Consider the following 72089-nt stretch of genomic DNA (forward strand, 5'->3'; position numbering starts at 1 on the left):
GTACGAATTTCATAAAAGAAACTTTACTAATGCTCCAATCAAATATTTGTAAGAGCCAGAGTTGGGAACAATCTAAGGCCAGTGTGAAAATTCCCACCACAAACGTCCTAGCACAAGGACCCCTCCCTCCCAGGAAGAAAAAAGCTGGGTCATTTCCTGGAACAACTGCAAGCCAAACTGCCACACAAAGCTACCTGTGGCTTCCAACTGACCCCCCTGGGGAAGGTTTTGAACAGTACACTGAATCTGATCTGAAAGTTGTTTTGTTCCACCAAATACCCATAGTACTCTGTCTAGTTACCATTGTGCAAATCCTGCCCCAATTGTTTGAATTCTGCCCCAATTATTAGAATTCTGCCTCAATTCTTTGTAAGGTATATAGCTCCCTGTCAGAGTCTGCTCCTGTTGCCTCTCCTTGAAGTGGGAGCACCCTGACATGACAGATTAAACTCTTCTGGATTTTACATCGATCACTGCCTCCAAGAGTCCCATTCACGAGGTCCTGGAAGTGTTTCAACTCAGACCTCTCACATTGAACACCACGCAATAAAGGTGTGAGACTTTAATACCCCATATTCAACAAAGGAAATGTCATCCAGACAGAAGCTAAACAGAAATGATGAAACTAAGAGAGGTTATGAATCAAATAGTCCTGATATATGTATAAAACACTTTACCCAAACACAAAAGAATACACCTTCTTCTCAATCCTTCAAGGAACTGTCTCCAAAATTGACCACGTATACTCTGTCACAAAGCAAGCCTTGATGAATACAAGAAAAGTGATAACTCCTTGTATCCTATCAGTCTTCCATGGATTAAAGTTGAACTTCAACAACAACAGAAATGACAGAAAGCCTGCATACTCATGGAAACCGAACAAGTCTCAACTCAACGATCCTTCAGTCAGGGAAGAAAAAAATAAATTAAAGGCTTTATGGAGTTCAATTAAAATGAGTGTAAAACATACCCAAAATTGTGGGACAGTATAAAAAAAGTGCTAAGAGGAAAGTTCACAGCATGAAGTGTACTCATTAAGAAATTATAGAGCTCTAATATTAGCAAATAATGTGTACATTTGAGGGCCCTGGAATAAAAAGAAGCAAACATGCCAAGGAAGAGTAGACAGCAGAAAATAATCAAACTCATGGCTGAATTTGTTCAATTAGAAACAAAGAGATCAATACAAAGAATCATCAAGAGTTGGTTCTTTGAGAAAAGTCAGCAAGATACACAACTCTTTAGCCAATGTAACTAAAAGGCAGAGAGACAGCGTTCAAATTAACAGGATCAGAAATGAAACTGGTTGGCTGGAAAGATGGCTCAGTGGTGAATAGCATTGACTGCTCTTTCCGACGTCCTGAGTTCAATTCCCAGCAAACATATGCTGGCTCACAACCACCTATAATGGGATGTGACCCTCTCTCCTGGTGTGTCTGAAAAAAATGACGGTATACAATGCACTTACATAAGAGAAACAAATGAATAAGTCTTTTTAAAAAAGTAATGAAATGGGAGCTATAACAACGGACCCCAAAGAAATATAAAGAAACATTAGTTTTTACTTCAAAAGCCTCTACTACAAAAATGAAAAATCTAAATGAAAAGGATGATTCCTGATATTTCACTTGACAAAGGTAACTCAAGACAATGTAAACTAAATAGTCTTATAACCCCCCCAAAACAGAAGCAGCCATTAAAAGCCACCTAATGGAAAAAATCTAAAATCCAGATGGTTTAAACACAGGATTCTATCAGATTTTCAAACTATTGCACAAAACACAAAATTGAACATTGCCAAACTCATTCTATTGGGTAAGAGTCAACCTGATATCTAAACCACAGAGTTTCAAGAAAGAAAGTTTCAGAACAATTTCCCTCATGAACATCGATGCAAAAATACTCAGCCACTGAATCAAAGAACACATTAAAGAAATCATCTACCGTGATCAAGTAATCTTCATCCAAGGGAAGCAGGGGGCTGCTTCAGCATGTGAAAGTTCACCAATGCAATCTACCATACCAACAAACTGAAAGAAAAAAAAAATCACACGATCTTCTCATTAGATGCTAAAAAAGACTTTGACAAAATCCAAAACCAGTTTCTTTAAAAAGTCTTATAGAGATCACACATATAAAGTGCATAGCTAAAATATGAGTTCTATTTAGTTCACTTAGAAGTTGTTATGCCACCAATATAGAAGGGGAGGGGGAGGGGTGAGGGGGATGTTGGCCTGGACCCGGGAAAGGGAATAACAATCAAAATGTAAATAAGAAATACTCAAGTTAATAAAGATATATAAAAAAAGAAGTTGTTGTACAGAAGGTAGAACAATAAAAAACTCATGTAGGCCATACAGCCAGGTGGGCACTTGTTGATTTGAATGTGTGGTTTGTGGTATTTATATCACTTTCAACTTACATTTCAAATTGTTTATATAGGAGAAAGATCTTGAATATGAAGATTACAGATGTGGATAAGAACTTGTGTTGGCCCATTCAGAGCCTGCCCCACATGTGGCCCATACATCTACAGCCATCCAATTAGACAAGATGGATGAAGCAAAGAAGTGCAGGCCGACAGGAGCCGGATGTAGATCGCTCCTGAGAGACACAGCCAGAATACAGCAAATACAGAGGCGAATGCCAGCAGCAAACCACTGAACTGAGAATAGGACCCCGTTGAAGGAATCAGAGAAAGAACTGAAGAGCTTGAAGGGGCTCGAGACCCCATATGTACAACAATGCCAAGCAACCAGAGCTTCCAGGGACTAAGCCACTACCTAAAGACTATACATGGACTGACCCTGGACTCTGACCTCATAGGTAGCATTGAATATCCTAGTAAGAGCACCAGTGGAAGGGGAAGCCCTGGGTCCTGCTAAGACTGAACCCCCAGTGAACTAGATTATTGGGGGGAGGGCGGCAAGGTGGGGGGGAGGATGGGGAGGAACACCCATAAAGAAGGGGGAGGGAGAGGGGATGTTTGCCGAAACCGGGAAAGGGAATAACATTCTTCAAGTGTAAATAAGAAATACTCAAGTTAAAAAAAAAAAAAAAAAGAACTTGTGTTGGGTGAACAATATGATTCTATACATATTCACATATATAAATGTACATTTATAATCTGGAAGATGGTTTTTCTGTGGAGCTCCATCTGTCCCGTAAAGTGTTTTGTATTTGAGGCTAGCCTTGAACTTAGAATGATGCCTCTGGCTTGTCTCCTGAGTCCATTGACTAAAGTCCATTGAATAACTTCATGTGAGACTGATGACATATTTTACAGAAATTTCCCCCTAAACAGCCAGGGATTGTTTTTCTGGGTAGAACAGGATCACTTATAAGCTTGTGAAGAAAAGAGCTTCCTGCGATGACAGACTCTGACTCAAAAATCAATGGAAAAAACTAAACAATTGTGATTCAATCAATTAGACAAGGAGTGTCTGGGAGGAGTGTTTAAAGGGAGGGTTTATCTTAAGAATTGCAGGTTCGGCAGTGAGGGAGGAGCCAAAGAGTGGGTGGAGCTTTGAGTATCCTGCCTGGAGAAGATATTTAAGGCCCGGTTCCTGAAGAACCGAGTCAAACACAGAGAGGAGACCCATCAAGGTAAAACAACCTACTGTTTGCCAGGTGAGTGGGTGTCCTGAGTATAATTTGTATATGATGGATATGTTGTGGGTGGCTACCCTCATAGAGGAGAGAGGGAGCTAGCAGATGAAGAGCTTTTGGGAGCATTCTACAGCTGGTATATGTGTTTGGAGGTTGATGTCCCCCAAATTCCCAGAGAGTTGGATAGACGGTCTTGAAAAAAAGGCAGGAGCAGTTGAAGTTTTCTGCCATAGATATCAGCACTGGGAACCATAGGCATGCAGGGCTCATAGAAGTCAGAGGAATTCGGCTGCTGAGACACCATGTTGCTGGCCCAGCTACTATGTTTTGTGTACTTGACTAGGAAGAGGCCTTTGACGGGATGCCTGAGTGAAGAAGATAAACCTCTAGAGTTCTGAGATCTCTCTGTCTCTGTCTCTGTCTCTCCCTCCCTTTCTCTCCCACCCTCCCGACTAGTCTCAGGTTCTCTTGTTCAACAAAGTCTGGCACAGGGATAAAATTTCCAGGAAATCTAGAGATCTCTAGTTTTCCAAGGGTTCTAATGACCGTCCATCTACAAATGATGGCAGGAGACTCTATTCTTTCAAGTAACAAATCCTCCAATTCTCCAGGTGCCGCGGATCTAGCAAGTCAGCAAGGTCTTATGGCTTCTCAGGTACCTTCAGTATCACCAGATTCTCCTGATGATCCGGGAAATGAGAGCAAGAAACGAAATATCCTCTCTGAAAAGCAAAAGCTATCCCTGCAAGACCATTATAATGTGAACAATTACGTGAGCCAGGAACAATGCAGGTCACTGGCTCAAAGTCTCGGGCTAAATGAGAAACAGATCAAGGTATGGCCTCTCTTGTGTTTCTCTCTCTACTATTCAGATAGCCACTCCTCCATGAGTCACTTGTACACTTCCTGACTGTTGCATTTTGGTGCCTGTCCATAACTTTGGGTTCTTTGCCCCAGTTCCAGGTTGGAGAAGGTTGGTAAAAGCTGGATTCAAATCTTCCTTAACCTCAGTGCACAATTCTGGTTCATGGGGGAGCCGTACTGGTACCACACCGTGTCACTGAATCTTAGTGGTCATTGCCAGGCTCAAAGTTTATGACTCCATATAGATGCTTCCCCTTACTGTGGGTTTCAATTCCAGCTCTTCCTGCCTTTATGCTTTGATGCCCAGGTTCCTTAGAGTTCTGTCATGGATGATGAGTAGAATCAAAAGCCTTGGCTTTTCTCCCAGCCTCTCCATATTAGGGAACCAGAGTGTACAATGATCTCTTTCTTTTCTTATATTGGATATTTACTTTATTTAGTTTTGAAAGGTTATCCCCTTTTGTGGTTCCTGACCTTGAAACCCCTTCTCCCATCTGGCACCTTGCTTCTGTGGTGTTTCTCCCACTGCCTTTCCCACTCCCTCCTCCCTCCCTGCTGGCATCCCCTACACTGGGGCACGGAGCCTTCACAGGACCCAGGGTCTCTTCTCCAATTGATGCTCGACAAGGCCATCCTCTACTACATATGTTACTGTAGCCATGGGTTTCTTATGTATACTCTTTAGTTGGTAGTTTAGTCCCTGAGAGCACTGAGGTGTCCGGTTAGTTGATATTTTTGCTCTTTCTCTGGTGTGGCAAACCATTTAGTTCCTTCAGTCCTTTCTCTAACTCCTCCATTAGGGTCCCAGGGCTCAGAATACTGGGTGGCTGAAATCATGCCCATCTGTTTCAGTAAGGTTCTTGCAGAGCCTCTCAAGGGATGGCTATCTCAGACTCTAGTCAGCATGCATGTCTTGGCACCTCCAATAGTGTCTGGGTTTGCTGACTGTATGTGGGATGGATCCTCAGGTGTTATAGTCTCTGAATGGCCTTTCCTTCTGTCTTGCTCCACATTTTGTCTTGGAATTACTCCAGTGTGTATTTTGTTCCATCTTCTTACAAGGACTGAAACATCCACAGTTTGGTCTTTTTTCTTCTTGACCTTCAGGTGATTTCTAAATTTTATCTTGGGTATTCTGAGCTTTTGGGTTAATATCAACTTATCAGTGAGTGCATACCATGTGCTTTTTTTTTTTCTTTTTTTTTTGTGATTTGGTTACCTAACTCAAGATGATATTGTATTTCTTTTGTTTGTTTCTTGGCAATATTTAATTTATTTTTTTTGGATATTTTTATTTACATTTCAAATGTTATTTCCTTTCCTTGCAATTTCATTTATATGATGAATTTTGGAAAAATTACCATGAGTTGATGAGAAGAAGGTGTATTTTATTTTCCATTTTCATTAAATTGTGTATTTCCTATTTACATTTCAAATGTTATTCCCTTTCCCGGTTTCCTGTACATCAGCCCCCTAACCCCTCCCACTTCTGTCACAAGGCTGTTTCCCCCATCGAACCCCCTCACCACCCCCACCCATACATTCCGGTACACTGGGGGTGTGTGTAACCTTGTCAGGTCCAGGGGCTTCTTCTTCTACTGGTGCCCCGCAAGGCCACCCTCTGCTACATATGCAGCTGGAGCCATGGGTCAGTCCATGTATAGTCTTTAGGTAGTGGTTTAGTCCCTGGGTGTTCTGGTTGGTTGGCATTGTTTTTCTTATAGGATTGCAAGCCCATTCAGCTCTTTCAGTCCTTTCTCAAATTCCTCCAACAGGGGTCCTGTTCTCAGTTCAGTGGTTTTCTGCAAGCATTCACCTCTGTATTTGACATGTTCTGGCTGAGTCTCTCAGGAGAGATCTAGATCCAATCCCTTCCAGCATGCGTTTTTTGGCTCCATTCATCTTACCTAGTTTTGGTGGCTGTATATGTATGGGCCACATGTGGGGCAGACTCTGAATGGCCATTCCTTCAGCCTCTGCTCTAAATTTTGCCTCCCTATCACCTCCTATCGATATTTTTATTCTCCTTTAAAGAAGTAGTGAAGCATCTGCATTTTGGTCATCCTTCTTGAGTTTCTTTGGTCCGTGTATTGCATCTTGGGTAATTCGACCATTTGTGCTAATATCCACTTATTAATGAGTACATACCATGTGTGTTTTTCTGTGATTGGGTTACCTCACTCAGGATAATGTTTTCCAGTTCCATCCATTTGTCTATGAGTTTCATGAAGTCATTATTTTTGATAACTGAGTAGTATTCCATTGTGTAGATGACATTTTCTGTATCCATTCCTCTGTTGAAGGGCATCTGGGTTCATTCCAGCTTCTGGCTTTTATAAATAAGGCTGCTATGAACATAGTGGAGCATGTGTCTTTGTTATGTGTTGGGGCATCTTTTGGGTATATGCCCAAGAGAGGTATAGCTGGGTCCTCAGGTAGTTCAATGTCCAATATTCTGAGGAACCTCCAGACTGATTTCCAGAATGGTTGTACCAGTCTGCAATCCCACCAACAATGGAGGAGTGTTCCTCTTTCTCCGCATCCTCGCCAGCATTTGTTGTCACCTGAGTTTTTGATCCTTGACATTCTGACTGTTGTGAGGTGGAATCTCAGGGTTGTTTTGATTTGCATTTCCCTTATGACTAAAGATGTCGAACATATCTTTAGGTGTTTCTCAGCCATTCGGCATTCCTCAGCTGTCAATTCTTTGTTTAGCTCTGAACCCCATTTTTAAAAATAGGGTCATTTGTCTCCCTGCAGTCTAACTTTGTGAGTTCTTTGTATATTTTGGATATTAGCCCTCTATCAGTTTTAGGATTGTAAAGATCTTTTCCCAATTTGTTGGTTGTCGTTTTGTCCTAACAACAGTGTCCTTTGCCCTACAAAATCTTTGCAGTTTTATGAGATCCCATTTGTCGATTCTTGATCTTAGAGCATAAGCCATTGGTGTTTTTTTCAGGAAATTTTCTCCAGTGCCCATGTGTTAGATTCTTCCCCACTTTTTCTTCTATTAGTTGGGGTGTATCTGGTTTGATGTGGAGGTCCTTGATCCACTTGGACTTAACCTTTGTACAGGGTGATAAGAACAGATCAATCTTTATGTCTTTCTTGAAGTTCTCCACCATCATGATCAAATGCGATTTTAAATCTAGATCTTGCTTTTCTGGTGTGTTTGGATATTCAGTGTTTGCTTTGGTTGGCGAATTGGACTCCAATGATGCCATGTAGTCATGGATTCTGTTGCTGGGGTTGCTGTGCTTGCCTCTCACCCTCAGGTTTTTTCTGGTGTTACCTTGTTCTGATATTTCTGACTATGGGTAGATCCTTGTATAGAACTGTGTGTCAGGAGTGCTGTAGACCTGTTTTCCTGTTTTCTTTCAGCCAGTTATGGGTACAGAGTGTTCTGCTTTCAGGGCTGTAGTCTTTCCTGTCTACTGCTCTTTAGTTGTTCCTGTGGGCATGTGTCCTGAGTCTACCAGGCAGGTCACTTGGAGCAGAAAAGTTAGTTTTACCTCTTGTTCGGGCCTGAAGTCGCTCCTCAGGGCTGGGTTTCAGCTCTCTGTGAGGGCAGCAGCCTGAAGGGCCTGCCTTGCCTTCTCCCAGGTTCCTGTTGCCAGGGGCCCCAGATGGTGCTAGATGTTTTCCTCTAGAGTCAGAAATTTGGGCAGAGAGCAGTCTCCTCTGGTTTCCCATGCGTGTCTGCCTCTCTGAAGGTCTAGCTCTCCCTCTCAGCATATTTGGGTACAGGGAACTGTTTGACCAGGTCTCTTCAGATCCGGGAGTACTCTGGACTGCAGGGCACCTGCAGCTTGAGTGACCCTATTTTCCTGTTCGCAGAGGCCCTATACAGTTTCCTCTTGGGCCAGGGATGTGGGCAAATGTGGGTAGTACTGGCGGTCTCTCCTGACCTGCAGTCTCAGGAGTGCCCACCAGTCTGGGCAATGAGCTCTCTCTCCCACGGGGTTTGGGAGCAGGGAGCTGTGGGCCAGGATCAGTGAGGTTCGGGGTCCAGCTAGGAGCTGCTATATTTTTTTAATGGTATCTTCTGCACCTGAGAGTCTCTCTTCTATCTTTTATATTTTGTTAATGATGCTTGTATATATGATTGCTGATCTCTTTCCTAGATTTTCTACCTCTAGTATTGTCTCCCATTGTGATTTCTTTTTTCTTTCTATTTCCATTTTTAGATCCTGGATTGTTTTGTTCAATTCCTTCACCTGTGTTTTTGTGTTTTGTTATAATTTTAAACGGATTTCCTTTTGTTTCTTCTGTAATGGCTTCTACTTATTTACCTGTGTCTTCCTGTATTTCTTTAAGGGATTCATTTGTGTACTTCCGAAAATCATGTATCATCCTCATGACATGTGATATTTAAGTCCAAATTTTGTTTTTCCGGTATGATCAGTTATCCAGGATTTACTGTACTGAGAGACCTGGGTTCTAAGGATGCCAAAGAGCCTTGGTTTCTGTTGCTTCTGTTCTTCTGATTACCTCTGGCCATCTGGTTATCTCTATTGCTGTCTGCTCTTGCTGTCTCTGATTGGAGTCTCTCCTTTGTCTGATCCTTGTTGTTTCCGAACCCTCCAGTGTACAGCTGCCTCTTTGTTCCTGTGATTCTGTGATCCTGTTATCCTGTGATCCTGATATCTTGGGTGTGTCAGAACTCCTGTGGAGTCAAGCTGCCTCTGAGATCCTGAAATCCTGGTGTGACCAAGTTCACGAGATTCTGCTGTGTCAGAGTTCCTGGGAGTCAAGCTTTCTCAGTGTGTTGCAGTAGTGGGTGGATAGCCAGGGTCTTAGTGCTGCTCCAGGCACAGTGGCTGGAAGGAACCTGTGCCTCTGTGCAGGGGTTTGTGTTTCCCTGGTTCCTGTTGGGGTCCCAGTTATGCTGGGTGTTGGGAAAGGTGTAACCTCAACTGTGATTTGCCTGTGTAAGAGCTCCTGATTGTGTTTGATGTCCTGGGAGTCCAGCTTCCTCTGTGATATATGATCCTGTGATTCTGGATGTTTCAGAACAAGTGAAAGTTCAACTTCCTCTGGGTGATGTGGAACTGGGTGCAGAGCTACTGCCCAAAGTCTGCTCAGACCGGAAGGAGAAAAGTGACCTCTTATCAGCTCTCCTTTCCTTTGACTTTCTAGATCTATTTTAAGAATAGACGAGCCAGAGAAAGACAGAAGAAAAAGTGTCAACAACCTCCTGGGAAGATTGGAAGTGGACTTCACTCTAGGCCTACCTACCCCAAAGCTGGTGAAGTTCCACTTTCTGCTACAAGTACAGATTCTGTGTGCCAGAGCCATATGGATGTCAGCTGTCCTCCTCAGTTTAGACCATCAAAGAACTCTCCTTACCAGGAATCCAAATTATTCCTCATTGATCAGCCCTTGGAAGAGGGGTGTTTTAGCAAGAGCCACGTTATCCAGGAGCAGAAATATACTGAAGTACCCTGGAAACCAGGACTCTTACCTTGTGATAGGTCTGGCCTTCCAAATGTTCTCTCCCCTCTTGATGTGTCAGCTAGTGATGATTCTATGTGTGAGAGACGCTCAGGCTTAAACTCTCCTCATCTACTTGAACTTTCAAATATTACCCATAATGCAGAATCCACCTTCTCCGTGTGTCAGACACCATCAGTTGTGAGACCTCTTCCAGAACTCAGCCCCTCGAGTAATTCCATCGACCAAATGGCCATCTTCTCCAACATTGACCAGGCCTGTGAGATCTACCTAAGGAATACGAGGTCTAGGAAGCCTAGGAAGCAGAGGAAGAAGGCTATGGTATAAATGACAATGCCAGGTCAGGATTCCTCTGCTAAGCTTCCCAGTCTTCAAGGCACTGTCTTTTTACTAATCTCTGTTTTTGAGGATATCTTGTCTGACAGACAGTATGTTCTCAGTTCTCATTCTCCATGGAGCAGCAGCTCATCAAGTAGCTCCCCAGACTCAGAATCCATATTTTCCAATGGCAGCTGAGAATCCAACAGAAATTTCATTGCTCAACACACACTTACAGAAGATGTTCAAGACCAGACTGCCATCCAAGACCAGCTCTTCCTTGAACATTTCAGTGAGTTTGACGCTGCCTTAAACCAAGTGTCACAGCCTGACATAACTAAGTACTCCTCCCCTGTGGGATATCATTTAAGAACTGCTGATCCCAGGGGTTGGGGATTTAGCTCAGTGGTAGAGCGCTTACCTAGGAAGCGCAAGGCCCTGGGTTCAGTCCCCAGCTCCGGAAAAAAAAAAAAAAAAAAAGACCAAAAAAAGAACTGCTGATCCCAAGGCTTAGGACACTCCTGTCACCATCTACCAAAGTGCATGGATGAAATTTGGAGACTGATTGTTTGAACACCTGATGTGGAAAATTTTCAAGGAAGATTTTTTGAAAATTTCTCAGTTAATGTAGTATTATATATTTTCAGTATATTCCATATTTACAGCCATAATATGTCATTTGTATAGATTCACATTTTTAATAGCAGATACCACCTGATCCCAAGCACTATCCTTCCATGTCCTCCCACCCTTTCAATGACCATGTCCCCAGAAGAGTAAAAAAATAAAAATAAACCAGATTAATGTTGTGTTATCTATATTCTCACTGGAGAAAACTCTTCCTGGACTGCTCCATATAGAGAATATATCTCTTCCCCTCCTGTACCCCTGCCATGAGCCACCAACTGGGGAGTGGTACACTTCAGCATTCTATCTCATGTAACAATTGTCTTAAATTTCTTCATGACAGTAGTAGTATGCTACTTTCTTGGGAGGTGGGGGTGAGTTGGCATGTGAATGCTGTTATGACAAAAGCCTTGCATATCCCTCAGTGTTACCCTGCATCTTCAGTCATCAATTCTAGAATTCAATAGAATTCTTCTTGCTCTTCACATAGTGAAAGAATGAATTATGAGTTTTCACAGTGTTTCCTGCAAAAGCACACCATCAACACAGAGCCTAGGAGCAGTATCATCATGGCTTCTGATGGGGTTCTCAGAGGCCTCCAGAATCATAGACACTGACATGGGCTAAGGGAAAAGCATAGGCCATTCACCTCAATATGGCCTCTGTGTTCCTGACAGGTCTGGTAACACCAGCATGGCTTGAGACTGCAGTTCAGACTATCAATAGTGTTTAGATATAGGAGATCTAAAGTTGTCCAGGATGGCCATAATATGGTGGCTAACTTTATGCTTCTGAGTGTTGAGTTTGATGGTGAGTTAATACAACTGTCTTCACTATGACCACCTATTATAATTTCATGAGGTGCTCTAATCTCCTTTGCATGATTTATATTTTATCTTTGAATTAATAAAATGATTCTAATCAAATTCCAAATGTCCTTCTTAAAATGTTCTACAACATCAAGAAAATTAAAATCTTTGGTGCATAACAGCTCAGTTTCAATGAACTTTTTATGAAGTACACTGTGCAGTCCCAATTTTCCCGGTTCTGTGTCTGCCAACTTCCTGGACCTCCAATGCAGGAATAGATCACCCACACTCTTCCGGACTTCATGGGCACTTAATGTACAATAATGTTGGGGTCTTACATCCACTCTGTCAGAGGGCTTGGACTGCTCAAGGAGGCAGAATACAGGAAATTGGGCAAAGTAGGGAAGCTGTGAAACACCTCCCCAGTTGGGGAAGTACGGTCTGAGAGTGGGACACACCTGGAGCTGGTACCTGGGACCCGCAAGGAGACCAGGGTCATCAGGATGTCATGCTCATGTGCATCCATGCGCTGCTGGGATACTGCAGAAGAGTTGAGAATGAAGTAGAGATACAAGGGGCTAGATCTATCTTAGACCAAGGGGAAAGGAGGGGGAGCTCTGGCAGCTTCCACGAGGGTGGTCTTTGGCTGGACTGGAGGTCTGTTTTGGTGGTGGAGGTGGCTGGGAGCACAGGGAGGGCTTCTTCGGGAGAATAGATGGCTTCTCTGTAGGCAAAGGCATTCTCTACAGCTCCTGATGGCATATCCAGATGAAAATAGACAATCTGAGGTCTTAAGGCATTTATTGTCATGGCAGAAAGTGGATGAGTAAAACCGTACCCCACTTCTCAGAGTGGGCTTGAGATTAAATTCCTTCTGCAGGGAGGAGTGTCTGGGAAGGAAAATTCTTTGGCTAAGTCTCCAGGTCTTTAGTGACCTCAATATAATGAAGATGTGTCTTGAGCCTACATGACCTGTGGCCACATTCTCTACCTGAGAAGGGACGTGGGTCATTGCTATTTATGTGACTGATGACCACAAATCTATGGAGGGCTGCAAGCTATTGACAAGCCTAGTTTCCATGGAGTCAGGCAAAATGCCTACCATCCCTTTCAGGTTCTCCTAGAAACCAGAAACCAGGGTGCCTATCACTGTCCCACACATGAGCATGCCACTAGCCTATATAGAGTGCAAACCAAGCTGTCAGTGGTCTCCTACACCTTAGTCCAGGTAGTCAAGAGACAAAGCAGTGAGATCTGTGTAATTTGGAGGCAAATTTAATTTATATAGTGAGATTTAGAAGTGTAAAGACTATGTGGATAGATTCTGTTTGATTTAGACAGAAAGAGAGACAGAAAGACAGAAAGAAAAAAGGGATGAAGAAAGGAAGGAAAGGAAAAATAAAGAGAAAAAGGCAGGGGAAAGGGCAAAATAGGATAGCAACAAAGAACTAAAATGTGCCTTCTAACGGGAGAGAATGAGCAGAACCTACTGGCTGCATACTCTGTTGAGAAAGTATTTCCAATGTGATCACCCACAAAATATGCTACATTTTTCTTTAAGAAACACAAATGAAAAGTTCCAAATCTGCATTACCTTTTGCACTCCCACTGTCACCCTGTATATTTGCTCAATAAAGAAGAATGCTCTCAATGTGGCCATTATTTGATATTGTTTGTGCACACACTCTATTGGGGCTACATGGTGGAAAGATAAGCTGGCTGTAAAGGGTAAATGGTGTGTAGGCCAGGAAGAATCTGTTTAGAGAATACATTTAAGACCAGATCTTGTAGAATAGATTTTTAACCCCCATCACAAATACGGGAAAGATGAAAACACATGCTGATGAATATGGTGATTTGGACATGAATTTTCTTTTTAGTTTGTGTGGGTATGGTGGGAGTTTCATAGTCTTGTATTCTCCAGGGTCCCTTCATTCCTTTCTTAGATACGGAAGTAATCAGGGGAAGGAGAGATGATATTGGAATTGTAAACCTTGAGTGAGGTTCTACCCAAGTGCCACTGTCCCTGGACTGATAGTCTTGCCTTAACACAGGTTTGTATGATTATTGTACTGTAGAGAACTCTTAATGCTTCAGGAGCCCAAATGGCGGATGGAGATAAAAGAGAAGATGCCGAGTGTCATCTGTACCATAGGAAGTCTTTAGCAAATGTTGGAAAGACTGTGTCAATGGCTAGGGCATTGACATTGTGGAGTTACTGTGATTCTGTTTCCCTCATCTCAGGTATTCCAGTTTGAGGATACCCAACAATCATTCTTCCATGTTTTCCAGTTCCTGGTGCTATTTCAATAGCTCCATCCTACCCCAAAATCTTAGTTTCTTAAATGCTTCAATGTCCGTACTTCCCTGTATGTTAAGACACGTTTTCATTTGCACACATAAAAACAAATGCTGCAATAGTCTGAAAGTAATTATATTCTCCAAATATCTTGAAGTCCACCAGTTCTCTTGGGAGCATCAATGCAGTCAAATCTCCAATGGCAACTAGACCCCTAAATGATCCCAGGTCTTATGCCATTCACCACCACCAGGAGGCCCAGTGAGACACGTTTTCTACTTGCTGCTATGTCTGTTTATGTATTCTGGCCTCCGAATCCTAGGAACACACTTAGTTCCCATATATCTATGTATGCTCTTATTCTCCATTCAGTTTTGTTCTCTATGGGATCCTAGACCATCTAATTCCCACAGATGAATATTGCTGATGGGATGTTTGTCCCAAGGCTGTCAGGGAAACGGGGGAAAGTCTCTGTGTATACCAAGGAATAAAGGCTTGTGCTGCAAGAAGATCTTGATCAGTGTATGTGCCCCGTGTGTGGAGCAAGGCATGGAACTGGCATAATGTGTTCTCATGATTGATTACCAGCACCAGGCCTACGTCTGTCTTTTCCCTGTCTGCTGCTGTCAAATTAGTAACTGCCCATTCAGCCAACAGTTCTCTGATCAAAATTCTGCATCCTTGGTGCTTCTTCTCTACTCAAGGTGTCTGGGACAGCTGGGAAAATGGACATATTTGTATCTGAGGCTTGACCTTGATTTCTGCTTCAATTAGGTTACTACCGTAGAGCCATCTTACATCTACAGGGATTCAGGGACTTAGGCATCAGGGCTTCTATTTAAACCCTGAAACTTGAAGCTCAATAGTTCTCAGCTTCCATAATGCTACAGCCTTTTAATACAGTACCTCAGTCTGTGGAGACACACAGTCATGACAATTTTTTTTTGCTAATTCATAACTCTAGTTTTGTTAATATTTTGAGTCATACATATGAGTATCTGATATTTTCAGTGTCTTAGGTGACCATTGTTAAAGGAATGTCAGATTCCAAAAGTGGTCACTATCCACGTGTTGATAATTGCTATTCTAGGTGAATATTGCCTAGTCTTTTGGAGTCTGGGGACTGGAATCAGATGGATCAGAAGTTAAGAGAACTGGCTGCTGTTCAAAAGAATCTGAATTCAAGCCCCAGCAGCCAAATGATGGCTCACAGCCATGAATAATGGAATCTAATTTCCTCTTCTGGTGTGCAAGTGTACATGCCTGCAGAACTCTATTTATAATAAATAAATAAATAAATAAATAAATAAATAAATAAATAAATTTGCTAATCCCTTTGTCCTATATCCATCTCCACATTAACATGTGTAGACCTATTTGATTTGTTCTTTCTGATAAATTTTCTTTGCCACTGTCTTTGTCTTTTTCTGTTTTTCTTCAACCCACATCTATCTTTGTCTCTTTCTGCAAGTGTGTGTGTGTGTGTGTTTGTTTAACTAAAGCAAATCTTTTTTTTTTTTGAAGATGTTTTAAAACATCCACTGGAATGTGTTGTTCTTGGTATGTGCTTTCTTTTTTTTTATTGGATATTTTTTATTTACATTTCAAATGTTATCCCCTTTCCCCCACCCAACAACCTACCCCTTCCCACCTCCCCTCTCTGACATTCCCCTACACTAGGGGATCTAGTCTTGTAAAGCAAATCTTTTGATGCAGCATCTGAACCTTGTGGCCCTGTCACTAGTAAGCCTGTTTTCCTTATAAGGTTTCTTTGGCTTACACATCTGAATCAAGAATTACCAGGGTTAAATGGAAGAATCCCCAGAATACTCCAGAATAGTAGATATCCAAATACACCAGAAAAGCAAGATTTCGGTTTAACATTACATTTTGTGATGATGATAGAGGACTTTGAGAAGGATATAAATAACTCCCTTAAATAAATAGAGGACAACACAAGTAAACAAGTAGAAGCCCTTAATAAGGAAACACAAAAATCCATTAATGATTTAATAAAACACAACAAAACAGGGAAAGGAGTTGAACAAAACCATCTAGGATTTAAAAAGTGAAATAGAAACAATAAAGAAAGCATAAAGGGAGACAATCCTAGGGAGAGAAAACCTAGGGAAGAGGTCATTAGTCATGAATGCAAGCATCACCAACAGAATATGAGAGACAGAAGAGAGAATCTCAGGGATAGATGATACCATAGAAAACATGAACACAACCATCAAAGATAATGTAAAAGTCGAAACGGTCCTAATCCAAAATATCCAGAAAATCCAGGACACAATGAAAAGATCAAATCTAAGGATAATGGGTATGGAAGAGAATGAAGACTCTCAACTTAAAAGGCCAGTAAATATCTTCAAGAAAATTATAGAATAATACTTCCTTAACCTAAAGAAAGAGATGCCCATAAACATAAAAGAAGCCTACAAAACTCCAAATAGTTTGGCCTAGAAAAGAAATTCCTCCCATCACATAATAGTCAAAACATGAACTACATAAAACAAAGAAAGAATATTAAAAGCAGTAAGGAAAAAAGGTCAAGTAACATACAAAGGGAGAACTATCAGAATTACACAAGACTTCTCTCTGGACACTCTGAAATCCAGAAGATCCTGGGCAGAGGTCATACAGACCCTAAGACAACACAAATGCCAGCCCAGGTTACTATATCCAGCAAAACTCTCAATTACCATAGATGGAGAAACCAAGATATTCCACGAGAAAACCATATTAGCACAATATCTTTCTACAAATCCAGCCCTACAAAAGATAATAGATGGAAAACCCCAACACAAGGAGGGAAACTACACCCTTGAAACAGCAAGAAAGTAATTTCTTTGCAAAGAAACCAAAAGAAGAAAGACACACAATCATAATTCCACTTCTAACAACAAAAGTAATAGGAAGCAACAATCACTATTCCTTAATATCTATTAACATCAATAGACTCAATTCCCCAATAAAAAAATAGACTAATAATCTGGATACATAAAGAGGATCCAGAATTTTGCTGCAATTAGGAAACACACTTCAGAGACAAAGGCAGACACTACTTCAGAGGAAAAGGCTGGAAAACAACTTTCCAAGCAAATGGTCTGAAGAAACAAGCTGGAGTAGCTATTCTGATATTGAATAAAATCAACTTTAACCAAAGAAAAATCATCCAATATGAACTCTCAATCCTTGATATCTATGCTACAAATGCAAGAGTACCTACATTCATAAAAGATCCTTACTAATGCTCAAAGAACACATTGTACCTCATACAATAATAAGAGGAGGTTTCAGCACCCCACTCTCATCAATGGACAGATCATGGAAACAGAAATGAAACAGAGACATTGAGAAACTAAGAGAAGTTATGAAACTAATGGACTTAACAGATATTTATAGAACAAATAAACAAAAGAATGTACCTTCTTCTCAGCACCTCATAGGACATTCTCCAAAATTGAGCATATTATCAGTCACAAAACAGACCTCAAGAGATACAAGAAGATAGAAATAATGCCATGCATGCTGGTCTTCAATAACAACAAAAACAACAGAAAGCCTATATATATATATATATATATATATGTATATATATATATATATGTAAATGAAAGTTGAACAATGATCTAATCAGTGATAACTCAGTCAAGGAAGAAAGAAAGAAAGAAATTAAAGCCTTTTTAGAATTTAATGAAAATGAAGGCACAACATACCCAAACTCATGGGAAACAATGAAAGCAGTGCTAAGAGGAAAACTTATAGCTCTGAGTGCCTCCAAAAGAAACAGGAGAGAGAATACATTAGCAGCTTGACAGCATAACTAAAAGCTCTAGAACTGAAAGAAACAAATACACCCAAGAGGAGTAGAAGTCAGGAAATAATCAAACTCAGAGCTGAAATCAACCAAGTAGAAACATAAAGGACTATAGTAAGAATCAACAAAAACAGGTGCTAGTTCTTTGAGACAATCAACAAGATAGATAAACCCTTTGGCCAGTTTAACCAGAGAGCACAGGGAGTGTATTCAAATTAACTAAATCAGAAATGAAATTGGAGATATAACAACAGATCTGAGGAAATCCAAAAAATTCACCAGATCCTACTACAAAATACTATATCCAACAAAAGTGGAAAATCTAGAAGAAATGGACAGTTTTGTAGACAAATATGAGGTGCCAAAGTTAAATCAGGATCAGATAAACCATTTAAACAAGCCCAGAATTCTTAAAGAAATAGATGCAGTTATTAAAAGTCTCCCAATCAAAAAGAGCCCTGGACCAGATGGGTTTAGTGCAGAATTCTATCAGACCTTCATAGAAGACCTCATACCCTTACTCTCCAAACTATTCCACAAAATAGAAACAGATGGAACACTACCCAATACCTTCTATGAGGCCACATTTATGCTTATACCTAAATCACACAAAGACCCAAGAAAGAAAGAGAACTCCAGACCAATTTCCCTTATGAATATCAAAGCAAAAACACTCAAGTAAATTCTTGCAAAGTGAATACAAACACACATCAAAACGACCATCCATCATGATCAAGTAGGCTTCATGCCAGGGATAGAGGGATGGTTCAATATACATAAATCCATCAATGTAATCCACTATATAAACAAACTCAAAGAAGAAAAAAAAACACATGATCATTTTATTAGATGCTTAGAAAGCATATACAAAACTGAACACTCCTTCATGATAAAAGGATTGGAAAGATCATAAATTCAAGGCCCATACCTACACATAGTAAAAGCAATATGCACCAAACTAGTAGCCAACATCAAACTAAATGGAGAGAAACTTGATGCAATCACACTAAATTCAGGCACTAGTGAAGGCTGCCTGTTCTCCCTACCCATTCAAGATAGTACTTGAATTCCTAGCCAGAGCAATTAGACAAATAAAAGTAGGTCAAAGGGTTACAAATTGGAAAGGAAGAAGCCGAAATATCACCATTTACAGATGATAAGATAGTATAGTTAAATGACCCCCAAAATCCACCAGAGAATTGCTGAACCTGAAAACCAACTTCTGCAGTGTATGGATACAAAATTAACTCAAACAAATCTGTAGCCTTCCTCTACCAGAAGAATGAACAGGCTGAGACAGAAATTAGGAAAATGACACCCTTCACCATATTCACAAATAATATAAAATATGTAGATATGACTAAGCTGTATTACAGAGCAATAGTGATAAAAACTGCATGACATTTGTTCATAGACTGTCAGGTAGATCAATAGAATAGAATTGAAGACGCTAGAAATGAACCCACCCACCTATCCTCACTTGATTGTTGACAAAGGAGGTAAAACCATCTAGTGGAAAAAAGACAGAATTTTCAACAAATGGTGCTGGTTCAACTGGAGGTCATCCTGTAGCAAAATGCCACTCCATCAAGTCTTATCACCTTGTACAAAGGTAAAGTTCAATTGGATCCAGGACCTCCACATAAAATCAGATACACTCAAACTAAGAGAAGAAAAGTCAGAAACAGCCTTGAACACATGGGTACTGAGGACATTTTCTTCAACAAAACACCTATATTCTAAGATCAAAAACCAACAAATGGGACCTCATAAAACAGTAAAACTTCTGTAAGGCAAAGGACACTGTCATTAGGACAAAATGGCAACCAACAGATGGGAAAGGGTTTTACCAATTCTATGTTGATAGAGGGCTAATATCCAATATATACAAAGAGCCCAAGATAGTAGACTCCAGGGAGTCAAATAATCCTATTAAAATGGTGTACACAGCTAAACAAAAAATTCTCAGCTAAGGAATATCAAATGGCTTAGAAGTACCTAAAGAAATGTTCAATGTCTTCAGTCATCAGGGAAATGCAAATCAAAACAACCTTGAGATTCCACTTCACACCTGTCAGAATGGCTAAGAATAAAAACTCAGGTGACAATACATGCTAGTGATGATGTGGAGAAAGAGGGACACTCCTCCATTGTTGGTGGGATTGCAAGCTGGTACAACCACTCTGGAAATCCCTCTCGAGATTCCTCAAAAAATTGGACATTGTACTACCTGATGACCCAGCTATACCACTCCTTGGCATATACCGAAAAGATGCTCCAACATAGAACAAAGACACATGCTCCACTATGTTCATAGCAGCCTTACTTATAATAGCCAGAAACTGGAAGGAACCCAGATGCCCTTCAATAGAGGAATGGATACAGAAAATGTGGTACACAATGGAGTACTACTCCACTCTCAAAAACAATGACTTCATCAAAATCATATTGATGGAACTAGAAAATATTTTCATGAGAAAGGTAACCCAATACAAAAAAATGTATATGGTGTGCACTCACTGAAAAGTAGATATTAGCCCAAAAGCTCAAATTACCCAAGAATCAATCCACAGACCACTTGAAGCTGAAGAAAAAGAACAACCAACGTGTAGATACTTCTGTCCATGAAAGGGTGAACAAAAATATTCATAGGAGGAGATATGGAGACAAAGTTTGGAGCAGAGACTTAAGAAAGGGCCATTCACACTGGAAAAAATTTCCTGAACAAAACACCAATGGCTTATGCTCTAAGATCAAGAATCGACAAATGGGATCTCATAAAACTGCAAAGCTTTTGTAAGGCAAAGGACACTGTGGTTAGGACAAAACGGCAACCAACAGATTGGGAAAAGATCTTTACCAATCCTACAACAGATAGAGGGCTAATATCCAAAATATACAAAGAACTCAAGAAGTTAGACCGCAGGGAGACAAATAACCCTATTAAAAAATGGGGTTCAGAGCTAAACAAAGAATTCACAGTTGAGGAATGCCGAATGGCTGAGAAACACCTAAAGAAATGTTCAACATCTTTAGTCATAAGGGAAATGCAAATCAAAACAACCCTGAGATTTCACCTCACACCAGTGAGAATGGCTAAGATCAAAAACTCAGGTGACAGCAGATGCTGGCGAGGATGCAGAGAAAGAGGAACACTCCTCCATTGTTGGTGGGATTGCAGACTGGTACAACCATTCTGGAAATCAGTCTGGAGGTTCCTCAGAAAATTGGACATTGAACTGCCTGAGGATCCAGCTATACCTCTCTTGGGCAAATACTCAAACGATGCCCCAACATATAAAAAAGACACATGCTCCACTATGTTCATAGCAGCCTTATTTATAATAGCCAGAAGCTGGAAAGAACCCAGATGCCCTTCAACAGAGGAATGGATACAGAAAATGTGGTACATCTACACAATAGAATATTACTCAGCTATCAAAAACAATGACTTTATGAAATTCGTAGGCAAATGGTTGGAACTGGAAAATATCATCCTGAGTGAGGTAACCCAATCACAGAAAAACACAAATGGTATGCACTCATTGATAAGTGGCTATTAGCCCAAATGCTTGAATTACCCTAGATCTAGAACACATGAAACTCAAGACGGATGATCAAAATGTGAATGCTTCACTCCTTCTTTAAAAGGGGAATAAGAATACCCTTGGCAGGGAATAGAGAGGCAAAGATTAAAACAGAGACAGAAGGAACACCCATTCAGAGCCTGCCCCACATGTGGCCCATACATATACAGCCATCCAATTAGACAAGATGGATGGAGCAAAGAAGTGCAGGCCAACAGGAGCCGGATGTAGATCGCTCCTGAGAGACACAGCCAGAATACAGCAAACACAGAGGCGAATGCCAGCAGCAAACCACTGAACTAAGAATAGGACCCCCGTCGAAGGAATCAGAGAAAGAACTAGAAGAGCTTGAAGGGGCTCGAGACCCCATATGTACAACAATGCCAAGCAACCAGAGCTTCCACGGACTAAGCCACTACCTAAAGACTATACATGGACTGAACCTGGACTCTGACCTCATAGGTAGCAATGAATATCCTAGTAAGAGCACCAGTGGAAGGGGAAGCCCTGGGTCCTGCTAAGACTGAACCCCCAGTGAACTAGATTGTTGGGGGGAGGGCGGCAATGGGGGGAGGGGGGAGGGGAACACCCATAAAGAAGGGGAGGGGGAGGGGTTAGGGGGATGTTTGCCCGGAAACCGGGAAAGGGAAAAACACTCGAAATGTGTATAAGAAATACTCAAGTTAAAAAAAAAAAAGAAAGAAAGAAAGGGCCATTCAGAGCTTGCCACTCCTGGGGATCCAGCCCACATGCAAACAGCCATCAAACCCAAACAATATTGCCGATGCCAAGAAGTGCATGCTGAGAGGAGCATGATATAACTGTCTCCTGACAGCCTCTTCCAAACCATGACAAATACAGAGGCAAATTCTAGCCACCAACCATTCAACTGAGAATTGGATCTCCACTGAAGCAGTTAGAAAAAGGATTGAAGGAGCTGAAGGGGCTTAAAAATCCAATAAGAACAACAATACCAACCAACCAGAGCTCTCAGGGACTAAACCAGTATCCAAGGAGTACACATAGGGAGACCCATGGCTCCAGCTGGATATGTAGAAAAGGATGGCCTTGTTGGGCACCAATGGGAGTATAAATCCTTGGTCCTGACAATTTTGGACCCCCATAGACTAGGGGTCTGTCAGGGCAAGGAGGTGGGAATGGGTGGGTGGTTGTGGAGGGGAAACACCCTCATAGAAGAAGGGGAGGGGAATGTGATGTTGGGATGGGATTTATGGATGGGGAACTGGGAAAGGAGAAAACATTTGAAATGTAAATAAAACAATATCTTATTAAAAAATACTGTAGCCAACCAAATTATAAACTGTAAAATAAATGGATATTTTTTCCAGCAAGTATCACTTACCAAAGTTAATCAAGATCAGTTAAACTATTTAAGCATACCTATAATGCCTTAGTGAATTAGAAGCTATTATTAAAAGTCCTTCCCCCTACACCCCTTCACACTAGACGGTTACAACTCAGAATTCTATTAGATTTTCAAAGAAAAGTAGCAGATGCCACTAGTCCTAGAACAATTCCACAAAAATAGAAACTGAAGTAACTCTGCCAAGTTCATTTTCCAGGGGCACGAATGTCCATATAAATAACCACACAAACTATACAGAAAGATATGTACAGACCAACTTCCCTGATGAACATGGATGGAAAAGTACTCAATAAAATACTTGCAGACTCTCTTAGTTAGGGTTTCCATTGCTGAGAAGAGATACCATGATTAAGGCAATTCTTATAAAGGTTAACATTTAATTGGAGCTTGCTTACAGTTCAGAGCTTTAGTTCATTATTCTGGGAGGAAGCATGTCAGCTCATAGGCAGACACAGTGCTTGGGAACCAAGAGTTCTACATCTTGATCCGAAGGCTTAAGAAGGCAGTATTTTTTGTTTCATACTGGGCATAGCTTGAGCATAGGAGATCTTGAAACCTTACCCAGGAGTATGGAAGTTCCTCTAACAAGGCCATGCCTCCTCCAATAAGGCCACACCTCCTAACAGTGCCACTCTCTGTGGCCCAAGCATACAAACACATGAATATAGGGGGGCCAAACCCAGTCAAACCACAACACAGACCTTATACAAAAATACATCCAGAACAGCATTCACTATGAACAAGTAAGCTTTCCACTCCAGAGATGCAGGGATGGTGCAATACAAGAAAATTGATAAATGTAATACACCACAGAAACAAACAACAGAAAGAAAGAGACTACATGATCTTCTCAATCGATGTAGGAAAGGCCTTTGCCAAAATCCAACACCTCTTCATGAGAAAAGGTCTGGAGAGATTAGACATAAAAGGGACATAGCTAAACATAATAAAGGCAGAATACAAAAAGTCCTTAAACAACATCAACTTAAATGGGGAGGAAATCAAACAATTCTGTAGAGAGTATCTTGTGTACTGTATGGATGCATCATCTGTCAATTAAAAATCACATGACCTGTGGCTTAGGCAGGAAAAAAGTGGAATATCTGGGAGGCAGAGGGTTTTCTGGGTAAGAGCTAAGTGGGAAGATCTGCCCAGGAATATGTAGGGACACAGATGCATAATACCTGAGGACAGGTATTATGTGATGTGATAGAGTATAGGTTAAAACAATTGAGTTATCTAAATTATGATCTAGTCAAAGAGCCAAGCTATATAGCATCAAGGTGTTTGTAAACATATTGTGACTCTGAGTCTTCCTTCTGGGAGGAAGAACCAGGCTTAAATTTCACACAGTTCCACTAAAATCGGGAACAAGTCAAGGCTGCCACTCACTTCGTATCTGTTCGATATGTTACCTGAAGTTCTAGCTAGATCAAGAAGACAACTGAAAGGGGTAAGGGGAATGCATATGGGAAAGGAATAAGTCAAAATATCTTTATTTACATCTGATATGATAATGTTCAGAAGTGACCCTAAAAAGTGCACTGGTGAATGCCTATGATTGATAAACACTTTCATCAAAGTAGTTGGATGCAAAATTACTCAGAAAAATAAGTATCCCTCCTATATACAAACAACATATTGACTAAGAAAAAATTCATTAAACAATATCTTTTTATGTTGTTTCAAATAATATGAAATATATTGGTGTAACTTTAACCAGTCACTTAAAATATTTTTACTTGCACATCTGATAGAGGCCTAATTTCAAAAATATAGATACAAAACAAGAAACTAGATATTACAAAATCTAATAATCCAATTAAAATTGGGTATAGATCCAAACAGAATTTGAGTAGAGGAACATGAAATGTCTGAGAAACAAAGAAATGTTTAACATCTTTAGCTATCATGGAAATACAAATCAAAAGTACTTTGAGATTCCATCTTGCAACCTATCAGGCCAGCTAAGATAAAAAACATGAGTGATATCTCTCATATTGGAGAGGATGTGGAGCAAGGGGAACACTTTCTCCATCACTGGTGGGAGGGAAAACCTGTGGATCCAATGTGGAAATCAGTGGGGCCATTTATCAGAAAATTTGGAATGGGTCTTCCTCATGATCTAGCTGTACCACTTTGGGTATACATAAAGGTGATGCTTCTGCCTACTGCAAGGACACTTGATCAACCATGTTCATCACTTTTTCTTATCCATAATAGCCAGAAGAATATACAGTACTGATGGCCCAGCCTAACTCCACCTTATGGATGGAAACCATTTTGCTGTAAGGTCAGAACAAGTTCATTTCTGTTGGTTTTGAAATTCAAATGGACGGTGCTTTACCCTGTGTGTGGAAATTGGCATGCTGAATGTCCTATGGAGTTTGACTCACACTGTGAATTTACACTGATAAGATACTCTGCCAAATAATTTAAAAATGTTCATCGGAATTCTGTGTAACCAAACACCTCTGGCTATCTCCTGATCCTTGAGAACTTCCTAGCCTTGCAGTTTTTCAGACTATATAAACTCTACCCTTTTCTGTCTATGATGTTATAGTTTTAAATCCTGCTTTATGGAGATAGTCCTGTCCTGCAGAAAATGAAGCTTGCTTAATTTGACTGAGGAATTTGGATGATGGTCTTAACTCTCGTTTGATGGGAATAACAATACATTTCCACAACAGAGTATTACTCAACTGTTCGAAAATGACTTCATAAAAATTTCAGGCCAATGGCTGGAACTAGAAAAACCATCCTGAATGAGGTAACCCACACCCAGAAAGATAACTATGATATGTGTTTCCTTATATCTGTATCTCTGTATATATCTCTGTATATATATCTCTGTGTATATCAGGAATATATCCTGAGTGCAGGGGAGGAATGGGAATGGGAGGTTCAGGTGTAAAGCAGGAGTAGAAATGTGACTGAAGGAAAGATTGAGAGCCACAGATTTCAGTTTCATTTGATAAGAAGTCTGGAAATCTAGAGCAGTGGAAAGTAACAATAAAGTGACATTTTTAAAAAGATTCATTTATTATATATAAGTACACTGTAGCTGTCTTCAGACACAGCAGAAGGGGACATCAGATCTCATTACAGATGGTTTTGAGCCACCATGTGGTTTCTGGGATTAGAACTCAGGACCTCTGGAAGAGCAGTCAGTGCTCTTAATCACTGAGCCATCTCTCCAGCCCAATAAAGTGACTCTTAATAGTATTTTGTTATACTTTCACATCGGTGCCTTATTCAGCCATCATAAGAATATTTTCCTCAGACTGGTGGTGGTGGCACTCACCCTTAACTTCAGCATTCAAGAAATAGGGGCAGTTGGATCTCTGCGAATTCAAGGCCAGCAGAGCTACATGGAATAACTCTGACTACATACAACTGTCTGGTAGCAGGACAGTCAACGAGGATCCAGTGGATACCTGGAAGAGAGTGGGGGACAAGAGACACGAAGGAGGACGCCAAGGCAAGAATCTGATCAAGGCGACGAGTTTAATGCTTGCGGGCTCTGGTTATATACAGTAGCAAGGTAGGGGGAACAGGAATTCTTCAGGGATCCGGCAGACCTTGATATATTAGCCAATAGTGTAGTTAGCTCACTCCTGCAGGATATTGGCCTAGGTCTGGTAGGAAGTTGGTCCCTAGCAGAGGGTCACAATCCGTGGTTCTGTAGGAAATTGGCTTTCAGCAAAATGTCACAAGCCCTGGGACTGTAGGGGTGTGTAGGAAGCTGGCTCTTTTGCGAAGGTCACGAGCCCTAGGTCTCTATGAAGCTAGCTCTCAACAAAAGGTAGGAACCTCCGCGTAGAAAACCTGTTGGACCACCAGATTTGTATCAACACTTTAGCTAGAACATTAGGATTTTTTTCCACTGAGCTTGTCCTTTAGGTGAGTTTTCATATGTTCTTTCTTTGTCCAAATTAGCTCAATGTTGGGTTCTCAGGCAAGTCGTCTCCCCACATAAAACAAGCAATCAAGCAAGCAAGGAAACATGAGTGGCTTCCTCCTGGAGCAAATGGGAACAAATTCAAGGAACCACTCTAAGACAATATGTAGAAAGAAAGAGAGATGGGGAGAGAGAGAGGGTGGGAGAGAGATGTGGGGTGGGGGAGAGGGAGAGGGAGAGGGAGAGGGAGAAAGGGGAGGAGAAGGAGAAGGAGAAGGAGAAGGAGAAGGAGAAGGAGAAGGAGAAGGAGAAGGAGAAGGAGAAGGAGAAGGAGAAGGGAGCAATGGGGGTGGGTATGGCACCTTGATATACACCGAGTGGGTCTCTGATTCTTGTGCTGCCTGCTCTTGGGACTCTTTTATTTTTCTGTTGGCTTGTCATGTCTAACTTTGATACGATGGTTTTAGTTTCATCTCATTATATTTGTTTCACCTTATTGTATTATGTTTGGTTGTTATCTCTTGGATGCTTGTTCTTTTCTAATGAGAGAGAAATGGAGTGAATCCTGATGGAATCAGAAGTATATGTGTGTGGGAACTGGGAGGAGTAGAGAGAGGGAAAACGTATTGAAATTATCTTGTATAAGAAGAGAATCTGTGTTTAATAAAAGGGGAAAGAAGACAACTACAAATGCAATTTTCCACATCTGGAATCCACTCCCAACGTCTCCAGATCTGGACCGTGCAGCACACAATCTTGTCTTCTGGGCTCTGGCTGGCTCCACCCCACTACTGCTGTCGCTGTTCTGGATAATCTTCTCATGGTTACTGCTATCTCCAAAATGCTGTGTCTTCTACTGCAAGTAGGCTGTACTTTCACCAATAGTCTACCTTCTGGGACTCCAGCTATGCTATAGAGTGCCAAGCCTCAGCTGCTCTCCATGACCTCTTCAGACCTTCAAAACCTGTACCACCTGGGGGACTCTTCTGTAAAGTGGCTATTTTCAGTAACCAGTTCTCTTTACTCCATGCCAGCCCTCCTCCCACTTTCCAGCCCAGCCCCTTTAAATGTCTCTCCCAACTGAACCTACCTCAGTTCCTCAACAGACTGCTTAAACAGTCCCTTCTCCCAGTTTTTCGAATACTAGAAGCTCCAAACTGTAACATATATATATATGTGTGTGTGTGTGTGTGTGTGTGTGTGTGTGTGTGTGTGTGTGTGTATTCTATCTTGTTATTTAAAATCCAATCCAAGAGGCAAAGAACATTGAAAGTCTTGGGATCCACCAGTTCTAAGAGTTAAGAATTCTTTTAATTGGATTTTTTAATTTACATTTCAATGTTATCCTCTTTCCCAGTTTCTCATCCTTAAACCCCATATCCCATCCCTTCTACCCCTTCTTTTTTTATTGGATGTTTTTCATTTACCTTTCAAATATAATACCTTTCTCAGTTTCCAGTCTGTAAACTTCCTATCCTATCCCCCTCCACTTCTTGTATGAGAGTGTTCCCCCTCCCCAACCACCAGGCCCTTACCACCACACCTGACATTCCCCTGCACTTGGGGTTGGATCCAGCCACGGCAGGACCGAGGACTTTTCCTCCTATTGGTGACCAACAATGCCATCCTCGGCTACACATGCAGCTGGAGCCATGGGTCTGTCGATGTGTATCCTTTGGGTAGTGGTTTAGTCCTTGAGAGCTCTGGTTTGTTGGTATTGTTGATCTTTTTTTTTTTTTTTTTAATTAACTTGAGTATTTCTTATGTACATTTCGAGTGTTATTCCTTTCCCGGTTTCGGGCAAACATCCCTTCCCTCCCCCCTACCTTATGGGTGTTCCCCTCCCCACCCTCCCCCATTGCCGCCCTCCCCGGACAGTCTAGTTCACTGGGGGTTCAGTCTTAGCAGGACCCAGGGCTTCCCCTTCCACTGGTGCTCTTACTAGGATATTCATTGCTACCTATGAGGTCAGAGTCCAGGGTCAGTCCATGTATAGTCTTTTAGGTAGTGGCTTAGTCCCTGAAGCTCTGGTTGCTTGGCATTGTTGTACATATGGGGTCTCAAGCCCCTTCAAGCTCTTCCAGTTCATTCTCTGATTCCTTCAACGGGGTCCCGTTCTCAGTTCAGTGGTTTGCTGCTGGCATTCGCCTCTGTATTTGCTGTATTCTGGCTGTGTCTCTCAGGATCGATCTACATCCGGCTCCTGTCGGTCTGCACTTCTTTGCTTCATCCATCTTGTCTAATTGGGTGGCTCTATATGTATGGGCCACATGTGGGGCAAGCTTTGAATGGGTGTTCCTTCAGTCTCTGTTTTAATCTTTACCTCTCTCTTCCCTGCCAAGGGTATTCTTGTTCCCCTTTTAAAGAAGGAGTGAAGCCTTCACATTTTGATCATCCGTCTTGAGTTTCATTTGTTCTAGGCAACTAGGGTAATTCAAGCATTTGGGCTAATAGCCACTTATCAGTGAGTGCATACCATGTATGTCTTTCTGTGATTGAGTTAGCTCACTCAGGATGATATTTTCCAGTTCCAACCATTTGCCTACGAATTTCATAAACTCGTTGTTTTTGATAGCTGAGTATAATTCCATTGTGTAGATGTACCACATTTTCTGTATCCATTCCTCTGTTGAAGGGCATCTGGGTTCTTTCCAGCTTCTGGCTATTATAAATAAGGCTGCGATGAACATAGTGGAGCACGTGTCTTTTTATATGTTGGGGCATCTTTTGGGTATATGCCCAAGAGAGGTATAGCTGGATCCTCAGGCAGTTCAATGTCCAATTTTCTGAGAAACCTCCAGACTGATTTCCAGAATGGTTGTACCAGTCTGCAACCCCACCAACAATGGAGGAGTGTTCCTCTTTCTCCGCATCCTCGCCAGCATTTGCTGTCACCTGAGTTTTTGATCTTAGCCATTCTCACTGGTGTGAGGTGAAATCTCAGGGTTGTTTTGATTTGCATTTCCCTGATGACTAAAGATGTTGAACATTTCTTTAGGTGTTTCTCAGCCATTCGGCATTCCTCAGCTGTGAATTCTTTGTTTAGCTCTGAACCCCATTTTTTAATAGGGTTATTTGTCTCCCTGCGGTCTAACTTTTTGAGTTCTTTGTATATTTTGGATATAAGGCCTCTATCTGTTGTAGGATTGGTAAAGATCTTTTCCCAATCTGTTGGTTGCCGTTTTGTCCTGACCACAGTGTCCTATGCCTTACAGAAGCTTTGTAGTTTTATGAGATCCCATTTGTCGATTCTTGATCTTAGAGCATAAGCCATTGGTGTTTTGTTCAGGAAATTTTTTCCAGTGCCCATGTGTTCCAGATGCTTCCCTAGTTTTTCTTCTATTAGTTTGAGTGTGTCTGGTTTGATGTGGAGGTCCTTGATCCACTTGGACTTAAGCTTTGTACAGGGTGATAAGCATGGATCGCTCTGCATTCTTCTACATGTTGACCTCCAGTTGAACCAGCACCATTTGCTGAAAATGCTATCTTTTTTCCATTGGATGGTTTTGGCTCCTTTGTCAAAAATCAAGTGACCATAGGTGTGTGGGTTCATTTCTGGGTCTTCAATTCTATTCCATTGGTCTATCTGTCTGTCTCTGTACCAATACCATGCAGTTTTTATCACTATTGCTCTGTAATACTGCTTGAGTTCAGGGATAGCGATTCCACCTGAAGTCCTTTTATTGTTGAGGATAGTTTTAGCTATCCTGGGTTTTTTGTTATTCCAGATGAATTTGCAAATTGTTCTGTCTAACTCTTTGAAGAATTGGATTGGTATTTTGATGGGGATTGCATTGAATCTGTAGATCGCTTTTGGTAAAATGGCCATTTTTACTATATTAATCCTGCCAATCCATGAGCATGGGAGATCTTTCCATCTTCTGAGGTCTTCTTCAATTTCTTTCTTCAGAGTCTTGAAGTTCTTGTTGTACAAATCTTTTACTTGCTTGGTTAAAGTCACACCGAGGTACTTTATATTATTTGGGTCTATTATGAAGGGTGTCGTTTCCCTAATTTCTTTCTCGGCTTGTTTCTCTTTTGTGTAGAGGAAGGCTACTGATTTATTTGAGTTAATTTTATACCCAGCCACTTTGCTGAAGTTGTTTATCAGCTTTAGTAGTTCTCTGGTGGAACTTTTGGGATCACTTAAATATCACTTCATAGTATTATCATATCATCTGCAAATAGTGATATTTTGACTTCTTCTTTTCCGATCTGTATCCCTTGACCTCCTTTTTGTTGTCTGATTGCTCTGGCTAGAACTTCAAGAACTATATTGAATAAGTAGGGAGAGAGTGGGCAGCCTTGTCTAGTCCCTGATTTTAGTGGGATTGCTTCAAGTTTCTCTCCATTTAGTTTAATGTTAGCCACTGGTTTGCTGTATATGGCTTTTACTATGTTTAGGTATGGGCCTTGGATTCCTATTCTTTCCAGGACTTTTTTATCATGAAGGGGTGTTGAATTTTGTCAAATGCTTTCTCAGCATCTAATGAAATGATCATGTGGTTTTGTTCTTTCAGTTTGTTTATATAATGGATCACGTTGATGGTTTTCCATATTTTAAACCATCTCTGCATGCCTGGGATGAAGCCTACTTGATCATAGTGGATGATTGTTTTGATGTGCTCTTGGATTCGGTTCGCCAGAATTTTGTTGAGTATTTTTGTGTCGATGTTCATAAGGGAAATTGGTCTGAAGTTCTCTTTCTTTGTTGGGTCTTTGTGTGGTTTAGGTATAAGAGTAATTATGGCTTCATAGAAGGAGTTCGGTAGTGCTCCATCTGTTTCAATTTTGTGGAATAGTTTGAATAATATTGGTATGAGGTCTTCTATGAAGGTCTGATAGAATTCTGCACTAAACCCGTCTGGACCTGGGCTCTTTTTGGTTGGGAGACCTTTAATGACTGCTTCTATTTCCTTAGGAGTTATGGGGTTGTTTAACTGGTTTATCTGTTCCTGATTTAACTTCGGTACCTGGTATCTGTCTAGGAAATTGTCCATTTCCTGCAGATTTTCAAGTTTTGTTGAATATAGGCTTTTATAGTAAGATCTGATGATTTTTTGAACTTCTTCTGAATCTGTAGTTATGTCTCCCTTTTCATTTCTGATTTTGTTAATTTGGACACACTCTCTGTGTCCTCTCGTTAGTCTGGCTAAGGGTTTATCTATCTTGTTGATTTTCTCAAAGAACCAACTTTTGGTTCTGTTGATTCTTTCTATGGTCCTTTTTGTTTCTACTTGGTTGATTTCAGCTCTGAGTTTGATTATTTCCTGCCTTCTACTCCTCCTGGGTGTATTTGCTTCTTTTTGTTCTAGAGCTTTTAGGTGTGCTGTCAAGCTGCTGACATATGCTCTTTCCTGTTTCTTTCTGCAGGCACTCAGCGCTATGAGTTTTCCTCTTTAGCACAGCTTTCATCGTGTCCCATAAGTTTGGGTATGTTGTACCTTCATTTTCATTAAATTCTAAAAAGTTTTTAATTTCTTTCTTTATTTCTTCCTTGACCAGGTTATCATTGAGTAGAGCATTGTTCAATTTCCACGTATATGTGGGCATTCTTTCCTTATTGTTATTGAAGACCAGCTTTAGGCTGTGGTGGTCCGATAGCAGGCATGGGATTATTTCTATCTTTCTGTACCTGTTGAGGCCCGTTTTTTGACCAATTATATGGTCAATTTTGGAGAAAGTACCATGAGGAGCTGAGAAGAAGGTATATCCTTTTGCATTAGGGTAGAACGTTCTATAAATATCCGTTAAGTCCATTTGGCTCATGACTTCTCTTAGTCTGTCTACGTCTCTGTTTAATTTCTGTTTCCATGATCTGTCCATTGATGAGAGTGGGGTGTTGAAATCTCCTACTATTATTGTGTGAGGTGCAATGTGTGTTTTGAGCTTTAGTAAGGTTTCTTTTTTTGTATGTAGGTGCCCTTGTATTTGGGGCATAGATATTTAGGATTGAGAGTTCATCTTGGTGGATTTTTCCTTTGATAAATATAAAGTGTCCTTCCTTATCTTTTTTGATGACTTTTAGTTGAAAATTGACTTTATTTGATATTAGAATGGCTACTCCAGCTTGCTTCTTCTGACCATTTGCCTGGAAAGTTGTTTTCCAGCCTTTCACTCTGAGGTAGTGTCTGTCTTTGTCTCTGAGGTGTGTTTCCTGTAGGCAGCAGAATGCAGGGTCCTCGTTGTGTATCCAGTTTGTTAATCTATGTCTTTTTATTGGGGAGTTGAGGCCATTGATGTTGAGAGATATTAAGGAATAGTGATTATTGCTTCCTGTTATATTCATACTTGGATGTGTTATGTTTGTGTGCTTTTCTTCTCTTTGTTTTGTTGCCAAGACGATTAGTTTCTTGCCTCTTCTTGGGTATAGCTTGCCTCCTTATGTTTGGCTTTACCATTTATTATCCTTTGTAGCGCTGGATTTGTAGAAAGATATTGTGTAAATTTGGTTTTGTCATGGAATATCTTGGTTTCTCCATCTATGTTAATTGAGAGTTTTGCAGGATACAGTAGCCTGGGCTGGCATTTGTGTTCTCTTAGGGTCTGTATGATATCAGTCCAGGATCTTCTGGCCTTCATAGTTTCTGGCGAAAAGTCTGGTGTGATTCTGATAGGTCTGCCTTTATATGTTACTTGACCTTTTTCCTTTACTGCTTTTAATATTCTTTCTTTATTTTGTGCGTTTGGTGTTTTGACTATTATGTGACGGGAGGTGTTTCTTTTCTGGTCCAATCTATTTGGAGTTCTGTAGGCTTCTTGTATGCCTATGGGTATCTCTTTTTTTAGGTTAGGGAAGTTTTCTTCTATGATTTTGTTGAAGATATGTACTGGTCCTTTGAGCTGGGAGTCTTCACTCTCTTCTATACCTATTATCCTTAGGTTTGATCTTCTCATTGAGTCCTGGATTTCCTGTATGTTTTGGACCAGTAGCTTTTTCCGCTTTACATTATCTTTGACAGTTGTGTCAATGATTTCTATGGAATCTTCTGCTCCTGAGATTCTCTCTTCCATCTCTTGTATTCTGTTGGTAAAGCTTGTATCTACAGCTCCTTGTCTCTTCTTTTGGTTTTCTATATCCATGGTTGTTTCCATGTGTTCTTTCTTGATTGCTTCTATTTCCATTTTTAATTCCTTCCACTGTTTGATTGTGTTTTCCTGGAATTCTTTCAGGGATTTTTGTGTCTCCTCTCTATGGGCTTCTACTTGTTTATTTATGTTTTCCTGGAATTCTTTCAGGCATTTTTGCGATTCCTCTCTGTAGGCTTCTACTTGTTCTCTAAGGGAGTTCATCATGTCTTTCTTGAAGTTCTCCAGCATCATGGTCAAATATGATTTTGAATCTAGATCTTGCTTTTCTGGTGTGTTTGGATATTCCATGTTTGTTTTGATGGGAGAATTGGGCTCCGATGGTGCCATGTAGTCTTGGTTTCTGTTGCTTGGGTTCCTGCGCTTGCCTCTCGCCATCAAAGTATTTCTAGTGTTACTTTGTTCTGCTATTTCTGACAGTGGCTAAACTGTCCTATAGGCCTGTGTGTCAGGAGTGCTGTAGACCTGTTTTCCTCTCTTTCAGTCAGTTATGGGGACAGAGTGTTCTGCTTTCGGGCGTGTAGTTTTTCCTTTCTACAGGTCTTCAGCTGTTCCTGTGGACTTGTGCCTTGAGTTCACCAGGCAGGTCACTTGCAGCAGAAAAGTTGTTCTTACCTGTGGTCCCAAGGCTCAGGTTCGCTCGCGGGGTGCTGCCCACAGGCTCTCCATGGTGGCAGCGACCAGGAAGATCTGCGCCGCCCCTTCCGGGAGCCTCCGTGCACCAGGGGTTCCAGATGGCCTCCGTGTTTCCTCTGAATCAGTAATGTGCAGAGAGCAGTCTCTTCTGGTTTCCAGGCGTGTCTGCCTCTCTGAAGGTTTAGCTCTCCCTCCCACGGGATTTGGGGTGCAGAGAACTGTTTATCCGGTCTGTTTCCTTCAGGTTCCGGGTGTCTCAGGCAGGGCTCCTGCTGCTCCTGGGCCCTCCCCCACAGGAACCCAGAGGCCTTGTACAGTTTCCTCTTGGGTCAGGGATGTGGGCAGGGGTGGGCAGTGTTGGTGGTCTCTTCCACTCTGCAGCCTCAGGAGTGCCCACCTGACCAGGTGGTAAGGTATCTCTCCCACGGGTTCTGGGAGCAGAGAGCTGCTGTGGGCCGGGATCCGCGGGTGTGGGACTTCCGGTAAACACAGGACGTGCCTGGTCCTAGAGGGATTCTGCCTCTGTTGTCCCGATTCCACCAGGCAAGTCACTTGTAGCAGATAAGTTAGTCTTACCTGTGGTCCCGAGGCTCAAGTTCGCTCGCGGGGTTCTGCCCACAGGCTCTCCGCGGTGGCAGCGACCAGGAAGATCTGCGCCGCCCCTTCCGGGAGCCTCCGTGCACCAGGGTTCCAGATGGCCTCCGTTGTTTTCCTCTGGAATCAGTAATGTGTGCAGAGAGCAGTCTCTTCTGGTTTCGCAGGCGTGTCTGCCTCTCTGAAGGTTTAGCTCTCCCTCCCACGGGATTTGGGTGCAGAGAACTGTTTATCCGGTCTGTTTCCTTCAGGTTCCGGCGGTGTCTCAGGCAGGGCTCCTGCTGCTCCTGGGCCCTCCCCCACAGGAACCCAGAGGCCTTGTACAGTTTCCTCTTGGGTCAGGGATGTGGGCAGGGGTGGGCAGTGTTGGTGGTCTCTTCCACTCTGCAGCCTCATGAGTGCCCGCCTGACCAGGCAGTAAGGTATCTCTCCCACGGGTTCTGGTAGCAGAGAGCTGCTCGGTATTGTTGATCTTATGAGGCTGCAAGTACCTTCAGCTCCTTCAATCCTTTCTCTAATTCCTCCAACGGGGATCCCATTCTCAGTTCAATGGTTGGCTGCTAGCATTTGCCTCTGTATTTGTCATGCTCTGGCAGAGCCTGTCAGGAAAAAGTTATATTATGCTCCCGTGAGCATGTACTTCTTGGCATCAGCAATATTGTCTGATGCACATGCTCTCTCTCTCTCTCTATGCATATATATATATGTATATATATATGTATATATATATATATATATGTGTGTGTGTGTGTGTGTGTGTGTGTGTGTGTGTGTGTGTGTGTGTGCATATGCTCTATGCATATGGACTGGGTGCCCAGGAGGGGCATGCTGTGAATGGCCATTCCTTCAGTCTCTAGAGCTAAGAATTCTTAAAGGGTCAGTAGACTAGGAACTGGTGATCCTTTAAAGGGCCAGGTGCATTAGCTAAAGCTCACTACACTCATGTAACCAAGTTCAGCTGCCAGAACTAGGTTCAAACTTGGGCAAGTCTTGAACACAGCTACTATCTGTCTCCAGAAGACTCCCCCTCAATTATGCTGGGATTTTTTTTTTAAAAAAATGGTTATTTTACTTTAAACAGTCAAATCTTTTTCTTTAATTGGCGGAATTAGTTTGTAGGGGGTGGTCTTACAACTTGTTCATTGGCACTGCCTCCAGAATCCTGCAGCCTCATCACATCTGGAAGCTCTAGAGGGCTGGAGAAAGGTTCACTGTTCAGAGCTTCAAAGGCATCATCTGCTCAGAAGGCCAGACCCATTGCGTCTGGGGCTTGTGACCTTGCTGTCTGACCAGTGATACCATATTCGCCCAGAGTTTTCCTGTCATCAAGGAGTTGGTCTTCCTTGCACAGCCTCTGCTCCTCCTGCAGCTTGAGGCTGCCCTTGACAATGTGCTTCTGCTTGAACACCGTGCTGGACTCCTTGGAGTCTGTGAAGGTGGTGGTCTTGTGGCTCTGGATAATGAGAAACACTTCCTGAGGACTTTGGGCTCATGTCAGCACTAGCCTGTGGCTACAGGGCTGGCCTTGGAGCCCCTGCAGTCCCGTGTCTTGTGCCGTACCCTCCACAGGTCACTACTGTTTTATTTTTTATGTTATTTGCATTGGTGATTTGCTCGCATGTCTGTTTGTCTGTATGAGGATATCAGATGCCTGCAACTGGAGTTATAGACATCTTTTGAACTGCCATGTGGGTGCTTGGAATTGAAACCTAGGTCTTCTGGAAGATCAGTTGGTGCTGTTAACCATTGAGCCATCTCTTTAATCCTGGCTTTTTTTTCTTGATTACTGATAATCTCTCAGCCCCAGCTGACCAGCATCGTGTATCACAGCAAAGCAAAGGTGTCATCTACTGAACTGGTATCTTGTGAACCACAGATGATTCTCTAGCTGTCATTTACCAGAACCACCAGGAAGGATCTTGGCAAGATGGGAGAGCCTGCTGATATCCAGGGTGATTGATGAGTAAGGATCCTCTCTAGATAAGATGGTGATGGTGGCTTGGATATACCCACCAACAATGAGCATGTATTCCTCTTCTCTCATGGGCATAAGTTCTTGTTGAATTTAATTATCTTGCCCATTCAGACCAGAATTTTCAAAGTAGAATTAATTTGCATTGTTCTGAAGGCTAAGAATATTGAAGGTTTGTTTGCTTCCTTCCTTGCTGTTTTGAGACCAAGTCAGTCTATATATTGCTGGCTGTCCAAAGGCCTTAAAGACCAGTCTGTGCAGGACCTCATAGATATCCCTGTGTACATCATCTTCTGTTGAGGCTACATGAATCAGCACATTTATGTGAAAGGGCTCCAAAAGCAGGCAATGTAGTCATAGACAGCCCCTGCTCCCCCTTTAGGAGTTCCACAGATGCACAACTGTTGGATATGTTCAGAGCTCCTAGGTCCATCCCATGCATACCATCTTGTTGGCGGTACAATCTCTATGAGCCCCCAATGGGTCCAGTTTAGTTGATTCTGAAGCTTTTCTTGTGGTGTCCTTGATCCTGGCATTTTCAATCCTTCCTCTCCCTTTTCCATAGAATTTCCCAATGTCTGCTTAATGTTTGTGTGCTACTGCATTTATTTCTGTCACTGATGAGGCAAACCTCTCTGATGACAGTTATGCTAGGCTCCTGGTTGCAAGTTCAGCTGAATATCATGAACAGTGTTGGTGTGGCTCCCTCTTCTTCTTAAGCTGAGGCAGTCATTCGTTGACCATCCCCTCAACCTGTACTCAGCCTACAGTCTTGTAGGCAGAGTAATTTGTAGGTGAAAACTTTTGTGGCTGGGTTATTGTCCCACTCCTTATATTGCAAGTCTTTCCTGATTACAGGGAATGTAGGTTTCTGTTTCCATATCTCCTATTGCTAGGAATGCTAGCTAGAGCCACCCTGATAACTTCCTGGGAGTGTCTATTGCCCTTGGTTTCTAGCTTCTCCCAGATATACACAGTCTATTTCAGTCATCTTTCCCAGTACTCTCTCCATCTGTTCCATTTACCTGATTCCCTACTGTTTCAATCCTCACTTTCCCCCATATACTCCACTCTCCCTCTCCACCCAAGATGTCTATTCTCTTTCTGCTCCTCAGTGATGGTCAATCATCTCCCCTTTAGCCTTTCTTATTGCTTAGCTTCTTTGGGCTGTGGATTGTAGCATGGTTATCCTTTAGATTTTGACTATTATTTCCTTATAAGTGATTACATATTATTCTTTTCTTTTTTGGTTTGAGTTACCTCACTCGGGGTGACATTTTTTATGTTCATCCATTTGCATAAATTGTCCTGATGTTCTTGTTTTAAATTCCTATACTGTATAAATGGACTACATTTTCTTTATCCATTCTTTGGTCCAGGGACATCTCACTTGCTTCCAGTTTCTGGCTATTATTAATAAAACTGCTATGAACATAGTTGAGGAAGAATCTTTGGGTATGGTGGAGCATCTTTTTGGTGTTTGTGCATGAGTGGTATAGCTGGCTCTTCTGGTAGGTCTATTCTCAATTATCTGTGAAACTGCCAAACTGATATCCAAGGTTTTACATGTTTGCACTCCCACAGACAATGGAAGAGTGTTCCTCCTCCGGATTGAGTTTTTGACCTTAGTCATCTGAGGAATCTCAGAGTCATTTTGATTCACTTTACCCAGATGACTAAGGATGATGAACATTTCTTTAAGTGAATCTCACTCATTAGAGATTTCTCTTTCGAGAATTCTCTGTTTATCTCTGTAACTCATTGTGAAATTGGGTTATTTGGTTTGTTAATGTCTAAATTCTTGGGTTCTTTACCTAGTTTTGATATCAGCCCTCTGTTGGATGTGGAGGTTGGTGAAAAAAATCTTTTCTCCTTCTGTAGGGTGCTGTTTTGTTTTCTTGATGGTGTTCTTTGATTTACAGGAAATACTTGTTCAGTTTATTTGTTTTATAGATCGAGATTTTTATGTAGTTAAAAGTTTATTGATTTTATTTGTATGAGTACACTGTAGCTGTCTTCAGACACACCAGAAGAGGGCATGAGACCCAATTACAGATGGTTGTGAGCCACCATGTGGTTGCTGGGAATTGGACTCAGGACCTCTAGAAGAGCAGTCAGTGCTCTTAACTCCTAAGTCATCTCTCCAGCTCTGAGTTGTATGTTTTATGCAAGAGATTCTGTCTTCCATCCTTTGCATTCTGTTAGTGATACTTGTATCTGTAGTTTCTGTTCTCTTCCCTAGGTATTCTGACTCCATTACTCCCTCAGTTTGTGTTTAGTTATTACTTCTGTTGTTGCTTGGTAGTTTTTTCCTTTCCAAGTCTGGACTTGTGTATCCTAGGCAAGTTTGGAGTTACTATATAGTCAAGGCTCAGTTTAACGCTTCCTCCTTAATTTTCAAGCTCTAAGGCAAAAAAGGTTTCTGAAACAACTTGACATGGAGAGGAATATATGTCCCTAACTTCTACAATGCTTCAAAGATCTGGCAATGAATTTTAATGGCTACCAAACTGGGCAATATGTGGAGGCATAATTTCTCAGGTCTTCAGCCCCAAGAGGGTAGGATCAATGTTCTTTTACATTCCATTTTCCACACAATCCTGTCACTCAATAAATGTTCTGCAAAAAATGAATGTTAACCCTTTCATGACCCTGATTAACCACACCTTTAATGGTAGCACTCTAGGAAGATGGGGCAAAACAAGCTCTGCTCTACATGGAGAGTTCCTTAGTCCAAATGAGGCAAAAGAAAAGAAAACAATTGTGATTCAATCAAGAAGACCAAGACTCTCTGGAATGGACCAGAAATCTGAATAGTACCAAAATGTGTACATCTAATGGATTTGAGGGTCTGCAGGAAGGAGTCAGAGTAGGGGGAGGTTTTGAGTTTTCTGTCTGGAGAAGACTTGTAAGCCCTGGTGTACAGGAATGTTGATCTAAGCACATGGCTGCTCTGATCATATGCAAAGAGATTCTAGGTTTGTGTGATCTGGTTGGAACATGTTAATGTTCCAAACATGTTTATCAGTCTGGCAGGAATCTTTAGTTTGGTTCAATTTTTTCCTTCTTCCCTTGGAGTGTTCTGGTGCTGCTGCTTACCAGGCAGGCAGGAAGAATTGCAGCTGTGCATGCTTCTTTCCTTGGGATATCTGGGAGCTAATGTCTACCAGATGGGAAAGAATGAATCAAAGTTCAGAATGTGAGGGTCAGCAGAATTGTTTGACATTCCTCAGGTTGAAGATTGGGGGTGGGATTCCCAGATCAGGTGGAGAAGATGAAACTTTGATAAGATAAGGAAGTCCTCCATTTTGTGCTGAACTTAGTAAAGCTGTCTGGACATGGTAGACTACAACCTTACCAAGGTGCAAGGTACAACAGTTTTGCACACACCTTCAATTACAAACAATGATCTGTAATAAGAGCCAGATAAAGTGATGAATTAGAGAAAAATTTGACAGAATTAGTCAGAGAAAGGATCCCAAACTCTCAGGTATACCAAGTTAAAAACTTTTCCTGGCATTCCATCTTCCTCTAGTGTCACAATTTCTCCGAATGATTCAAGGAGGCAGATGATAGACCCCATTGTAGGTGTCAAAGAAAAACCCTAGTTCTCAAAGAACAGATTGATAAGTGCAAGTACCCAACCAAGGAACAACATATGGCACTGGCTCAAAGACTTGGATTGATGGACCACAAGATCAAGGCCTGGCCCTTTGTCTCTCTCCTAGTCAGCTATACATTCCCTCATGACCCAAGGGCACACTTCCCTGACTGCCCCACCTTCTTAGCCCAGTTCCGGGTTGTAGGAGGGCTATGAAGGTGTACTCAGGTTTGGATTTCCATACCCTGCAGCCTCTCATGCAGAAATCTGATACACTAGGAAATTCGTACTGGTTCCATTCAATGTCATGGAGGTATAGAAATCAGAGCACTCCTCAAAATTTCTGACTCTTAAGAGACATTTCTGCAGGTTTCTTTCTTTATAGATGTATTTATTATATATAAGTACACTGTAGCTGTCTTCAGACACACCAGAAGAGGGCATCAGATCAAACTACAGATGGTTGTGAGCCACCAGGTGAAGGCTGGGATTTGAACTCAGGATGTCTAGAAGAGCAGTAGATGCTCTTAACCACTGAACCATCTCTCCAGCCCCCCTCTGTGGGTTTCAGGTGCAGGTCATTTTCCCTTCATTGTTCTTGGTCCAGGAATCTTAGAGTTCTGTGATGAGTTCTTGGTAGAGAAATGTCCCAGGGTTTTCAGGCAGCATTCAGATTTGGTGCACAAGTCTTAAGCCAGGCCTCTCCTGATGTCTGCTTTCTTTTTGTCTTTCTAGATCTGGTTCCAGAAGAGATGTGCTTGCAGGCAGAAGAAGAATACTAAAGTACGACCTAGGAAGGCTGTATGTTCAACTTAAGATAGGCCTACAGATATTGGCAGGAGCCAATATCCTTTTAGTGATAAAAAGCTCACTCTTGGACAATGGGAAACAGGCAATTAAATGTTCTCTGACAGCTGTGACCAGTTTGTAAAATACACTAGCTCTTGATAGGAGAATGAGTTACTTCTTCCCGGGTCAGGAAGGTCCTTTGAAGGTTTGTGCTCCTTTACGCCCTCCCCAATGTAAGGCCAAATCTTGAGAATCCCAGCTTAAGCATATATATATATATATATATATATATATATATATATATGGAAGCATTGGATTCCTAACCTGGAGAAGGGAAGGCTTGCAATGTGGATCAGACTCATAAAATAAAGACTCTCTTTGGTCCTACATTTGACTAACAGTTCCTGGCAGTCTCCTGGGGTTCCCACCAATTGGGTGTAAGACCCAATTTTCCCATCCTAACGCCTGGCCCAATTCCACTGCAGCTATGTTATTTCCCTCTGGCCCACTTGAGTCACTGAAAATGGAAAACATACAATCTTAATTTAAAAATCAACAGTTAAGACAACCACTGGGTTCAGAATCTACCACCCTAAACTCATCAACTATTCAATGATAAAAATTTTCAGGGGGCAGATTCTGGAGGATTCTGCCATCAGATCTAACAGTTCCAGGGCTACATTTTGCCTGCTTTTGTTCCTGCCTCACCATCCAAAAGGAAATGCCCTCCTCCTCCTACATTTCTTCTTCCTCTCTCAGACCAGGAAGATCTGACTCCTCCTTGCCCAGTGATTGGCTTCTTGTTGTCTTTATTATCCAATCAATTAATTAGGGGGGTATTCACCAAGAATTGTGTATATGTATATACACATATATATCTGTTTTTCAACATAACAATTTGTTGAATCTCTTAGAATTTTGTATCATTTACCACCTACCTGGTCATATTCCCCATCCTTCCAAGTCCACTCCGATCTTGTGACCTCCCCTAACACATATAGTAAAAATAATGTAATAGAAACCGGACCAATTTGTATTATCTGTATAACTATAATAGCATGATCATACTCTTCGTGGACTGCATTTTAAACACAACCGAATTCTCTTCTTTCACCCCTGCTAGAATCCATTATTTGTGAAGGGCTGCACTTCAGCATCCCATCACATTTTAATAGTTTGTTAGTTTAGTTTGGGTTTTGTATTTGGGCATCTATCTGGTTCACTGAGAAAACATATATCAAGAATGTGTGCCCCAGCAGCAGAATTATGGACCCTGACAAGGCCAACAGATGCAGCTAGGACCATATTCATAGACATGGACTAATGTGAAGGACAGGCCATTCATATCAATATGATTTTCTACCTACAGCAAGGCCTGTTGACACCAACATGGCCTCAGAATACAACACAGACTGCTTAAACCTATTAGAGCATTTGTTCATGGAGTCCACCATGGCCTTAACATTCTATCTTCTTTTTTCTCAGTTTTGAGATTCCAAATGTGTGCTAACACATCTTGCTTCACTATGACCTTCCCTTATCAATTAATGAGTTGAAATAATCTCCCATTCTGTTATTTATACTTTATCTTTAAATAAATATAGTGATTTTTTATAAGACAGAAAACATAAGATTTTTATTCTCAGAAGTTTTGTTAGACTATTTTCCTCATTTAAAACAAATCTACAGAGTGGATTTTTGGCCATTTGTGAGGCGAGACAAGAACAGTGAAGTAAAAATTACCAACGTGAGAAGAGGAATCCTGAGGCACACCGTGTGGTCTTTGTCCTTCAGAGAGACCCCTTGCTCACTAAATGCTACATGTTTTATGGAGCATGTAGGAGGTCTGAAATGGGTTAATCCTTTTTGTTGGTCCGAATAAGAATGTACAATGGACTCACATTAGCATGAGATTGGTATTAGCCCAAGAGTTCCATTCTGGGAAGAACACTCTTGCTTGGATTGTGGTTTGACTGCTCGAACTGATTTAGCACTGTGTTGTGCAGCCGAATTCATTGTGCAGCTTCATCTCAGAAATTGCTACATGAAATAAAGCATTATGGATGTTTATTCTGGGCCAATCTGCCTGCACAGTAGAGTGCTCACAACCGCATACTCCCAGCAATGCAAGCAGTGAGATGGAATTCTGAGCTCCTCTTTCACCAGCTCGCCATAATGCTCCTCTCCAGTTGGCATGCTCTCCGCAGCCTGATGACTGGGTTTACTCCTCTGTGTTCTCTCTTCACGGCATGAAGATCCTATTTGCTCTAACTGAAGGTCTCTGCATCTATCATAATAGTTTGATAGATTTCTGAAGGATAAAAAACAGCGGTTGTTTGTGGTTAAGGTACTGATGGGATGCTCGGTGCAAGACTTACTGCTGAGCAGGTCCGTGGTTCAGGCCTATCTAGATTACAGATAGACTATTTTGGAGTTCTGAGAACATTTTTCTAAGGCAGAGTTCTCTGGAAATACTGAGAAAAGGTAATGGAATAAGATGATAAAAATACAACTTCAAATGGCTTTACACAGCACCCCTTGCAATCACCATTCACTGGGTGTTACCATTTTCTGTGCACTGTAGGATAGTCAAGCAGACAAACCAAGAATCAATCGTGAGGCATTGGGCTAAAGATGTCTTCAGGGTGATTTTGACCCCAGCCACTTTTGCTGTTATGAAGCAAGACACCATGAATCCAAGGATCTCAGGGGCTGCTGGTTTTCTGCCCACTGTTCTGGGGTCAGTGGGTATGCTGCCCTACATTATGAGGAGGCCCCTCCTTTCAACTAACCTCTCCCCAGGTGCAAACACTGTCTCTGCCTTTTGCTAATTGGCATGTCACCCAGTATCTTACATTTTTTTTAAGACTTCCTATACCACTTGGAAGTGCTTATTGCATATATTAACCCTTTTTTTCTCCGTCTTTATTTGTTTCATCTTTATTAACTTGAGTATTTCTTATTTACATTTCAATTGTTATTCCCCTTCCCGGTTTCCGGGCCAACATTCCCTAACTCCTCCCTCTCCCCTTCTATATGGGTGTTCCCCACAGCTGAAGACCAGTAGACAGGAAAGACTACATGCCTGAAAGCAGAACTGGCTGAAAGAAAACAGGAAAACAGGCCTACAGCACTCCTAACATGCAGGCCTATAGGACGGTCTAACCACTGTCAGAAATAGCAGAACAAGGTAACACCAGAGACAACATGATAGCGAGAGGCAAGGGCAGGAACCCAAGCAATAGAAACCAAGACTACATGGCATCATCGGAGCCCAATTCTCCGACCAAAGCAAACACTGAATATCCAAACACACCAGAAAAGCAAGATCTTGATTTTAAATCACATTTGATCCTGATGATGGAGGGCTTCAAGAAAGATATAAAGAACTCCCTCAGAGAAATGCAGGAAAACATAAATAAACAAGTGGAAGCCTATAGAGAGGAAATGCAAAAATCCCTGAAAGAATTCCAGGAAAACACAGTCAAACAGGTGAAGGAATTAAAAATGGAAATCGAAGCAATAAGGAAAGCCCAAGGGAGACAACCTTGGATATAGAAAACCAAAGGAAGAGACAAAGAGACGTAGATACAAGCATCACCAAATAAATACAAAGATAGAAGAGAGAATTTCAGGAGCAGAAGATGCCTAGAAATTGTCAACACAACTGTCAAAGATAATGTAAAACACAAAAAGCTACTGGTCCAAAACATACAGGAAATCCAGGACTCAATGAGAAGATCACACCTAAGGATAATAGGTATAGAAGAGAATGAAGACTCCCAGCTCAAAGAACCAGTAAATATCTTCAACAAAATCATAGAAGAAAACTTCCCTAACCTAAAGAAAGAGATGCCCATAAACATACAAGAAGCCTATAGAACTCCAAATAGATTGGACCAGAAAAGAAACTCCTCCTGTCACATAACAGTCAAAACACCAAATGCACAAAACAAGGAAAGAATATTAAAAGCAGAAAGGGAAAAAGTTCAAGTAACATATAAAGGCAGACCTATCAGAATTACACCAGACTTCTCACCAGAGACTATGAAAGCCAGAAGATCCTGGACAGATGTCATACAGACCCTAAGAGAACACAAATGCCAGCCTAGATTACTGTATCCAGCAAAGCTCTCAATTAACATAGTTGGGGAAACCAAGATATTCCATGACAAAACCAAATTTACACAGTATCTTTCTACAAAACCAGCCCTACAAAGGATAATAAATGGCAAAGCCCAACATAAGGAGGCAAGCTACACCCTAGAAAAAGCAAGAAACTAATCATCTTGGCAACAAAACAAAGAGAAGAAAAGCACAAAAACATAATCTCACATCCAAATACCAATATAACAGGAAGCAACAATCACTATTCCTTAATATCTCTCAACATCAATGGACTCAATTCCCCAATAAAAAGACATAGATTAACAAACTGGATACAAAATGAGGACCCTACATTCTGCTGCCTACAGGAAACACACCTCAGAGACAAAGACAGACAATACCTCAGAATGAAAGGCTGGAAAACAACTTTCCAAGGAAATGGTCTGAAGAAGCAAGCTGGAGTAGCCATTCTAATATCGAATAAAATCGATTTTCAACCAAAAGTTATCAAAAAAGATAAGGAAGGACACTTTATATTCATCAAAGGAAAAATTCACCAAGATGAATTCTCAATCCTAAATATCTATGCTCCAAATACAAGGACACCTACATACATAAAAGAAACCTTACTGAAGCTCAAAGCACACATTGCACCTCACACAATAATAGAAGGAGATTTCAACACCCCACTCTCATCAATGGACAGATCATGGAAACAGAAATTAAACAGAGACATAGACAGACTAAGAGAAGTCATGAACCAAATGGACTTAACAGATATTTATAGAACATTCTATCCTAAAACAAAAGGGTATACCTTCTTCTCACCACCTCATGGTACTTTCTCCAAAATTGACCATATAATCGGTCATAAAATAGGCTTCAACAGATGCAGAAAGACAGAAATAATCCCATGCGTCCTATCAGACCACCATGGGCTAAAGGTGGTCTTCAATAACAATAAGGGAAGAACACCCACATATACATGGAAGTTGAACAATGCTCTACTCAATGATAACGTTGTCAAGGAAGAAATAAAGAAAGAAATTAAAGACTTCTTAGAATTTAATGAAAATGAAGGTACAACATACCCAACCTTATGGGACACAATGAAAGCTGTGCTAAGAGGAAAATTCATGGCTCTGAGTGCCTGCCGATAGAAACAGGAGAGAGCATATATCAGCAGCTTGACAGCACACCTAAAACTCCAGAAAAAAGAAGCAAATACACTCAGGAGGAGAAGAAGGCAGGAAATAATCAAACTCAGAGCTGAAATCAACCAAGTAGAAACAAAGAGGACTATACAAAGAATCAACAGAAGCAAAAGCTGGTTCTTTGAGAAAATCAACAAAATAGATAAACCCTTGGCCAGAATAACCAGAGGATACAGAAAGTGTGTCCAAATTAACAAAATCAGAAATGAATAGGGAGACATAACTACAGAATCAGAGGATTAAAAAAAATTATCAGATCCTACTACAAAAGCCTATATTCAACAAAACTTGAAAATCTGGAGGAAATGGACAATTTCCTAGACAGATACCAGGTACCAAGTTAAATCAGGGACAGATAAACCATTTATACAACCCTATAACTCCTAAAGAAATAGAAGCAGTTATCCAAAAAGAGCCCAGGTCCAGATGGGATCAGTGCAGAATTCTATCAGACCTTCAAAGAAGATCTCATACCAATACTATCCAAACTATTCCACAAAATTAAAACAGATGGAGCACTACCAAATTCCTACTATGAATCCACAATTACTCTTATACCTAAACCAGACAAAGACCCAACAAAAAAGAGAACTTCAGACCAATTTCCCTTATGAATATCAATGCAAAAATACTCAATAAAATACTTGCAAACCGAATCCAAGAGCACATCAAAACAATCATCCACCATGATCAAGTAGGCTTCAGCCCAGGCCTGCAGGGGTGGTTTAATATGTGGAAAACCATCAACGTAATCCACTACATAAAGAAACTGAAATATACGAACCACATGATCATTTCATTAGATTCTGAGAAAGCATTTGACAAAAATTCAACACCCCTTCATGATAAAAATCCTGGAAAGAATAGGATTCAAGGCCCATACGTAAACATAGTAAAAGCCATATACAGCAAACCAGTAGCTAATATTAAACTTAATGGAGAGAAACTTGAAGCCATCCCACTAAAATCAGGGAATTGACAAGGCTACCCACTCTCTCCCTACTTATTCAATATAGTTCTTGAAGTTCTAGCCAGAGCAATCAGACAACAAAAGGAGGTCAAGGGGATACAGATTGGAAAGTAAGAAGTCAAAATATCACTATTTGCAGATGATATGATAGTATATTTAAGTGATCCCAAAATTTCCACCAGAAAACTACTAAAGCTGATAAACAACTTCAGCAAAGTGGCTGGGTATAAAATTAACTCAAATAAATCAGTACCCTTCCTCTACATAAAAGAGAAACAAGCCGAGAAAGAAATTAGGGAAGTGACACCCTTCATAATAGACCCAAATAATATAAAATACCTCGGGTAACCAAGCAAGTGAAAAATCTGTATGATAAGAATTTCAAGCCTCTGAAGAAAGAAATTGAAGAAGATCTCAGAAGATGGAAAGATCTCCCATGCTCATGGATTGGCAGGATTAATATTGTAAACATTGCCAGAAGCGATCTACAGATTCAATGCAATCCCCATCATTTTACCAATCCAATTCTTCGGTGTTGGTGAATGAGTCAGCAGGGTACAGCTGTTGTCTGTTAGTAGCCGCCTGTACTGCGCCCAACGTGGGGCCAATTTCCTGTGAATGAGTCAACAGGGCACAGCTGTCGTCCACCCCGAAGGACGCAGTGCGCATGAGCCAAGCACATCACAGCCCGCTCTCGGGGCATGCAGATTGGGCATTGGGGCTTGCACCAATCAGGTAGCGACACGAGTCTCCTAAGCATATATAAGCAGTGCCTTTTCCTCCCTCGGCGTCCCCTGTCCCTGTTCAAGAGAGCTGTACAATAAAGGCTTGTTTGCAGAAGAATCCTGTTGCCGCGAGTCGTTCTTGCTGGCGAGATGTTGGGTGCGCGACACTTCAGAGAGTTAGACAAAACAATTTGCAAATTAATCTGGAATAACAAAAAAAAAACCAAAAAAAAAAAAAAAAAAAAAAAAAAAAAACCACCCAGGATAGCTAAAACTATCCTCCACAATAAAAGGACTTCTGGGGGAATCACTATCCCTGAACTCAAGCAGTATTACAGAGCAATAGTGATAAAAACTGCATGGTATTGGTACAGAGGCAGGCAGATAGACCAGTGGAATAGAGTTGAAGACCCAGAAATGAACCCACACACCTATGCTCACTTGATTTTTTGAAAAAAGAGTCAAAACCATCCAATGGAAAAAAGCATTTTCAACAAATGGTGCTGGTTCAACTGGAGGACAGCATGTAGAAGAATGCAGATTGATCCATTCTTATCAACCTGTACAAAGCTTAAGTCCAAGTGGATCAAGGACTTCCTCTTCAAACCAGATACACTCAAACTAATAGAAGAAAAAGTGGGGAAGAATCTCGAACACATGGGCACTGGAGAAAATTTCCTGAACAAAACACTTATGGCTTATGCTCTAAGATCAAGAATTGACAAATGGGATCTGAGAAAACTACAAAGCTTCTGTAAGGCAAAAGAGACTGTTGTTAGGACAAAATGGCAACCAACAGATTGGAAAAAGATCTTTACCAATCCTACAACAGATAGAGGGCTTATATCCAAAATATACAAAGAACTCAAGAAGTTAGACTGCAGGGAGACAAATAACCCTATGAAAAATTGAGTTCAGCGCTAAACAAAGAATTCACAGCTGAGGAATGCCAAATGGCTGAGAAACACCTAAAGAAATGTTCAACATCTTTAGTCATAAGGGAAATGCAAATCAAAACAACCCTGAGATTTCACCTCACACCAGTGAGAATGGCTAAGATCAAAAACTCAGGTGACAGCAGATGCTGGTGAGCATGTGGAGAAAGAGGAACCCTCCTCCATTGTTGGTGGGATTGCAGACTGGTACAACCATTCTGGAAATCAGTCTGGAGGTTCCTCAGAAAATTGGACATTGAACTACCTGAGGACCCAGGTATACCTCTCTTGGGCATATATCCAAAAGATGCACCAACATATAACAAAGACACATGGTCCACTATGTTCATAGTAGCCTTATTTATAATAGCCAGAAGCTGGAAAGAACCCAGATGCCCTTCAACAGAGGAATGGATACAGAAATTGTGGTACATCTACACAATGGAATATTACACAGCTATCAAAAACAATGACTTTATTAAATTCATATGCAAATGGATGGAACTGGAAAATATCACCATGAGTGAGGTAACCCAATCACAGAAAAATACACATGGTATGCAGTCATTGATAAGTGGATATTAGCCCAAATGCTCGAATTACCCTAGATGCACAGAGCACATCAAACTCAAGAAGGATGACCAAAATGCAAATGCTTCACTTCTTATTTAAAAGGGGATCAAGAATACCCTTGGGAGGGGATAGGGATGCAAAGTTTAGGGATGCATAGCTGAAGGAACACCCATTCAGAGCCTGCCCCACATGTGGCCCATACATTACAGCCATCAAACTAGATAAGTTGGATGAAGCAACGAAGTGCAGGCTGACAGGAACTGGATGTAGATCTCTCCTGAGAGACACAGCCAGAATTCAGGAAATACATAGGCGAATGCCATCATTAAACCAGCAGGAAGCCACTGAACTGAGAACAGGACCCCCCCATTGAAGGAATTAGAGAAAAGACTGAAACAGCTTGAACGGGCCTGAGACCCCATATGAACAACAGTTTCAACCAACCAGAGCTTCCAGGGAGTAAGCCACTACCCAAAGACTATACATGGACTGACCCTGGGCTCCAACTGTATAGGTAGCTATGAATAGCTTTGTAAGAGCACCAGTGGAAGGGGAAGCCCTTGGTCCTGCCAAGACTGAACCCCCAGTGAAAGAGATTGTTGGGTGGAAGGAGGTAATGGGGGAGGATGGGGAGGGGAACACCCATATATTTGGGGAGAAGGAGGGGCTAGGGAATGTATGCCTGGAAACCGGGAAAGGGTATAAGAATCGAAATGTAAATAAGAAATACCCAAGTTAATAAAGATGAAAAAAAAGATATACCAGGCCCTACCTGAAACAAAGGTATTGATAATATTCTTTTCAATAGGAAATGCATTTGTCAAATCTAGCATAGTGTAATGCTTTCTTGTCTCTTTGGTGTATACCAAGAGCAGTTTCAGTACCAGTGTTTTTGCAGAAGCTACACAAGCTGGGTAAAGCCTGGGAAGTGGTGTCTCAGGCCTTTGTTCCCAGCCCTAGGGAGGCAGATGCACATCTTCCTGAGTTTGAGGCCAGCTTTGGTCTATAGAGGAAGTTCCAGAACAGTCAGTGTTACACCGGGATACTTCCCTGAAATATTAAGAAAAGATAGACAGATACAGAGAAACAGACAGAGAGAGACAGACACAGAGATAAACAGAAACAGACAGATTTAGTGACAGAGAAGGAGAGAGACAAAGAGACAAATAAAGACAGATTTACATACAGACAGAGTAAGATAGAGAGACAGAGGTATGGTGGCATTAAATGCAATCGGGATAAAACTTGATCTGAGGAAACATGTTTTCCAAAAGGAAAACCATTTAAATATGCACTAAGAGCAGAATGCCACCATGAAGTACTAAAGGGAACAGGAAAGGCTCACTCAAGGGATGATGGACTCTAATCACAACATTTATTGGGCAGTGGATGAGAAATTCATTACACTTCAGTCTCCCAGTGAGTTTGAGATCAGCTAGAAAATAAAAAATCTGAAGGTCTGGAAAGATGGCTTAGTGGTTAAGAGCACTGACTGCTCTTCCAGACATCCTGAGTTCAATTCACAGCAACCACATGGTGGTTCAGAGCCATCTGTAATAGGATCTGTTGCCTTCTTCTGGTGTGTCTGAAGACAGCTACAGTGTACTCATATAAATAAAATAAATAAATCTTTTAAAAAAAATCTGAGGCTGGTGTGATAGCATAGCCAAACACCTTGTCATCAACCCTGACTGAGTTTTATGCACATGGCCCACTCAGTGGAAAGGCAAAACCAGTTTATACATGTTCCTTTCTAACATTCACATGTGGACCTTCATAAGATAACAACCAAATTCATACATAAAATAATTCATAACAATTTTCAACCTATTTCTTTTTTCCCACTAAATATTGTGTTTTGTTCCTAGTATCTCACACAAATATAGATCAATACTCTGATAATTACCCACCACGTTCCATTTTGTGTAAATTTGTTTTGTGATACATTTTATTCCTCTCTCGATGTGAAGAAAGCTTCCCAGGATTTGACTCAGTAATCTAAGGTCTTCCCTAACACAGTTTTTGAGGACAAGTAAGAGACCAGTTGGAGGTTCTTTATTCGTGCAGGTGAGAGTGACTGGACTCCTGGGAAGCAAACTGAGTCTCCCTGACAGTGATTAAAAACAGTTCATTTCCACTCAAAAAAGAATCAGCATTTTCTTCTTTATTTAAGATAATTTTTATCTTATTTGCTTTATGTCGTGCCTACTGCCTCCTTTGGGTCACCCCCTCCCACAATTCTTCCCCAATCCCTTTCCCTCCTCTTTGCTGAGCAGATGGGGCACCTCTGGATATCCCCTCACCCTGGCACTTCAAAGTCTCCAGCCATTGAAGTCAGAGAAGCTAGAAGTCCAGCTAGAGGATCACATCCCATGTACAGACAACAGGTTTTTGGATACCCATGTTCCAAAGTTTGAAACCGGAAGGAGCTGAAGGGGTTTGCAACCCCATAGGAAGAGCAGCAATATCAACTAACCATATCCTTCTCAAAATCCCTGGTACTAAACCATCAACCAATGAGTACACATGGAGGGATCCTTGGTACCACCTGCATATGTAGCAGAGGGATGCATTGTCTGACATCAATAGGAGAAGCCCTTGGTCCTGTGAAGGCTTGTTTCCCCAGTGTAGGGGAAAGCCAGGGCGTTGAGGTGGGAGTGGATGGCTGGGAGTGTGAACATCTACATAGAAGCAGGGGGAGCCAGAAGGGTATGGAAAATGGAGGACAGGGGATAACATTTGAAATGTAAATACATAAAATATCCAATACACCATAATAATCTGTAGCAAACAGATTTTGAAAACAAACAGACAAACAAACAAACAAACAAACAAAAAACCAGTTTATACTCTCACAAAATCACATCACCATTATCAGCATTTTTTTTCTTAAAACCCTTTAGCTTAGTGACAGGGCAAACTAGAGGCAGAATCCCAGGTACCATCCTGCAAAAGCTTGAGCTCTCTGTGCAGACTTTGGGAATCTAGGTAGATAACATAGAATATACAGAGCATTTGAGAGGCCACATACAATTTATGGATGCCCCAAGAAGAGGAAAGTGGTTGAATAAGGGAGGAAACAAGGCAGTTGAAGACTGAACAGGCTGTTGCCCTCTAAGAATGGGTCCTTATTAAGAGGAAGGAATGGTCAGGAACCCTGGAAGCAGAGTGAGTAGAATTTCATTTCTTAGGAAATGACTGACAGGTGTAGCCTTAATTTTTTCAGGGTTGGAGTCTCATGGGGGAAAGGCTAATTTTCCCTTAGTTTTCACTTTCTACACAAACCTGTCACCCTTTAGTTTCTCTGGAAAAATGATTAAATCTTGAAGATTGTGGGGACTCATACCTGTAATCAGGACTCAGAATTCTGAGATAAGGACATCTGTAGAACAGGCTGGAATAATAGAAAGACCTTGTTTCAAAACAGAAACAAAAGACAATAAGGGGTAAATAAATCCACAAGAATAGGTCCAGATTGGGTAAGGATGAACCAAAACTGGCACAAAAGTGTGGGTGAACATAATGGATTTGTGGGTCTGGAGAGTGGGCGGATTCAAAGAGTAGGAGGAAAACTAAGTTTCATCTTTTGAGAGATAGGTAAGTGCAGGTTCTGTGAGTAATGGACAAACAGAGAGAGGTTAGGGCAATCTGCAGGGGCCCAGGATTTTCATGCTGAGTTGGTGGCTCCCCAAAGAGCCCAAATTGTGCTTATGCCCAGGTTCAGATTCCTCTAGGAAACTGAGGTCTCCCTCATCAGCCTGGTGCAGGGTTCCTTTCTCAGACACACAGATGCCATCCAAAAACGTCCTGATATCTGTTTTTAACTGTTGCAGCTGACTGAATCAGAGGCACTAAATGTGAAACAAGCTCATTGTCCTTTTCCTCAACGATTAATTCATCCTCCTGGGCTTGAAAAACAGAACAAGCAACGCCTGTCCTCATCTGAATCTTGCAGATGTATTTTTCACCGAAAAGATTACAGGTTTCAACCAAAGACCTGCTCTCCTGAACGACAATGTTGATAGGGAAGTGAGCATCCACAGACCTCATCTTGTAACAGAAGCCTAATCACCCTTGATCATGTTCTGAACAGGACTGCAGATGGTTCTCACAGTGGCCAATTCTTTTCTGTTACCCTACCATTTGTCAACAATTTGCCTTTTCTTTTTCTTTCCAAGGAGAAACAGCTCTACATTGAAGTTATTGAAGTTCCTCAGAACAGTTCCCCTTGGGCCCTTTACAATGACTGTGCCCCTTATTCAGAGTGATCTTTACATTTTCTAGAATGTCAACAGTCTCATTTCTGGAATGGTCTTCATTCTCAAAGTAAATGTGGTAGAAATAGCTGCATGAATTGTTTAAGAGGGAGGGAACAATTAAGAGGTGACATCAGTAGTCAGGAATGAGCAGGGCCTCTGCAGAACAGGCTGAGAAGACATTCATTTCTTCATATGGTCACTGATTAGGGAAGGCTGAATTTCTTCTGGGCTATATCCCCAAAGTACAGAATACCCCAAGTGATGGGGCAAAGGCTATGATTTTTTTTCTCATACTCTAACCAAATCTGAATTGAATATCTCTGCCTGCTCAGTTAAGAAAGATGTCCTCAATGTCAGGTGATGGTATATATATTTCATCCTAGCACTGGGAAGGCAGAAGCAGGTGGATCTGTGTGAGTTCTATGTCAGCCTTGTTTACCAAGTGAGTGACAGGACAGCCCACAAATTTATACAGAGAAACCCTGTTTTCAAAAAACAAAGAAACATAGCCAGAATACAGCAAATATCTAGGCGAATGCCAGCAGCAAACCACTGAACTGAGAATGCGACCCCTGTTGAAGGAATCAGAGAAAGGACTGGAAGAGCTTGAAGGGACTGAGACCCCATATGAACAACAATGCCAACCAACCAGAGCCTCCAGGGACTAAGCCACTACCCAAAGACTATATATGGACTGAACATGGGCTCCAACTGCATAAGTAGCAATGAATAACCTAGTAAGGGCACCAGTGGAAGGGGAAGCCCTTGATCCTGCCAAGACTGAACCCCCAGTGAATGTGATTGTTGGGGGGAGGGAGGTAATGGGGGGGAGGATGGGGAGGGGAACACCCACGTAGAAGGGGATGGGGAGGGGTTAGGGGGATGTTGGCCTGGAAACCGGGAAGGGGAATAACAATCGAAATGTAAATAAGAAATACTCAAGTTAATAAAGATGGAAAAAATAAAAAAATAAATAAAAGGGGAACAAGAATACCCCTAAGAGGGGATAGGGAGGCAAAGTTTAGAACAGAGGCTGAATGAATGCCCATTCAGAGCCTGCCCCACATGTGGCCCATACATATACAGCCACCAAACTAGATAAGATGAATGAAGCAAAGAGGTATAGGTTGACAGGAACCGGATGTAGATCTCTCCTGAGAGACACAGCCAGAAAATGGCAAATACATAGGCGAATGCCAGCAGCAAACCACTTAACTGAGAATGGGACCCCCATTGAAGGAATCACAGAAAGGACTGAAAGAGCTTGAAGGGGCTTGAGACCTCATATGAACAACAACACCAACCAACCAGAGCTTCCAGGGACTAAGCCACTACCTAAAGACTATACATGGACTGACCCTGGGCTCCAACCTCATAGGTAGCAATGAATATCCTAGTAAGAGAACCAGTGGAAGGGGAAGCCCTTGGTCCTGCCAAGGCTGAACCCCCCAGTGAACGTGATTGTTGGGGGAGAGTGGTAATAGGGGGAGGATGGGGAGGGGAACACCCACGTAGAAGGGGATGGGGAGGGGTTAGGGGGATGTTGGCCTGGAAACCGGGAAAGGGAATAACATTTGAAGTGTAAAGAAGAAATACCCAATTTAATAAAGATGGGAAAAAAATAAAAATTACATAAAAAAAAGTGAAAAAAAAAAAAAACTGAAACAGGTGAGGGAGCCCCATCTCCATCTGGAACACCAGACAGGTGTGGTTAAAGAACTGTTAAAACTGATTAAATCTGGGAACTAAAAAAAATTATAACATTGAATGCTGCTTGAACTGAACTGAAACTTAGGAATTAAATTTTGCCTTAAAAAAAGGAAAAAGAATGTAAATGAATGTAACTGTCCAGATTCAGCCATAAAATGTATTTGAATTTATAATTTTGTACCCAACACAATTATACCAAATTCTTCTTTCACAGAGTTCTGTTTATGAAGAGTGGAAATATATGCATGAATCAAATAAAATTATTATCAGCAAAAAAAAAACACCCAAAACAAAACAAAGAAATCTACAGAATAATCATAAAAAATAATGATAGCTGTCTTCATCCTAGCCAGACTGAGTGGGGCTGCAGGGTGGGACAGGAAAGGAGTGGCTGCTAGATCTATGGGATAAAAGGTGGAGCTGCTGAGATTGTTTTATTCTGAGATTCAATTAAAGCAAGGTGTTTGGAATAGAGCTTCCGTATCAGTGGATGTTAACTTTAGATCCTCAGGAACAAAGGTAGCAGATACCTTAGAGTAATGAATAAAAACAAAGTCTTTCCAAACAAATGGCCCCAAGAAAAGAATAGAATTGCCATTCTGTTATGTACTGCGCAGACTTTTAACTAAAAGTAGTCAAAAGAGTTGGGGAGGACACTTCATACTCCTAAAGGGAATACTTCACTAAGATGCCATCTCAATTCTTAACATCTATGCCCCAAATACAAAGGTACCCACATCCATAAAAGAAACTTTACTAATGCTCCAACCAAACATTTGTAAGAGCTAGAATTGGAAATGATCTAGGACCAGTGTGAAAATTCCCACCATAAAATTCCTAGCACAAGGACCTCTCCCTTCCAGGAAGAAAAAAGCTGGTTTAGATCCTGGAGCAGCTGCAAACCAAACTGTCACACAAAGCTACCTGTGGCTTCAAACTGACCCCTCCTTGGGAAAGTTTTGAACAGAACACTGAGTCTGATCTGAAAGTTGTTTTGCTCCACCAAATACCCATAGTACTCTGCCTAGTTACCATTGTTTGAATTCTGCTCCAATTGTTTGAATTCTGCCCCACTTGTTTGTAAGATATATAACTCCCTGTCAGAGTCTGCTGGGGTCATCTCCCCTTGAAGTGGGAGGACCCGGACATGTCAGTTTAAACTCTTCTGGCTTTTACAGCAATCACTGCCTCCAAGAGTCCCATTCAAGAGGTCAAGGAAAAGGTTCAAGTCAGACCTCACACACCGAACACACACAATAATATTGTGAGCCTTCAATACCCCATTCTCACCAAATGAAAAGTCATCCAGACAGAAGCTAAACAGAAATGATGAAACTAACAGAGGTTTTGAATCAAATGGACCTGATATATGTATAACGTACTTTACCCAAACACAAAAGAATATACCTTTTTCTCAACCCTTCAAGGAACTGTCTCCAAATTTGACCATATATACTCTGTCACAAAGCAAGTCTTGATGAATACAAGAAAATTGAAATAACCCATCCTATCAGACTTCCATGGATTAAAGTTGGACTTCAAAAGGAACAGAAACAACCGTAAGCCTGCATAGTCATAAAAATTTAACAAGTCTCTACTCAATGATCCTTGGGTCAGGGACTATAGAAATAAATTAAAGACTTTATAGAGTTCAATGAAAATGATAGTGCAACATACGCAAACTTATGGGACAGTATAAAAGCAGTGCTAAGAGGAAAGTTCATAGTACAAAGTGCCCTCATTAAGAATTTAGAGAGTTCTACTCTCTAATGTGTTCATTTGAATGCCCTGGAGTAAAAAGAAGCAAACATGCCAAGGAGAAGTAGACAGCAGAAAATAATCAAACTCATGACTGAATTTGGTCAATTAGAAACAAAGAGATCAATACGAAGAATGATCAAGAGCAGGTTCTTTGAGAAAAGTCAGGAAGATAAACAACCCCTTAGCCAAACTAACTAAAAGGCAGAGAGACAGCGTTCAAATTAACAGGATCAGAAATGACACTGGTGCGCTGGAAAGATGGCTCAGTGGTTAAGACCATTGACTGCTCTTTCAGACATCCTGAGTTCAATTCCCAGCAACCATATGCTGGCTCACAACCCTCTATAATGGGATCTTACGCTCTCCTCTGGTGTGTCTGAAGAGAATGACAGTGTACAATGTACTTACTTAAAACAAACAAATAAATAAGTCTTTTTAAAAATGAAATGAAATGGGAGCCATAACAATGGACCTCGAGGATATTCAAAGAAACATTAGGTCTTACTACAAATGCCTCTACTACAAAATTGAAAAATCTAAATGAAATGGATGATTTTCTGGACAGATTCCACTTGACAAAGGTAACTCAAGACAATGTAAACTATATAAATAGTCTTATAACCCCCCCCCCAAAAAAAACAGAAGCAGCCATTAACAGCCTCCTAATGTAAAAAAATCTGTGGTCTAGATGGTTTAAGCACAGAATTTTATCAGATTTTCAAAGAAGAGCTAGTGTAAATACTCTTCAAACTATTGCACAAAACACAAAATGGAACATTGCCAACCTCTTTCTATTAGGTAACAGTCACCCTGATATCTAAACCACAGAAAGTTTCAAGAAAGAAAGTTTCAGAATAATTTCCCTCATGAACATAGATGCAAAAATACTCAGCAAAATACTCAGCCACCGAATCAAAGAATACATTAAAGAAATCATCTACCATGATCAAGTAATCTTCATCCAAGGGAAGCAGGGGGCTGCTTGAACATATGAAAATTCACCAAGGGTTGGGGATTTAGCTCAGTGGTAGAGCGCTTGTTTAGCAAGTGCAAGGCCCTGGGTTCAGTCCCCAGCTCTGGAAAAAAAAAAAAAAGAAAATTCACCAAATGCAATCCACCATGTCAACAAGCTGAAAGAAAAAAAAAAATCACATGATTTTCTCATTAGATGCTGAAAAAGACTTTGAGAAAATCTAACACCAGTTTCTTAAAAGTCTTATAGAGATCACACATATAAAGTGCATAGGTAAAGTATGAGTTCTATTGAGTTCACTTAGAAGTTGTTGTACAGAAGGTAGAACAATAAAAAACTCATGTAGGCCATACAGTCACGTGGGCACTTGTTGGTTTGAATGTGTGGTTTGTGGTATTTATATCATTTTCAACTTACTTTTGAAATTGTTTATGTAAGAGAAAGATCTTGAATATTAAGATTACAGATGTGTGTAAGAGCTTGTGTTGGGGGAACAATATGATTCTATACATATTCACATATATTAATGTACATTTATAATCTGGAAGATGGTTTTTCTGTGGAGCTCCATCTGTCCTGTAAAGTGTTTTGTAGTTGAGGCTAGCCTTGAAGTTAGAATGATGCACTAGAATGATGCACCTGGCTTGTCTCCTTAGTCCATTGAATAAAGGTAAACATCGTGTGAGACTGATGACATATTTTACATGAATTTCCCCCCCTAAACAGCCAGAAATTGTTTTTCTGGGTAGAACAGGATCACTTATAAGCTTGTGAAGAAAAGAGCTTCCTGCAATGACAGACCCTGACTCAAAAATCAGTGGAAGAAAACTAAACAATTGTGATTCAATCAATTAGACAAGGAGTGTCTGGGAGGAGTGTCTAAAGGGAGGGTTCATCTTAGGAATTGGAGGTTCGACAGTGAGGGAGGAGCCAAAGAGTGGGTGGAGCTTTGAGTATCCTGCCTGGAGAAGATATTTAAGGCCCTGTTCCTGAAGAACCGAGTCAAACACAGAGAGGAGACCCATCAAGGTAAAACAACCTACTGTTTGCCAGGTGAGTGGGTGTCCTGAATATAATTTGTACACGATGGATATGTTGTGGTGGCTACCCTCATGGAGGACAGAGGGAGCTAGCAGATGAAGAGCTTTGGGGAGCATTCTGCAGCTGGTATATGTGTTTGGAGGTTGATGTCCCCCAAATTCCCAGAAAGTTGGATAGATGGTCCTGAAAAAAGGCAGGAGCATTTGAAGTTTTCCCCCCATAGATATCAGCACTGGGAACCATAGGCATGCAGGGCTCATAGAAGTCAGAGGAATTTGGCTGGTAAGACACCATGTTGCTGGCCCAGCTACTATGTTTTGTGTACTAGCCTAGGAAGAAGACTTCAACAGAGATGCCAGAGTGAAGAAGATAAACCTCTAGAGTTCTGAGATCTCTCTGTCTCTGTCTCTGTCTCTGCCTCCCTTTCTCCCCCATCCTCCGGACTAGTCTCAAGTTCTCTTGTTCAACAAAGTCTGGCTCTGGGATTACATTTTCAGGAAATCTAGAGCTCTATAGTTTTCCAAGGGTTCTAATTCCCATCCAGTCTAAAAATGATGGCAAGATGCTCTGTTCTTTCAAGTAACAAATCCTCCAATTCTCCAGTTGCCCCGGGTCTACCAAGTGAACAAGGTCTCATGGCTTCACAAGTACCTTCAGTGTCACCAGATTCTCCTGATTATCCAGGAATGGAGAGGAAGAAACGAAATATGCTCTCCAAAAAGCAAAAGCTATTCCTGCAAGACCATTATAATGTGAACAATTACGTGAGCCGGGAACAATGCAGATCACTGGCTCGAACTCTTGGCATAAAGGAGAAACAAATCAAGGTATGGCCTCTCTTGTGTTTACCTCTCTACTATTCAGATAGCCACTCCACCATGTGTCACTTGTACACTTCCTGACTGTTGCATTTTGGTGCCTGTTCATAGCTTTGTGTTCTTTGCCCCAGTTCTAGGTTGGAGAAAGTTGGTAAAGGCTGGATTCAAATCTTCCTTATCCTCAGTGCACAATTCTGGTACATGGGGAGCCATACTGGTACCACAGTGTTAGTGAATCTTAGTGGTCATTGCCAGCCTCAAAATTTATGAGTCCATATAGATGCTTCCTTTTTCTGTGGGTTTTAAGTCCAGCTCTTCTTGCCTTTATGCTTTGGTGCCCAGGTTCCTTAGAATTCTGTGATGGATGATGGGTAGAAGCCAAAGCCCAGGCTTTTCACCCAGCATCTCCATATTAGGGACCCAGAGATTACAAACGACCTCTTTTTTTTAATTGGATATTTTCTTTATTTAGTGTTCAAATGTTATTTCCTTTTGTGGTTTCAGCTCTGGAAACCTCTATCCCAACTGGCACCCTGCTTCTGTGAGGGTTTTTTCCCACTGCCTTATCCACTCCCTCCTCCCTCCCTGCTGGCATTCCGATACACTGGGGCTTGGAGCCTTCAAGAGGACCAAGGGTCTCTTCTCCAATTGATCTTGACAAGGCCATCCTCTACTACATATGTGGCTGTAGCCTTGTGTTTCTCCATGTATACTATATAGTTGGTGGTTTAGTCCCTGGGAGTACTTAGGAGTCTGGTTGGTTGATATTGTTGTTCTTTCTATGGGGTGGCAAACTCTTTAGTTTCTTCAGTCCTTTCTCTAACTCCTCCCTTATGGTCCCTGTGCTCAGTTCAGTGGGTGGCTGAAATCATGCCCATCTGTTTCAGTAAAGTTCTTGCAGAGCCTCTCAGGAGATGGTTTTCTCAGGCTCCAGTCAGCACGCAATTTTTGGCATCTCCAGTAGTGTCTGGGTTTGGTGACTATATGTGGGGTGGATCCTCAGGTACGATAGTCTCTGAATGGCCTTTCCTTATGTCTTTCTCCACACTTTGTCTTGTAATTTCTTCACTGCCTATTTTGTTCCTTCTTTGTAGAAGGACTGCAACATCCACAGTTTGGTCTTTCTTCTTGACCTTCAGGTGGTTTCTACATTGTATCTTGGGTATTCTGAACTTTTGGGGTTATATCCACTTATCAGTGAGTGCATACCATGTGGTCTTTTTTGTGATTTAGTTACCTCACTCAAGATGATAATGTCTTTCTTTTTTTGTTTCTTAGCAATATTTAATTTATTTTTTATTGGATATTTTTATTTACATTTCAACTGTTATTTCCTTTCCTGTTTTCCCATTCATAAGCCCTCTATCTGATCCTCTCTCCTCCTTCTTTTTAAGGGTGTTCCCCTCCAAAACCATGCACCCTTCCTGTCTTTCCACCCTGACATTCCTCTACATGGGGAGCGGGGGGGTCCAGCTCTGGCAGAACCAAGGGCTTTTCTTCTTATTAGTGCCCAAGAAGGCTGTCCTCTGCTTCATATGTAGCTGGAGCCATGGTTCTGTCTATGTGTATGCTTTGGGTAGTGGTTTAGTCCCTGGGAGCTCTGGTTGGTTTGTATTGTTGTTCTTTTGGGGTTGCAAACCCCTTCAGCTCCTTCAATCCTTTCTCTAAGTCCTCATACAGGGGCTCTGTTCTTAGTTCAATGGTTTGTTGCTAGCATTCTCCTCTATATTTGTTACACTCTGGTTGAACCTCTCAGGAGACAGGTATATCACGCTCCTGTCAGCATGCACTTCTTGGATTCATCAATATTCTCTAGGTTTGTTGGGTCTATAAAAATGTGAGCTGGATTCACTGGTGTGGCAGGCTCTGAATGGCAATTCCCTCAGTCTCTGCTCCAAACTTTGTCTCCATATCTCCTCCTAGGAATATTTTTGTTCCCCCTTCAAAAGAACTTAAGCATCCACACTTTGGTTGTCCTTCTTGAGCTTCATGTGGTCTGTGGCTTGTATCTTGGGCAATTTGAGCTTTTGGGATAATATCCAATTATTAGTGAATCCATACTATGTGTCTTCTTTTGTGACTGGGCATGTCACTCAGGATGATATTTTCCAGTTCCATCCCTTTGCCTATGAATTTCATGAAGCCATTAATTTTAATAGCTGTTTGGTATTCCCTTGTCTAAATGTACCACCTTTTCTGTATCCATTCCTTTGTTGAAGGACATCTCGGTCCTTTCCAGCCTCTGGCTCTTATGAATAAGGCTGCAGTGAACATAGAAAAACATGTGTTTTTATTATATTTCTCCACAGGGTGTCCTGTTCTCAGTTCAGTGGTTTGCTGCTAGCATTCACCTCTGTATTTGACATACTCTGGTTGTGTCTCTCAAGAGAGATATAAATCCAATCCCTTTCAGTATGCACTTTTTAGGTTCATCAATCTTGTCTAGTTTTTGTGGCTGTATATATATGGGCCACATGTAGGGCAGGCTCTGAATGGCAGTTCCTTCAGACTCTGCTCTAAACTTTGCCTCCATATCCCCTACTATGTGGGTTAACTCACTCAGGGTGATATTTTCTAGTTCAATCCATTTGCCTATGTATTTCATGAAGTCATAGTTTTTGATAGCTGAGTAATACTCCATTGTGTAAATGTACGACATTTTTTGAATTTTTTCCTCTATTGAAGGGCATCTGGGTTCATTCTAGTATCTGACTATTATAAATAAGACTGCTATGAACATAGTGGTACATGTGTCTTTGTTGTATGTTGGAGCATCTTTTGGGTATATGCCCAGTAGTGGTATAGCTCGGTCTTCAGGGTAACTTGACCTTTTGCCCTTACTGCTTTTAATATTCTTTCTTTGTTTTGTGTATTTGGTATTTTGATTATTATGTGACAGAAGGAATTTCTTTTCTGGTCCAGTCTTTAGAATCTGAAGGCTCTTTGTTCTGGGTATCTCTTTGTTTAGGTTATGTAAGTTTTCTTTTATAATTTTGTTGAAGATATTTACTGGCCCTTTAGTTTGGAGTCTTCACTCTCTTTTATACTTATTTTTCTTCCCTTTGGTCTTCTCATTGTCTTTTGCATTTCCTGAATGTTTTGGGTCAGAATATTTTTGTATTTTGCATTTTCCTTGACTTGTGTTAATACTTTTATGGTATCTTCTGCCCCTGAGATTCTCTCTTCTATCTCTTGTATTCTGTTGGTGATGCTTGCATCTATGTCTCCTGATCTCTTTCCTAGGTTGTCTATCTCCAGTGTTATCTCCCTTTGCGATTTTTTTTTTGCGTTTTGATTCTCATTTTTAGATCCTGGACGGTTTTGTTCATTTCCTTCACTTTTGTTTTCTTGTAATTCTTTAACTTTTTTTGTGTGTTTCTTTTGTAATGGCTTCTATCTGTTTACAAGTGTTCGCCTGTAATTCTTTAAGGGAGTTATTTATGTCCTTCCTAAATTCCTCTATCATCATTATGAGATGTGGTTTTAAGTCTGAATCTTGTTTTTCTGGTGTGATGGGGGTATCCAGGCTTTGCTGTAGTGGGACAACTGGATTCTAATGATGCAAAGTCGTCTTGGTTTCTGTTTCTTATGTTTTTGTTCCTACCTAGTGCCATCTGGTTATTTCTACTGCTACCTGCCCTTCCTGTCTCCAACTGGATACTGTCCTTCATCTGATCCTGGTTGTGTCAGAACCCCTCAGACTCCAGCTATTTCTCTGATCCTGTGATCCTGAGATCCTGGGTGTGTCGGAGCTCCTGCAGAGTCAACCTGCCTCTGGGATCCTGAAATACTGGTGTGACCAAGCTTCTGAGACCCTGTTGTGTCAGAGCTGCTGGGAGTCAAGCTTTCTCAGTTCTTAGCAGGAGTGGGTGGCAAGCCAATGTCCTGGGTTTGCTCCAGGCACAGTGACTGGAAGGAACCTGTGTGTCTGTCTGGGCAGGGGTTTATGTTTCCCTGGTTTCTATGGGGGGTCCTATTTATGCTGTGTTTTGGGAAAGATGTTGGGTCCTCAACTGTGATCTTGCCTGTGTCAGAGCTCCAGTGCTTCTGCTTGTGTCTGATCTCCTGGGAGTTGAAATGCCTCTGTGATATGTGATCCTGAGCATTGCAGAACACCTGGGAATTAAGCTTTCTCTCGGTGTTGTGGGACTGGTTGCAGAGCCAGTGCCCAAGGTCTGCTCAGACCAGAAGGAGACAACTGACCTCTTATCAGCTCTCCTTTCCTTTGTCTCTCTAGATCTATTTTAAGAATAGACGAGCCAGAGAATGTCAGAAGTGTCAAGAATTCCCTGAAAATATTGGAATTGGACTTCATTCTAGGCCTACCTACCCCAAAGGTGGTGAAGTTTCACTTTCTGCTACTAGTACAGAATCTGTGTGCCAGAGACATTTGGATGTCAGCTGTTCGCCTCAGTTTAGACCATCGAAGAACTTTCCTCACCAGGAATCCAACTTATTCCTCCCTGATGAGCCCTTGGAAGAGGTGTGTTTCACCAAGAGCCACGTTATCAGAGTGGGGATGGGAGTATTAGAATCAGAAGTATAGTGCCATTCCCAGGAAACCAGGGCTCCTATCTAGTGATAGGTCTAGCCTTCCCAATGTTCCTTCTCCTCTTGATGTGTCAGCTAGTGATGATTCTATGTGTCAGAGACTCTTGGGTTTTAGCTCTCCTCCTCTACTCAGATCTTCAAATCCAACCCAAAACTCAGAGTCCCTCTTCTCTATGTGTCAGGCACCATCAGTTGTGAGCCCTCTTCCTGAACTCAGCCCCTTGAGTAATTATCTAGACCAGATGGCCATCTTCTCCAAAATTGACCAGACCTGTGAAATCTACCTGAGGAATAGAAAGTCTAGGGAGCCAACGAAGCAGAGGAAGAAGGCTATGGTATAAATGAAAATGCAAGGCCTGGGTTCCTGTGCTAAGTAAGCTTCCAGTCTTCAAGGCACTGTCTTTCTACTAATCTCTGTCTTTGAGAATATCTCGTCCAACAGAGAGTATGTTCTCAGTTCTCATTCTCCATGCAGTCACAGCCCATTAAGTAGGTTCCCAGACTCAGAATCCATATTTTTCTCTCTTATTTTTTTTTTTCCGGGGCTGGGGAATCGAACCCAGGACCTTGCGCTTCCTAGGCAAGCGCTCTACCACTGAGCCAAATCCCCAACCCCCATATTTTTCTCATGGGATGTATCATCTCATGTAAGCTCTTTTCCACCTCTCATGCTTAGTATGGTCTCAGACATGGAATCAGTCTTCCCTATTGCTCAGACCAATGATCCTTTCTTATGTGAAATCCTGATTTTTTTACAGGCTGTACAAGGGCCAGCAGCAGGAGATAGTATTGTAGATCAGTTACCAGTTTGTGACAAGACCAGCAAAACCAGCTGCAGCCCACAATCTAGTCTTAGCCAGAACTCCACAGTCCATCACAGCTATGGCAGCTGGGAATCCGAGGGAGATTGCATTGCTCAACAGACACTTACAGAAGATGTTCAAGACCAGACTGCCATCCAAGACCAACTCTTCCTTGAACAACTCAGTGAATTGGATGCTGCCTTAGACCAAGGGCCACAGCCTGACTTCACTGCATACTTCTCATTCCTGGATGTCATTTAAGAACTGTTGATCCCGAGGTTAGGGACATTCCTGTCTCCATCTACCAAAGTGCATGGATGAAATTTAGAGACTGAATGTTTAACACATGATGTAGAATACTTTAAAGGAAGATTTTTTGAAAATTTCCCAGTTTGTCACAAGACCAGCAAAACCAGCTGCAGCCCACAATCTAGTCTTATGTAGTATTATATATTTTAATTAATAATTATATTAATTAAGTTAATATAATTTAAATATATAATGTAGTATTATATATTTTCAGTATATTCCAAATATACAGCCAAAACATAGCATTTGTATTGATTTTCTCAGATGTTTAACATCAGATACCACCTGGCCACATGCACTGTCTTTCCACCCACTCTTTTAGTCACCCTGTCCCTCAAAGAGTAAAAAAATAAAACTAAACCAGATTAATTTGTGTTATCTATACTCTCACTGGAGTATGGGGACATACTCTTCCTGGACTGCTCCATAAATAGGATATATCTCTTCCCCTCCTGGACCCCTTCCATTACCCATTAATTGGGTAGTGGTACACTTCAGAATTCTATTCCATTTAAGAATTGCCTTAAATGTCTCCACGCTACTTTCTTGGGAGGTGGGTTGAGTTGGCGTATGAATAGCGGTTATGACAAAAGCCTTCCATATCCATTCCTGCTAACCCTGCATCTTCAGTCATTAATATCACAGCAATAGAATTATTCTTGCTGTTTACTTCAGTTAAAGGATGGGTTATGGGTTTTCACAATGTTTTCTGCAAAAGCACACCAGGAACACAGACCTTAGAAGCTGTAGTATCATGGCTCCTGATGGGATTCTCAGGCTTCCAGAATCAGAGACACTGACATAGGCTAATGGAAAAGCATAGGCCATTCACCGCAATATGGTCTCTGTGCTCCAGCAAGGTCTGGTGACACCAGCATGGCTCGATGCTGCAGTTCAGACCATCAACAATGTCTAGATATAGGAGATCTCAAGTTGTCCAGGATGGCCCTAACATGCTAGCTATCTTCATGCTTCTTCTAGTGTTGAGTTTTCAGGTGAGTTAGTACACCTGTCTTCAGTATGACCTTCCCTCATCATTTCATGAGTTGCTCCAATCTCCTTTGCATGATTTATATTTTATCTTTAAAATCATAATGTGATTCTAGTCAATTTTCAAATGTTCTTCTTACAATGTTCTTCAACATCAAGGAAATTAAAATCTTCAGTGCATGATGACAGCTCATTTGCAATGAGCTATTTATGAAGAACCCTGTGCAGTTGCAATTTCCCTGTTCTGTCTCCCAACTTCCTGGAGCTCCAATGCAGGGATAGATCACCCACACTCTTCTGGACTTCATGGGCACTTAGAATTATATGTGTACATACACGAGTGTAGCATCAATGCTGGGGTCATGCATCCACTCTCCCACAAGGTTTTAGCTGCTCCAGGAGGCATGATGCAGATAGTTGACAAAAGTATGGCAAATAGGAGACACCTCTTCCTGGGGTGGGGAAGTGCAGTCTGAGAGTGGGGCACAGTTGGAACTTGCTAGGGCCAGTTACTGGCCCTAGCAAAGAGGCTGGAGCCATCTGTTTCTCAGGCCCTGGGGCATTCAGGTGCTTTTGGGGTGCTGTGGAAGAGCTGAGAATGGAGCTGAGGTCTCCAGGCCTGGACCTAGCCTTGGGCCAAGGGGAAAAGAAAGGGAGGCCCAGTTGCTTCCATGAGGGTATTCTTTGGCTGGACTGGATGTGCCTAGTTTGGTGGTGGAGGTGATTGGGAGCAAAAGGAGGATTTCTTCAGGAAATTAGATGGTGGCTCTGTAAGCAAAGACCTTCTCTAAGGCTCCTCATGGCAGATCCTGATGAAAAGAGACAGTCTGTTGTTTTGTAGCATTTATTGTCATAGCAGAAAGTGGATGAGTAAAACCATACCCCACTTCTCAGAGTAGGCCTGAGATTAAATTCCTTTTGTAGGGAGCAGTGTCTGGGAAGGAAAATTCATTGCCAAAACTCCAGGCCTTTAGGTACCTCATTATAATGGACATGTGTCTTGAGCCTACATGACCTGTGGCCATGTCCTCTAACTGTGAAGGGTCTTAGATCATTGCCCTTTATGTGACTGATGGCCACAAACCTATGGAAGGTTGTGGGCTACTGATGGGCCTGGTTTCCAGGGAGTCAGGTGAACTGACTAGGTCCAGGCCTGGAAACCTCAGCTCCATTGTCCCTTTCAGGGTCTCTGGGGTTCAAGTCACCTCAACTGGGAACCAGGGTGCCTTTCACTGTTCCACACATGAGCATGCTGTTATAAAGTGTGGACTAAGCTGGTTTTATTTTCCTACACCTTAATCCAAGCACTCAGGAGACAAAGGCAGGGAGATCTCTGTAATTTGAAGGCCAGTTTGATTTATATAGTGAGATTCAGCATTGTCAACGATATGTGGGCATACCTACCCTGTTCGAATCAGAAAGAAAGCAAGGAAAAAAAGTGAGAAGGAGAGCAACAAAGAACTAAGGGGTGGCTTCTAATGGAACAGAATGAGCAGAGCCTATGGGCTGCATATTCTGTAGAGCAAAGTTTTCCAATGTGATCAACCATCAAATATACTGCATTTTTCTTTATGGAACATAGATGGACAGTTCCAAATCTCCATTAGTTTTTGCACTTTCACTGTCACTGTGTATCAATAAAGAAGAGTGCTCTCAATGTGGCCATTATTTCATATTGTCTGTGTACACACTCTAGTAGGGCTACATGGTGGACGGATAAGCTGGATGTAAAGGGATAAATGGTGGGAAGGTTGGTAAATGTCTGTTTGGAGAAGAAATTTATGACCAGATGTTTCAGAGTAGATTTTTAACCCCCATGACAAATATGGAAAAGATGTGAAAGCCTGCTGATGAATATGGAGGATTGGACATGAATTTTCTTTTGTAGTTTGTGTGGGTAGTATGGGAGATTCATAGTCTTGTATTCTCCAGGGTCCCTTTCATTCCTTTCATAGATATGGTAGTAACCAGGGGAAGAAGAGATGACATTGGAATTGTAAACCTTGAGTGAGGTTCTTCCCCAGTGCCAGTGTCCCTGGACTGATAGTCTTGTATTAACACAGGAACTATGTGTATTCTTGTACTGTGGAGAACTCTTAATGCTTCAGGAGTCCAAATGGCAGATGGAGATAAAAGATGAAGATGCTGAGTATCACCTGTACCATAGGAAGCCTGATTGGTACAGGCTTGATGGGTAAGGCATTGGCAGTGTGGAGTTACTGTGGATCTGTTTCCCTCCTCTCAGGTACTCCAGTTTGATGACACCCAGTAAACAATCTTCCATGATTTCCAGTACCTATTGCCGTTCCAATAGATCTTCCCTACTACAGAAACAGTTTCTTTTTTTTATTCCTTTTTTTTATTAACTTAAGTATTTCTTATTTACATTTCTAGTGTTATTCCCTTTCCCGGTTTCCGGGCCAACATCCCCCTATCCCCTCCCCTTCTTTATGGGTGTTCCCTTCCCCATCCTCCCCCCATTGCCACCCTCCTCCCAACAATCTAGTTCACTGGGGGTTCAGTCTTAGCAGGACCCAGGGCTTCCCCTTCCACTGGTGCTCTTACTAGGATATTCATTGCTACCTATGACTTCAGAGTCCAGGGTCTGTCCATGTATAGCCTTTAGGTAGTGGCTTAGTCCCTGGAAGCTCTGGTTGCTTGGCACTGTTGTTCATATGGTGTCTCGAGCCCCTTCAAGCTCTTCCAGTTCTTTCTCTGATTCCTTCAACGGGGGTCCCGTTCTCAGTTCAGTGGTTTGCTGCTGGCATTTACCTCTGTATTTGCTGTATTCTGGCTGTGTCTCTCGGGAGAGATCTACATCCAGCTCCTGTCGGCCTGCACTTCTTTGCTTCATCCATCTTGTCTAATTGGGTGGCTGTATATGTATGGGCCACATGTGGGGCAGGCTCTGAATGGGTGTTCCTTCTGTGTCTGTTTTAATCTTTGCCTCTCTATTCCCTGCCAAGGATATTCTTGTTCCCCTTTTAAAGAAGGAGTGAAGCATTCACATTTTGATCATCCGTCTTGAGTTTCATGTGTTCTATGCATCTAAGGTAATTCAAGCATTTGGGCTAATAGCCACTTATCAATGAGTGCATACCATGTGTGTTTTTCTGTGATTGGGTTACCTCACTCAGGATGATATTTTCCAGTTCCAACCATTTGCCTATGAATTTCATTAAGGCATTGTTTTCCGTATATTGAACCATCCCTGCATGCCTGGCATGAAGCCTACTTGATCATGGTGGATGATTATTTTAATGTGCTCTTGGATTCAGTTTGCCAGAATTTTATTGACTATTTTTGCCTCGATATTCATAAGGGAAATTGGTCTGAAGTTCTCTTTCTTTGTTGAGTCTTTGTGTGGTTTAGGTATAAGAGTAATTGTGGCTTCATAGAAGGAATTCGGTAGTGCTCCATCTGTTTCAATTTTGTGAAATAGTTTGGATAGTATTGGTATGAGATCTTCTATGAAGGTCTGATAGAATTCTGCACTAAACCTGTCTGGACCTGGGCTCTTTTTGGTTGGGAGACCTTTAATGACTGCTTCTATTTCCTTAGGAGTTATGGGGTTGTTTAACTGGTTTATCTGTTCCTGATTTAACTTCGGTACCTGGTATCTGTCTAGGAAACTGTCCATTTCCTGCAGATTTTCAAGTTTTGTTGAATATAGGCTTTTATAGTAATATCTGATGATTTTTTGAATTTCCTCTGAATCTGTAGTTATGTCTCCCTTTTCTTTTTTTTTTATTTTATTTATTTATTTATTTTTTTTATTAACTTGAGTATTTCTTATATACATTTCCAGTGTTATTCCCTTTCCCGGTTTCCGGGCAAACATCCCCCTAATCCCTCCCCCTCCCCTTTTTTAATGGGTGTTCCCCTCCCCATCCTCCCCCCCATTGCCGCCCTCCCCCCAACAGTCTAGTTCACTGGGGGTTCAGTCTTAGCAGGACCCAGGGCTTCCCCTTCCACTGGTGCTCTTACTAGAATATTCATTGCTACCTATGAGGTCAGAGTCCAGGGTCAGTCCATGTATAGTCTTTAGGTAGTGGCTTAGTCACTGGAAGCTCTGGTTGCTTGGCATTGTTGTACATATGGGGTCTCGAGCCCCTTCAAGCTCTTCCAGTTTTTCTCTGATTCCTTCAACGGGGGTCCTATTCTTAGTTCAGTGGTTTGCTGCTGGCATACGCCTCTTTGTTTGCTGTATTCTGGCTGTGTCTCTCAGGAGCGATCTACATCCGGCTCCTGTCGGCCTGCACTTCTTTGCTTCATCCATCTTGTCTAATTGGATGGCTGTATATGCATGGGCCACATGTGGGGCAGGCTCCGAATGGGTGTTCCTTCTGTGTCTGTTTTAATCTTTGCCTCTGTATTCCCTGCCAAGGGTATTGTTCCCCTTTTAAAGAAGGAGTGAAGCCTTCACATTTTGATCATCCGTCTTCAGTTTCATTTGTTCTAGGCATCTAGGGTAATTCAAGCATTTGGGCTAATAGCCACTTATCAATGAGTGCATACCATGTGTGTTTTTCTGTGATTGGGTTACCTCACTCAGGATGATATTTTCCAGTTCCAACCATTTGCCTACAAATTTCGTAAAGTCATTGTTTTTGATAGCTGAGTAATATTCCATTGTGTAGATGTACCACAATTTCTGTATCCATTCCTCTGTTGAAGGGCATCTGGGTTCTTTCCAGATTCTGGCTATTATAAATAAGGCTGCGATGAACATAGTGGAGCACGTGTCTTTTTTATATGTTGGGGCATCATTTGGGTATATGCCCAAGAGAGGTATAGCTGGATCCTCAGGCAGTTCAATGTCCAATTTTCTGAGGAACCTCCAGACTGATTTCCAGAATGGTTGTACCAGTCTGCAATCCCACCAACACTGGAGGAGTGTTCCTCTTTCTCCGCATCCTTGCCAGCATCTGCTGTCACCTGAGTTTTTGATCTTAGCCATTCTCACTAGTGTGAGGTGAAATCTCAGGGTT

At 41.5% G+C, this 72089-nt stretch overlaps 1 pseudogene; it reads right to left on the reverse strand.

Annotated features, from left to right (window-relative positions):
- Positions 1 to 36105: 36105 nt before the first annotated feature.
- Positions 36106 to 48319, reverse strand: LOC116893407 (annotated as a pseudogene).
- Between the last annotated feature and the right edge of the window lie 23770 nt (positions 48320 to 72089).

The sequence above is a fragment of the Rattus rattus genome, chromosome 2 (assembly GCF_011064425.1).
Source record: "Rattus rattus isolate New Zealand chromosome 2, Rrattus_CSIRO_v1, whole genome shotgun sequence".
In the NCBI taxonomy this organism is placed as follows: domain Eukaryota; kingdom Metazoa; phylum Chordata; class Mammalia; order Rodentia; family Muridae; genus Rattus; species Rattus rattus.